We start from the raw sequence: 72,089 nt of genomic DNA, 5'->3' as shown, positions 1-72,089 counted from the left end.
CAGTTATGAAGCAGCGGTCACAAAGACCGCTGCTCCATAACCCAGTCCGCCTGCTCTGAGCAGGCGGACAGGAATCACAACAATTCAACCCGATCGAGTACGATCGGGTTGATTGACACCTCCCTGCTGGCGGACGATTGGCCGCGAGTCTGCAGGGGGCGGCATTGCAACAGCAGCTCTTGTGAGCTGCTGGTGAAATGTTAAATGCGGAGAGCGTATTGCTCTCTGCATTCAGCGATGTCTTGCGGACCTGATCCGCACTATCGGATCAGGTCTGCAAGTCATTTCTTTAATAGGCCTCAATTTGTTAATTGCTGACATGATACAAGTCCCACTGGTTCTCTGATCAGCTGCAGTATTTAAAATTCTGGTGCACTGATAAAATCTAGCTATGCTTCACATGCACGTGCAGCAAAAAATATTAACACTAAAGCAGTGATAAGTTTTACTAGAAGCATTTTTGCCAATGCATGTATATTGCAAATATGTTTCTATTCAAAGATATAATTCAACTATGTGCATTTAAATTTTGACTAGGCTGTCCCTTAAATAACACTCAACTTGTAATCTGATCCTATCTTTTTATTTATTATTAAGAGCCTCAAAAATAGCAGCTTCCAACCAAAACGCAGCCAGTCATTGACTATGAATATGTTAAAGTGTTAAACCTTTTTGTGTGGGTTAAAAAATAAAAATTATTCTTACCTGATAAATTATTTTCTTTCTTGGTACTGAGAGTCCACGAAATCTATTCTTACATATAGGAATTACATCACCTGGCCAACAGGAGGAGGCAAAGACACCCCAACCAAAGCATTCAGATGTCCCTCTAACTTCCCCTCCTTCCCAATGGTTCATATCCGAGGATAAGGAAAAGTAAGTGAGATACACTAGGTAAAAGGTTCAAGCTGGGAACTCCTGCCAAAACATTAGAATAGAGCGAATTAGTGAACTCTCACTACCAAGAAAGAAAATTATTAATCAGGTAAGAATACATTTTATTTTATTTCTAATGGCAGTGAGAGTCCACAAAATCCATTCTTATATATGGGAATATAAACCCAAGCTGTGGATTCCACCATAAAAGAAGGGCAGGAAACAGTACAAGGCAGTTTCTTAAACACTAGGCACAACCGCCTGAAGAACTTTCCTGCCAAAGGAAGCTTCTACAGATGCAAAAACATCAAACTGATAAAATGTTGTGAACATATGTAAAGAAGACTAGGTAGCAGCTTTGCAAATTTGTTCGACCAAAGTCTCATTTTTGAAAGCCCAAGATGTAGACACTGAACGTGTGGAATGAGCATTTATATGTGTCGGAGGCTGATGACCGGCCTCCATGTAAGCCATTCGAATAAGATTCCTCAACCAAGAAGGAAGTAGCCGTAGCCTTCTGACCCCTGCGCTTACCTGAGAAAATAGCAAACAAACTGTCACTGGCAAAAATCCTTAGTAGCATGAAGGTAAAACTTTAAAGCCCTTACCACATCTAAATGATGTAAAAACCTGTCCTTAGATGAACAAGGATTAGGACATAAAGATGGCACCACAATCTCCTGACTTATGTTTTCAGTCGAAACTACCTTGGGCAGGAAACCTGGTTTGTTCCTCAAAAAACTAGGTAAGGGGGATCACACAGTAGAGCCGACAATTCTGAAACTCTACAGACAGAGGATATTGCCAACAAGGATAACACTTTCCAAGAAACAAATTTCAAATCTAAGGAATGCATAGGTTCAAATAGAACATACTGCAAAACCTTGAGAAAAAGATTAAGACTCCATGGAGGAGCAATTGGTTTAAATACTGGTTTGATTCTAATGAGAGACTAAACAAAAGATTGAACTTCGGGCAACCGTGCCAACTTTTTATGAAACAAAACAGATAGAGACGAAATCAGCCTCTTAAAAGAACTAGACGAGAGACCCTTGTCAAGTACCTCCTGAAGAAACTCAGCACACCAACACAAAGATTACAAGTAGTGCGCTATACCGGGTGCGTAAATAATGCAAACAAATGAGCGGTATCTCACTCTCCTTAGCGCTGCCATTACAAGTTACTTTTGTTGTGCGGTACGGTGCAATAAGCTCCATATCGCACAAAACCCAAGGCCTGACTTTACCTGCTCATGCACGCTTTCCCCCATATACATCAATGGTTAGAAAGTGTTAGACAAAAACTAACACCTGGGATCGCGGAATGGTGATCGCTGTAACGCAATCCCCATTGATGTATATGGGGAAAAGAAAGTTTATTATAAATCTCACACCCTTACATAAACCCCTAGTTTAAATACCCCTAATCCGCCACCCGCCGACATCGTCGACACTAAATAAACTTATTAACCCCAAATCTGCCGCACACCCTCATCACCCCCGCGATGGAGGAAGACTTCTTGCCGCCTGAATGAAGATGGATGTCCGGACTTCAGGAACTTTCAGTAGATTTCCTGGGGTTAGTTTTTATTTGTTTGGGTGTTTTTTTTTTTTTTTAGATTAGGGCTTTTTTATTGTAATGGGCAGTAAAAGAGCTGAATGCCATTTTAAGGGCAATGTCCATACAAATGTCCCTTTAGGGGCAATGGGTAGCTTAGATTTTTTTAAACTTAGATTTTTTATGTTGGGGGGTTGGTTGGGTGGGGGGTTTACTGTTAGGGGGGACTTTGTATTTTTTTTAATGTAAAAGAGCTGTTTAATTTTAAGGGTTATTGGTAGTTTATTGTTAGGTTAGGTGGTGTTTTTTTTTAAGGGCATTAGATTAGGTGTAATTTTTATTATTTTGGATAATTCCGTTTATTATTTTTGTAATTTTAATGTTTTTTTTTATTTTAATAGGTTTAGTTTAGTATTAGTGCTGTGGTGGCCAGCGGTTTAGGGGTTAATAGGTTTATTATAGTAGTAGCGATGTCAGGGGTGGTGGTTTAGGGGTTAATAGCTTTATATAGTGTTGGACATGTGGGTGGACGGCAGATTAGGGGTTAATAAGTTTAATATAGTATTTGCAATGCAGAGGGTTAATAGGTAGTTTATGGGTGTTAATTGTAACATTTTAGTCATGAGTTTTGTGAAACATTTTTGTTTTGCAAAATCCAAAACTACTGGTCTCAGATCGCGGAATGGATCGCGGCGGTCTAGACCATAATAAATTTTAGCCAGAACCAACAACCTGTAATATGGCGCTATGAAAATGTCATTTTTTGAGTGCAGAATGGTGAGTTGCGTTACAGGCTAAAACGCTTGTGGTACATATATTGCCGCAACTTGTAATACAGGAGACCTGCCATTCCAAGTGCAATGGCCAATTTTTCAGCGGTATAGCTGTACCGCACCATACTGCAAATCTTGTAATCTAGGTCCAAGACAGGTAAACCCTCCACACCTTATTCTAGATTTGTCTTGTGACAGATTTATGTGCCTGAAAAGATTCAGAGAACCCTCTTTGAGCCAGAGTTGTTCAATCTCCATGCAGTCAGCATCTGAGAAACTAAATTTTAATAGAACCGACCTTGAGCTAAAAGGCTCTCTGAGGAAGACACTATGGTGGTCTGCATACCAGGTCCTGCATGGCCACAATTGCTGACAACCTCTCCTGTTTTATCCTCGCTATGACCCGGGGAAGAAGCACTATTGGAAGAAACAGATAGACCAGATGATAAATCCAGGGAACGCCAAAACATCTTCTACTTCTGCCATAGGGTCCCTTATCTGGGAAGCTTGAAATTGAGACTAGACGTCATCATATCTATCTGTTTAATTCCCCATAAGGGGACAATCTGGTTGAAAATCTCTTGATTGAGACACCATTCTCCGGAATGGAGAGTCTGTCCACTGAGATAATCTGCTTCCCAGTTCTCCACTCCTTGAATGTGAAAAGGCTGAGTTTAGACATTGGTTACTTTCGGCCCAGTTCAGTATGTGAGTCACCTCCTTCATAGCTAAGGAACGGCGATTCCCCACCCCTAGTGATTGATATACGCCACCTCAGTGACTTTTTTCTTTTAACTGAAATCAAATAGAATGGACTGAACTCAGCTTAAGCCATGCTAAAAGAGCAATGAAGATGGCTCTGAGCTTCAGAATGTTTATGGGTAAGGGCATCTCCTGAGGGGAACACATCCCCTAAACTCTCCTGGAACCCCAGACCGGTCCCTACCCAGATAGCCTTGCATCCATAGTTATTATTTCCCAGGATGGGCAGAAGTGGTCCTCCAGGTGGGACTTCTGCCCGTCTGGAGGACCACCTCTGCCAGATTCGTTGAGGACTTTGGCCTGGTTGGGTGAAGAATTATCCCGGTAAGGTGATCTTCAAGGGGTTAGTGTTAGTTTTTTTTAAGGGGGTATTGGGTGGGTTTTAGAGTAGGGTTGGTTGTGTGGGTGGTGGGTTTTAATGTTGGGGGGGAATTTGTAATTTTTTTTACAGGTAAAAGAGCTGATTACTTTGGGACAATGCCCTGCAAAAGGCCCTTTTAAGGGCTATTTGTAATTTAGTGTAGGGTAGGGCTTTTTTTATTTTGGGGGGGCTTTTTATTTTGTTAGGGGGATTAGATTAGGTGTAATTAGTTTAAAAATCTTGTAATTTGTTTATTATTTTCTGTAATTTAGTGTTGTTTTTTTGTACTTTAGATCATTTTATTTAATTGTATTTAATCTAGGGAATTAATTTAATTATAGTGTAGTGTTAGGTGTAATTGTAACTTAGTTTAGGTTTTATTTTACAGGTACTTTTGTATTTATTTTAACTAGGTAGTTATTAAATAGTTAATAACTACCTAGGCTCGCCACAAATACGCTGAGGAATTCCAGTGTATTTGCGGTTGGCGGCTTGATAAATAGATGTCCAAGTCTTTAGAAACTCCTTAAGTAAGTACCCCAAGGTGTTCCATTTTGAATCTAAAAGGGAAGTCCTCATCATCCTTATCAAATTCTTTAGAGGACTCAGAAGAAGAAAGTTCACCCTAGAAAGAGAAGGCTCTTGAACTAAGATCTGTTCATGTCTGCCTTTGGAAAAGCAATATGACCATCAGGTCTAGAATCAGAAAAGCAATGATTAAAGTTTCCTTCACGCTTGCTGGCAGGCGGTAGTGCTCCCAAAGCAGCAGGAAAATAAAAATTTGCCCTGAGACACTGGGACAACCCTGTTCTGAACTAGAGAGCCAGATACCACCGACTGAGACGTCAGGGGAGGGGAACATACTGCAGTAGGCTGGCTGCTAGATCCTATACAATCATACAATAGTAATAAGGATATTACTATAATAACCCTTGGCGCTAACGTGTAGCTAAAATTGGTAATGCAGAGGTTCTAATTATTGTATAGTATAAACAATAAATTACCTTGGTGCAAATGGAAATGATAATTCCTTGCAAAAATGTGAAAACTAGGTAGTTGATTATGGGATGCGCTTAAGGATGAACAAGAGTAATGGTGCAAGTAAAAAATAAACAAATTTTATTACAATCTTAATCGTGCACAGAAATATTTTTTTTTTTTTTTTTTTTTTAAAACAAAATTTAAAAGACACTCTGATCAGGCGTTTGACAATGTAGTATCAATAAAAATCCCTAAAAACCTCAAAATAAAATTGCATAAAAGAAATAACAATAAAACAACAATGAGACAATCACTATCACAAATGGTTAATTCGAGATAGAGAACAAAGATCCCATTGGAAACCAAGGAAGATCCACGTCAGCTGGAAGTTAGTGGTATTTTAACCGGAGCTGTAACGAGATGAGATCCAAATGAACAGACAGGAAGAGAGCCAAAATTTAAGGTGTTCACTTATTACTTACACCGAAAATGCTCTATGAAGTCCCAGCTGTCTCTCTATAGCGGTCCTGGATTAGATCACTGCTGGATGGATCCCCGAAATGAAGGAAAACCTCTTGTCTTTTACAATCCGTATCAGCAATCACACCAGATAAACCAAAATGTGCTCTGGGTCTCTGTGCGGTCTCGGCGCTGGTAATTAGTTCCAGTCACCTGTGTGTTAGAAAAGTGGGCGGAGCAACGCGTTTCAGCCTGGTCTGGGCCTTTGTCAAGCTCCTGATAGATGGGAGGTCAGGTCTTTTATACCGTCACCCCTTCCTTAGGGGTCACCATTCACAGAAAAAAAGCCTTTTGGAGTCACTTTCTGAGCCACAGGACCCTCTCACATGAATCTGCATGCATTGCCTTGTAAATCAACTGTGCAGCTTCAGCTGCACAGTTGATTTACAAGGCAATGCATGCAGATTCATGTGAGAGGGTCCTGTGGCTCAGAAAGTGACTCCAAAAGGCTTTTTTTCTGTGAATGGTGACCCCTAAGGAAGGGGTGACGGTATAAAAGACCTGACCTCCCATCTATCAGGAGCTTGACAAAGGCCCAGACCGGGCTGAAACGCGTTGCTCCGCCCACTTTTCTAACACACAGGTGACTGGAACTAATTACCAGCGCCGAGACCGCACAGAGACCCAGAGCACATTTTGGTTTATCTGGTGTGATTGCTGATACGGATTGTAAAAGACAAGAGGTTTTCCTTCATTTCGGGGATCCATCCAGCAGTGATCTAATCCAGGACCGCTATAGAGAGACAGCTGGGACTTCATAGAGCATTTTCGGTGTAAGTAATAAGTGAACACCTTAAATTTTGGCTCTCTTCCTGTCTGTTCATTTGGATCTCATCTCGTTACAGCTCCGGTTAAAATACCACTAACTTCCAGCTGACGTGGATCTTCCTTGGTTTCCAATGGGATCTTTGTTCTCTATCTCGAATTAACCATTTGTGATAGTGATTGTCTCATTGTTGTTTTATTGTTATTTCTTTTATGCAATTTTATTTTGAGGTTTTTAGGGATTTTTATTGATACTACATTGTCAAACGCCTGATCAGAGTGTCTTTTAAATTTTGTTTTAAAAAAAATAAATAAATAAAAAAAAAAAAAATATTTCTGTGCACGATTAAGATTGTAATAAAATTTGTTTATTTTTTACTTGCACCATTACTCTTGTTCATCCTTAAGCGCATCCCATAATCAACTACCTAGTTTTCACATTTTTGCAAGGAATTATCATTTCCATTTGCACCAAGGTAATTTATTGTTTATACTATACAATAATTAGAACCTCTGCATTACCAATTTTAGCTACACGTTAGCGCCAAGGGTTATTATAGTAATATCCTTATTACTATTGTATGATTGTATTTCTCTCTGTGGAGTTTGAGGATACTCCATTTACCCAGTGGTTTATTGGTAACTTTCCCAGCGCAGGTTGATCACACCCCTCAGTACATGGCTGCTAGATCCTGCAAGCTGTGACTGTGGAATCTAAGAAGTATCTGGAGGACCAGGGGCCACAGAATGAGACTGCAGAAGTGGCATCAGACAAGAGTTGCAAAGCTGGGCTGGTGGGCACACTAATTACAATTTACAAAGAAGAGTTTTATTATCAATAAGAATCTCAGAGAGATCCCCTACAGGTGACACTTCAGCAGTCCCAGTATGCTCCATTGTACTTCTTACTCAGAATACCCACCAAAAGAAATGAAGTCCCACAGAGATCAATAATAAATAAATAAGAAGGTGAGAGGAATTAGATTGATACATCCCTTCAACCTTGCTCAGTAAATGAAGCTTGCTATATATCTCATCATTTACTGAGTCTTGCACAACATTTCTGCTCTATTTTCAGCAAAATATAACAAGTAAAATGCCCTCCTTCCCTGTTCTAAGGACTGGGCAAAATTATCTGGCCAAGTTTAAAACAAAAAATGCAATCTATCTATGCAACCTAAGGTTACCCCCCAGAATGCTCTGGCTGTCTCACCCCTCCTGGGGACATGTGAACACACCAGAGTGCTCTCTTGAAATGCTTTGCGCCCTCTGCTGAGGACACAGTAGCTGGAGAGAGGAGGTAGAGCGCACAAAGGAGGTAAAGCGCACACCAAAACTGTTTACACCAAGGCGCCAACAAGATCCTCACAGTCACTGAACAGGAAATCCCAAATCCAAAGATCTACGGTCCTTTAGTAGACATGATAAATGAACACAGCCAATAGGATTGAGCTCTCATCCTATTGGCTGATCCAATCAGCCAATAGGATTGAGCTTGCATTCTATTGGCTGATTGGAATAGCCAATAGAATGCGAGCTCAATCCTATTGGCTGATTGGAACAGCCAATAGGATTTTTTCCACCTTAATTCCTATTGGCTGATAGAATTATATCAGCCAATTGAAATGTAAGGGATGCCATCTTGGATGATGCCATTTAAAGGGAAACTTCATTCTTCAAGATTCGCCGTAAGAAGAGGATGCTCCGCACTAGATGTCTTAAAGATGGAGCCGTAATAGTGGTTAATACATTTATTTAGTTGCGGCGGTGTTGGGGAGCGGCGGGATAGGGGTTAATAACATTATGTATGTGGTGGCGATGTCGGGGCAGCAGATTAGGGCTGTTTAGACTCAGGGCTTATGTTATGGTGTTAGGTGTAAACATAACTTTTATTCTAGTATAGAAATCAATGGGATATCTGGCAGCATCGAACATGAGCTTTCGCTGGTTTCAGACTCCCATTGATTCCGGAATAGTGGCGAGCGTACCTGTTAGAAGTTTGATAAATGGCAAAAGGTGACAGATAATGCAGAATTTGTATTCGGAACATCTGTAATGACGTAAGCATCGATCTGTGTCGGATTAAGACCGGCAGATCATATGTTACATAATCACAAGTTTCAACTTTTGCTGGTCTGTAGGCTTTGATAAATGGGTCGAATCAGGCTTGCCACAATTACGCTGCAGAATTCCAGCGTATTTGCGGTTGACGGCTTGATAAATATCCCTCTATATCTGGAACACTTCACTATTTAGACTAGGGGCGTATTATGGCCTAAGTCAACAAGGCCCATGCCTAGGGCAGCAGATTTGGGAGGGGCAGCACATCTGTCATATCCTCTATCTAAAAGCCAGCACACAGTACAGTTAGCGATAATGTGCAGGCTTTTACAGAGAAGACAAGGCACATGCGTTAATTAAGGTAGTTTTTTACAAGCAGTGCTCCTTTAAACCGTTGCTTCATTTAGAGCCGCCGGCATTTTTGCAGTGGAAGCATTCTTGGTGAGAAACTTGGCCGGGGATATGCTTCCAAGTTGAGGCTGGAGGAGAAGACTTTGTGCTGATATGCTGCCTCCCCTTATCAGCTGTGGTGGGTCTGCGAGCGCAGTGCTTATTGCAGGTCTTAGCGGCTAACAGACTGGATGCATCTATGCACTGCTTAGATTAGCTTGTGTTGTCTAATCATAAATTCTCAGTGCTAATGTATGTTAGCTACTAATAGCTAGCTTTCTCTTCATTAATGAACCCATGGAGTAAATAGTAAACGGTCACTTAAAAAGTTTCATTACTTGATTAATGGTAATTACTGTATGTTGTTGCATGTAAAGGGCAGTGATTGTTTCAAAGTGTATTCTTCTTTCCCTACCTTCCTCTGTCCCTTCTTTCACTTTCTCCCTCCCTCCCTCCCTCCCTCCCTCCCTCCCTTCCTCCCTCAACTCACTTCCTCCCTCAACTCCCTCCCTTCTTTCTCTCAACTCCCTCCCTTGCTCCCTTCTTTCACTCCTTTCTTTCCCTCACCACTTTTCTCTTCTCTCTCTCTCTCCCTCCCTGCTTTGCTTTCCTTCCCGTTTTCCCCTCCCCTTCTTTTCTCTCCCTTCTCTCAGGGAGAAAATGGTATGTGATGCATGCAATTCATCCCACCTGTATGAAAGTGTTCTGCTAGCCCATTTTCTTAAGGTCTAAACCCCCTATTCCGTCCTCCAAACTGTAATAGCTTATCTAAATAAATAAGACAACACACACCATTGTTGGGAGAAAAAGAACCGGTCACGGTCCACGTTTATTAAATAAAAGCTTTAACTAGTGCCTAAGCGTTACTCTAATTACGCTTAGGCACTTAATCAACCTATCATCAAAACTTGGCAACAAGTTCATAATAAATCATCGTTGGCAGCATCTCTCCCTATCCTAGCCCCTACTAGCAGAGGGTCAAGGCCCCTTCCGATACCTGCAGCGTGACACCCGGCTGACACACCCAATGGCACTCAGAGAGAGTTGTGATGTTGAGAGATCTTCGGCCCACATTTGCGAGGGAGGGGACCCCCAGACCGGCGCTTAGCGGGCATAACCCCCCCTTATTTCTGGACCGTTACTGTTCTCTCTTTGTGCCCGCTCCCCAGGGCATTGACCACCCGCCTGCTGAGGCATATCCACCAACCCGGTAAGGCGACCCCTGTCAACAGGATCGTACAACCCAACTGCCAGGGGTGGATGGCTATATTAAAGACTCGGTCTTACTGCAGGCTAGCTCAATTAAACCTACCCCTGCCGAGTCGGCTTACCCTACTCAGCCGCTTATTTGCTGCCATTCACTTCTTCCATGGGACGGGTGGGCGGGAAAACCTTCTCCTTGAAGTCTGGAAACCGAAAGAGGCTGAAATCACTGCTGCAGGACCCTATAAAGGTAAGAACAGACACCGCCTCTCCACATGCAACATTGTAACAAACATGGCTTTAGCATTTCTCCAGACTTCAAGTTGGTAATCCCTTAATGTTGTTACTGGCCCACTAGAGGGCCCTCCACTATCATAAGGTCTAAACCCCCTATTCCGTCCTCCAAACTATAATAGCTTATCTAAATAAATAAGACAACACACACCATTGTTGGGAGAAAAAGAACCGGTCACGGTCCACGTTTATTAAATAAACGCTTTAACTAGTGCCTAAGCGTTACTCTAATTACGCTTAGGCACTTAATCAACCTATCATCAAAACTTGGCAACAAGTACGTAATAAATCATCGTTGGCGGCATCTCTCCCTATCCTAGCCCCTACTAGCAGATGGTCAAGGCCCCTTCCGATACCTGCAGCATGACACCCGGCTGACACGCCCAATGGCACTCAGAGAGAGTTGTGATGTTGAGAGATCTTCGGCCCACATTCGCAAGGGAGGGGACCCCCAGACCGGCACCTGGCAGGCATAACCCCCCCCCCCCTTATTTCTGGACCATCACTCTTCTCTCTTTGTGCCCGCTCCCAAGGGCATTGACCACCCGCCACAAGAGCCAGGTGAACTCTTGCCGCCAAAACAAAAAACCAACAGGCACCTATTCATCAACCACAACCATAAACAGTAACGATATTAACTAAACAGTAACAATAATAACAGCAATCACATAACCACATTTCTGAACTTTATGAAATAACCCTCAATAGGGCTCCCCTGATGTCCTTTAGAAAAATGTCCAGCCCAACGTCCGTCAGGTGGACCCCATCAGGCCTTAATAGGTCCTTTTTGTTGGCCGTGATAGTTTCGTGCCTGACCACGAAACCCCCCAAGCCCGTGACCGTCCTTCCCATCTCCCTATTGACCTTTTTGTGCACGTTATTCGTGGCCTTCTGGGTGACAATGTGTCTCCAATGCAGTCTTGCAACCACATTCGACCACCCCACAGTCACCTCCTTCAACCAAGTGTGCACCCAATGCACATCCGCTGACATTCTTTTTATCAGGTCCAATGCGGGTAGTGCCCCCAAATCATTGCCCCCGAGGTGCAGCACTAAAATATTAGGCCGCCCCCACCTTCTGTGCGCCTCCTGCAAGAGCGCTGGCAAATCAGCCCACAACAATCCCCTGCGCCCTAACCACCGGAAGCTTGCCTTGGACGTTGGGAATCCAAGTTGCTGTCCCTCCGGCGACCGCAGCGCCCTGATGTGAGCCCAGTGGACATATGAATGCCCAACAATCCACACGCGAACTGGCGGGGCTTTCTCATTTACAACACCTGGTAAAACAGAGTACACCATCATGAATTACCCGCCAAATTTGACCACAATTAAACCCCAGCCACCAGCAACTGCTACTTAATTTTGCCCCTTTGTCAGTCTAATGTATGTTTTATATTGCGTAGACTTCCATCTACCGAGACATTTAATCTCAGCTGCTGGGAGGCACTTCTGTGCCGTGCTAGTCGCTGCGCCTATTCTAAATGAATGCGGGGCAATCCTTTTTGGGTCCAACCCAGCTTTCTCAGCCACCTTAGCGAGCACCCTACAGAATTGGAACGCAGACAATGCTGACCCATCCTCATGTACAAAGAACAGCTCACCTCCCGCTGGTCGGGCAGACAGGTATTGTTCAATGCAACTGACCAGACAACTGTCAACACAATCTTGTTTAGTAAGTGGCAACCACGTCCCTCTACCTTCTTGGTCAGTTTTGGACCTTGGCACGAATAATAGAAGACCCCCGTCCATCACCCGTACGTGCTCAAACTGTACTCCTCCTGAGCCTTTCACCTTAGCAGATGCCACAAGCTCACCCACTAGGAGGGCTCCCGCAAATGCCACTGCGAAGGCAGCCCTAAACATCAGCCTCTCATAGTCAGACTTACAAACCAAAGCCACGCTCGAGGCTAACAGCCTCAGCCTGTCCTGTGTTATGGGCTCCCTCCGGTCCTTCGGCCGGGGTGCCACCCTTCCCCACCCTTTCAACACCTTCCTAACCAGAAAGGCTCCAGAGTGGTCCGCGTGACCCAAAGCTTTGTTAAAAAATGCAACAGCCGACAGTCTTCCTGCCGCACCAGCTCTACTGACCCCGTCATGCCTCAGCTGCGCCAACCAGTCTAAAATCTGCACCCTAGTGGCCCTTTGTACCTGCACGCCCCTTCGTAGACAGAAAGCTTCCCAGCTGTTCCAGTGGCTCCTGTATGCCGACCACGTCCTGGGCACCAAAGATGCCTTAATTAACGGTAAGATGGTTGCCCAATCTTCAACAACTGCCAAAGAAAAATTGGGCATGTTAGACCCTCAACCGCCGCCATGGGAGCTGCTTCCCTAAACTGCCCCCATTTAAATCGAGAGAGTGCATCAGCGATAACGTTATGCACACCTGGGACGTGTTTGGCGGTGAAGTGTATGTTACGCTGTAAGCAGCGCAACACCAAGTGCCTCAAGTAGCACACGACTGCTGGTGATGACGCCGACAACCTGTTAATGGCGTACACCACACTCATGTTGTCTGTCCAGAACACCACCGACCTATTGGCTAACCCAAATTTCAATAGCTACTACTATGGGGAATAGCTCTAACAAAGTCAGATTTTTAATGTAACCTGACGTCACCCACTCCCGTGGCCACGGAGCCGCGCTCCACTCCCCATCCAAATATGCCCCATAACAAAAACCGCCCGCTGCATCCGTGAACAGGTTCAGCAAACGGTTAGGTACCGGCAGGCGTCTCCATAAGCACACCCCGTTAAAGCTCTGAAGGAAATGATCCCAAACTGCCAGATTCTACCTCACCTCAGATGTGACGCATACCCATTTGGTGTGGCCAGTCGGGCTCTTCAATAGGCCCTCCAACCGACGGTTAAAAACTTGTCCCGGCGAAATTCAGCAAACCCAGTAAGGACTGGACATCCCTGACGCTGACCTTGTCCCTACTACTGGCTGCCCGTACTGCCACCAGCATACACGTCACCTTCTCCAATGGTAACCTGCATGTCTGCAGCACCGTGTCGATTTAAATTCCCAAGAATGTGAGACACGTGCACGGGCCCTGCGTTTTATCGTCCGCAAGCGGGACGCCAAAACGCCTCATCATATCCTGCATAATGCCCTTGAGCTGTTCGCACTCTGTTGAACCTGCTCTCCCTACCAATAAGAAATCGTCAAGGTAGTGGGCCAACGCTCCCCCCCCGAAGCCTTGTATACCACCCAATGGAGGAAAGAGCTGAAGCATTCAAACAACGAGCAAGACAGGGAGCACCCCATCGGCAAGCAACGGTCCACATAATATGCCCCCTCGAACTTCATGCCCATCAGTATGAAGGCCGAGGGATGCAAGGGCAGCAAGCGAAATGCTGACTCTATGTCCAGCTTCGCTAACAGTGCGCCCGGACCGCATGCCCTAACCACGTCCAGTGCCTTATCAAATGATTGATAATGTACCGAACTCATCTCGGGGTCAATAGCGTCATTGACCGAACTCCCTTTAGGGAAGGACAGGTGATGTATCAACCTGAACTTCCCTTCCTCCTTTTTTGGTACGACCCCCAATGGCGAGATCACCAGATCTCCCAATGGGCAATCCGCGAATGGGCCAGAGACCCTGCCCAATGCTACTTCCTTAGCCAATTTTTCTCTCACAACATGTGGGAACTCGTAGGCTGTTTTCAGGTTCCTATGCACCGCAGAACCCCTAACCGTCCCTGTAATTGGAATGTGAAAACCCCCCTCCAACCCTGACCTAAGCAATTCTGCCGCTTCCCGATCAGGGTAGTTATCCAGCCATATCTGCATGGCCGATAACCTAAGCGGGGTTGGTGCACTTGACCGCAACTCCCGGCTTAGGGGCTGGTTTGATCTGTCCCTGCTCTCTCCTTTTTCCACACTCAACTCCTGGGTGTGGTCCAGCGCAGAATTTACAGATGTGCCGAAAGGAGCAGTTACTCCCCCTGTTACACTGCTTGTCTTGGAACTTCCAACATTCCCTACCTCGTCTGCCGGGCCGTACCCCCTGACGTTGCTGCGTCTGGCGTGCCGCCACCGGGGAGGGGGAACCTCCCTCCAACCCCAGTTTAGACAACAGGTGCATGTCCTGGGTACCAAAATGCAGCAAAGGGTTACCAACCATCTTCCTCCTGAAGGCCATGTCATACTCCCGCCATGCGCCCTCCTTAAATCTCGTGTGTATATCCTCCACTGTCTCCTGGTATTTAAACAGGTTGTGTCCCTGTAAGGGCCACCTGTCTACATAGCACGCGGCTAAGACACGGAAGCATTTAAGCCATTCCTCGTATGTCTCCGCACTACGCACCCTCTTAGGGCCAGACCCATCGGCCGCCCTCTCTTTTGCCCTATAAGCATCCAGGGAGAGGACAAACACATTAATGTATTTACCCTCCTGAATCTTCTTTATGACCTTCTGTTTCAGATGTCCGTAAAGTGAGTGTACTAAACAGGGGTAAGTGTCCCCTTGCGCCGCCACCTTACGGGGCATCGGGCTCACCGGGGGCATATTGCCCCCTGGTCCCTGTGCCCCTTGAATCTCCATTGCCTGGCCTTTGGCCTCAGCCCTGTCCTTAGCCTGCGCCGACCCCATCTTTTTTATCCATCTGAACATTCTGCGCTGCCCCTTCCCCACTAGGCCTAGATCCTCCCCGCTTTCAGAGTCAGACCCAGACCCACTTGTGGAAGACCCTGTGTCAGTGTGCATAATGTCAGGTGCATGGCACTCACCGTCTCCTGGCGTCACAGCTCCTGTTGGCCCCTGCTGCGTTGCCATCAGTTGGCTGTTACTGGGCCCTGCCACCACCAAGGCGCTGTTTGCTCCAGACTCCATTCATGCTGCAGACTGCGGGGACAAATTAACTTGGGGAGTACTCCGTTCTACAGGAGGTGCATCAATAGAAGCACCCCTCCTTATCCCCCCTTGACTCTCACCCCCGTGCATGCCCAAAGCTCTAGCCACAGCACTCCTAACAGTCTGTTCCTGCACTGCCCCCTCCTGGGCGTGAGCACTGAACCCAGGCAGGGGCCTAGCGCTGTGAACTGCCCACAGAGCTGCTTCTACTGCCCTCCTAATGGTGTCCTCACTCAACCCTCCTTGCATTTGCACCATATCATACTGCCTGTCACGCTCCATGCCAACCTCTCTCATACGCTCGCCAGCCGCAACCTGGCTTGCCTGCTGATAACCATGCGTTATCCCCGCATGGGCCCAACCCTCATGCTGGCCATACCTGCCTTGGGAACCATGTGGCAGATCTAACCTATACGTTTGTCTACCATCTATCTCACTAGGCCCCGTGTGCCCACTCATCACACCTTCATTCCTCCTTGCCACCATTTGTGCCTCATCTGCAAAAATTACCATATGTTCTCTATATGTACTCCGCTCACTCGCCGCAGCAAACACCTGAGGCCTTCGTCCCACACTTTTGTTCAATTGTGCCTGCGCCTGTGCGCTGGTGCAAGGCCTCTTATCCGCTCTCATCATCACCTCAGAGTCCATCCGCAACTGACCGCGATTCACCCCTGCTTGCGCATGCGCACCAGCCCTTGGCCTGTCAGTCAGCCTTTCATCTGCGCCACACAACTGCCGCGCCCTACTCGGACCCCCACCTCTACTGCACGAGGTAAGTGCCCCCTCTCACACACCGCGGGCTCCATTGCTGCCCCTCCCGCGACCGGTAGTCTCCCCAAGTTACCTGTGGAGCTCCGGTCGCGTGAGGGTGTCTCCTCCGGCTCCTTCTTGCTCCCAAGATGGCGGCCGCTACCCTCCTCCTCAGATGAAATCTCGGAGGAGGAGTTCTCGCGTGAGCCGCCATCAGAGGGAGCCGTGACAGCTGCGCACTCTGCACTAACTGTGTTAGGCCGCACGCTCCCCACTTCACCACCGGGCGCCACAACGGCCCCCGAGCCCTGCGCATGGCCTGATAAGGATTGCGCTAGGGCTAGGACTGCCACCATGGCTTCCGGCGACAACGCCGCAAACTGCTCCCCAATGCCTGGCCCCAAGAGGCCCTGCCTACACTGCGCGACCTCGTGGCCCCTGCTGGGCCCACCCTGAGCCTCCCTATCTGCTTCCCCAGACCTCTGGGCCTGCGCTCCCACGTTGGGTGATCCCACTAGGGCCCCCTCACCCTGGGACTGAAAACTAGGGCCTCCCTCCCCCAACCCCACCCCTTTCTTCCCCTTCCCCTTATTGAAACGCCTGGCTGGTGGGGACTTTTGGGGTGTGGGGGGTACCAGATCTTCAGACTCGGGTTCTTGTCTTTGCTTTGCAGTTCCCTTCTTCCTGGCAGATAGCTCCACCACCTCCCTGTAATGCTTGGGAGGCACAGATTTCCTCCTAGATCTCTCCATGCTCCACTCTTTTGCAGCAAACTTCAGAAAACCTTCTCCTTGAAGTCTGGACACCGAAAGAGGCTGAAATCACTGCTGCAGGACCCTATAAAGGTAAGAACAGACACCGCCTCTCCACATGCAACATTGTAACAAACATGGCTTTAGCATTTCTCCAGACTTCAAGTTGGTAATCCCTTAATGTTGTTACTGGCCCACTAGAGGGCCCTCCACTATCATTTGAATTGTTATGTACAACAAACAAAACAAAACAATTTACGCATTGACCCCAAAAAATATTAAAGGGACACTGAACCCAAATTTTTTCTTTTGTAATTCAGAAAGAGCATGCAATTTTTAACAACTTTCTAATTTACTCCTATTATCAATTTTTCTTCGTTCTCTTGCTTCCATTATTTGAAAAAGAAGGCATCTAAGCTTTTTTTGGTTTCAGTACTCTGGACAGCACTTTTTTATTGGTGGATGAATTTATCCACCAGTCAGCAAGGACAACCCAGGTTGTTCACCAAAAATGGGCCGGCATCTAAACTTACATTCTTGCATTTCAAATAAAGATACCAAGAGAATGAAGAAATTTTGATAATAGGAGTAAATTAGAAAGTTGCTTAAAATTTCATGCTCAATCTAAATCACAAAAGAAAATTTTTGGGTACAGTGTCCCTTTAAGTGGAAAAAAGCCTAAAACCTTTGCAGGGGGGGTGGTTGCAGCAGAATTTTGAGTGCCTAGGGCAGCACAAAACATAAATACGCCACTGATTTAGAGATATCCTTTATAGAATTATGAATATTTGATATATACTGTATATATATTTAAATATGTATTTTTTGCATATTTTCCACATTTATTTCACAAAAAACAAACAAAAGTGTCATTGTCTGCCCATATAGGGTATACAATTGAACAGCTTATGGTAGATAAAGGCAGGCATTGTAGATAAGACTGTAAGCCTCTATGCACAGTATAATATACTATGATTCTGAACCCTATTTTAGACTGTTGAGCTTGATGGAAGCAATCAATGTCTCAGTTATGTTTATTACATATTAATGGAAGTGTTTAAAATATATTCTGTTCACAAACTCTTTTAAAACTTACAGTAGCAGTAAAATTGACAGAATCGTTAAAAATTTAAGTAGCCTCAGTCCAAAGAAACTATCTTTTCATTAAATTATTTTCCTGATTATAATTTTAATCCATTATTTTTCATGTATAGAGATGACTGTGGCAGAATGTCATACATAACATTTTGATTGCAAGTGTCTTGTAATAATAACATATAAATATAATATCTGAGACAGCGGGAAGAAAAAGGACTTCTGTAAATTCATAAAATAAAACTGTGATTTGAAATTGATTGAAAGTACAAATTTTTAAGGACCTGTCCAGAGAAAGTGCCAGTAATTGAACAGATGTTGTGTTTTGTAGCGGCAAAACATGTGCGTTGGAAATATTGTTACACTGCAACCCAATTTGTTTACAGTGGCTGTGGTCTTGTGTATCCTAGTGTAACTGTGCTTTTCAAACTCTGACTGCCTTTTAAGAGAATTCAGAATTTCACTCAAACTATAATGGTGCTTCTGGGATAAAGAGGACAAACACAAAGAGGTATTACTGTTGAAAGGATATGGATAAGGAAGGTGTTAATAAAGAAAATTAGTGAAAGCATCATTAAATAGAGACAGATGTATCCCTGAAAATGAAGCCCAGGAACATACCCTTTGAAAATACTGACCCCCCTTGCTGTGGGCAATTAGGAGCATATATAAATGAGGCTTGATTTTTATTTATTTTTTATTTTGGATGGTACCGAAATTAACAAACAATAGTTTAGGATGTCAGTCAACATCATGCCAGATCGAGTATTGTGGAGCTTTTCCTATGACACTTTACCTGTGAGGAAGTTATGTGGGGAAACTTTTTGTGAATATTCAACAAAGAGACATCAGATAACAAAAGTCTAAGGGCCTAATATTTAAAAGCTCGCCGCTGAAAGAAAGAAATGTGGTTACGATTGTAGATGATTGTAGATGAAGATCTAAAGAGAGATTACATACTAAGGAAATCTGCTTTCCAGATTTCCTTCCTAGGATGTGAAATATAGAAAAGTTTCTGTGTCCAATCAAAAAAAACTTGAAACTTCCTTCATTGATATGGAACTGCAAGTTCTCCCTTGATAGTGGATATAATTTAAAGCTATACCATTGTCTGAATGGAAAATTGGGTAAATGTCTCCTTTCAGGAGAGAACAGCTCTAAAGGGACCTAAAGATTGCACATCCAAGGTAATTATTGGTAGCCTCGCCTCCTGAGAAATCTAAACTCCCGGTTCTCTCCTCGACCACCAGACAGAACCCCAATGCAAAAGAATGTCGTCTGCAGGCATTATTTTCCAAGTTGATGGAATAAAGGATGCCCCCAGTAAAATAGTATGGAAAACTATCCAACAGGAGAGAGATTGGCTCACTAAAGAATCTCAAAGGATTATATGAGATAGTTAAGTGAAAATGTTTACACCATTGTCGAAGCATGCAAAGTTGAAGAGGTCTCATATGGAACATGCAAAAGGGAAGAAGATCTGATGCTGCAATCATTCAGACCTAACACTTCCATACATTGAGCTACAGATGGGTTGGAAATTTAGTGTAGTTCTGAGGAACCATTAGAGAAAGCTGCATAGTCAATAATGACTCCTAGAAAAGAGACTATTCATTGATGAGTAAGAGAACTCTTTTAAATTTATCTTCAACTATGTCTTCAAAGAAAACAATGTAGAATGTTGATATGAAATACAACTGAATGAAGACTAATATATTTTTTCAGGTATAGAGCCACTGAATTATATAAGTATTTATTACAGACACGAGAGTTACTAGAATCTTCATAAAAAAAAATCTGAGGTCTGTAGAAAGACCTAATGAAAGAGCCACAAACTGAAAAACATTGTTCTTAAAGGCAAATCTTAGAAGCTGGAAAGGTCTAGGAATAGGAAGGGAGGCATCCTTTAAATTAAATGTTGACATAAATTGAGTTGAATAAGGAGTAGAATTGTCAAGATTGTTACTATTTTGAAAATAGGAACTCTGAGAAATTTGATTAAAATTATTAAGTCCAGAATTGGTCCGAAAATTCTCTCTCTCTTGGGAATAATGAAAAAGGATGAAATAAAATCCTTAGCTTTGTTCCAAAATGTAAACTACAAATAATAACATTTTAAAAGTCTTTTGGAACGTGATACAGAAGACCCGTTCAGTGAAATTGCTTTGATTTGAAACCTATTCAGCAAACCTGGGAAAAATATGTTTATAACCCAATGATCTTGGATTACACTATTCACAAAGATCTTGGAGAGACTGTGATAGGCCTTCTAAAAAAAAGTTGTCAACTGCCCTCTGCCAGAAAAGAATACTTGGTTGAGGCATTGAAGTCCCAACTACAGAGTTTACAAACTATTAAAGGAACATTAAACTCAATTCTTTTCTTTTATTATTCAGATAGAGAATACCTATTTAAAAACATTCAAATTTACTTCTATTATTTAATTTGCTTCATTCTTTAGATATACTTTATTGAAGAAATAGCAATGCACATGGGTTAGCCAATCACACGAGGCATTTATGTGCAGCCACCAATCAGCAGCTTCTGAGCCTATCTAGATATGCTTTTTAGCAAAGGATATGAAGAGAAGGAACCACATTAGATAATAGAAGTAAATTAGAAAGTTGTTTAAAATTGCATGCTCTTTCTAAATCATGAAATAAAAAAAATGGGTTTCATGTCCCTTTAAATCCTGCAAAATAGACAATACAATTGTGCATACTTGGAGGAGACATAACTATCACAACTATAGATCGTACAAACCATTAAATCCTGAAGCAAAATCTGAAGCACTCCCTTGTATTGAGGAAACAGAGGGAGAGCAAGCGCTGTATTAGCCTAATAGGATCCATTCCAGTTATTGCAAAGATGAACTGGTAACTATCCTGCAAAATAGAAAATAAAATTGTTATCAGTGCATCTACCCTCTAAAGCAGTGTTTTTCAACCAGTGTGCCACAGCACACTAGCGTGCCGTGAGAGATCCTCAAGTGTGCCGCGGCAGACTGACAACAGTGTGACATATTTTTTAAATTTTGTTTGTTTTGATGTGACAGGCTCATCAGGCAGACAGGCAGGCATCATTTACAACCATGACATATTGACATTCATTCACAGACAATCATTATGATTGTTTGTGAATGAATGTCAATATGTCACATATAGTTTGTAGGAGGCATGGCATGACAGCACAGTACGTGTGTGTGTATGTGAGTATGTATGTATTATGTATGTGTGTGTATATATATATATATATAATATATATATATATATATATATACTGTATTAGGCTACAATGTGTGATTTTGTAAAATTTTGGGATGGTGGTGTGCCGTAGGATTTTTTAATGTAAAAAAGTGTGCCACGACAAAACATTTTTTGAAAATCACTGCTCTAAAGGATAATGTAAGGTAGTGGGGACAAATTTCACTATGCCCCATGGAAGAATACACAAACAGACAAATAAAATACAAGAACACAACCACCATTTTTTTTTACTATAGATACATGTAAAAACAGTAAATAAAATGAATGGAGAAAATGTAACTGGGACCTTGTAGAATAATGTACGAGACTTGAGACAAAGAACCTCTAGCAATAAGTATTAAAGGACCACTAAACACAGTAGAACAGCATAATCATCAAATGCATAATAAATATACAATGCATAAGCACTTAGTTTGAAAATCAGTAGTAGATTTTTTTCTGACAAATTTCATAGATAGTTTCGTTTCCCTTTTCACTGCATCATGTAACAGCCCTAAGACAATCACAAAATGCATTTACATATTTTATGTGAATCTTGCACATGCTCAGTGTTTAATTTTGACTTTAGTAGGCTTTAAAGGAAAAACTAATTGTGTAATAATAGTAAATAATAATAAAGCACTGCATAAAACTGATGCCCAGCATAATAATTAATACAAATATTGTATCCTTTAGTAATAAGACATTTGAATTTTTTTTATTGCACTCAGGAACAAAGGAACAGTTGCAGCATTTTAAAAAAGAAAAATAGCCCAGTTACTAAACATAAAATACACAAAGAGACTCCCCCTCACATTGCCAAACAGTTAAATCAATTTTACTGTATTTAGAACAAATGGTATGAGGTGGCATTGAGATGAAAGTCCCAGTTGAATTAGCTGAATAAGAAAAAACAGCTATTAACACATAATAAAGTTTCCATAATTACTCTACTAAGTATAAAAAGTCTATGTAATAAAGGTGGAATTAGTCTGTTACATGCGTATTGTCCCTGGCTATGATGTACCTAAAAATTGCTGTAACTACTAATACCCTGTAGGCTATGTGAGTGCAAAAATAGCTGCACTTTCCTCAGATGCATCCAATCTAAAGAGCATAGTGGTTGCAGAAAAGACTGCTTCCTGTAGAGAGCGTATCCAGTGCTGGATACATCACAGCCTCAAATCAGTCCGAGGACCCCTCTCAACGAAGAATCTGGAACACCTCAATTCTTCACCCACCTCCTATGCAGGCAAAGATTAGACCAGATAGATGGGAGGGCAGTCCTCTTAGAGTTTGAGAATCTTTGACTCCTCCTAGTGGCCAGGTGTTGAATATTTGTCTCCATACATCTGTAAATGTATGACCTGCTGACTGTATCAAATATATGGTTATGAAAATCTATTTTCCATATATATAAATGCAATAAACCCACTTGTCAATCCATGAAATCAAACAGGGTATTACACTACTATTTAGTTGTGGGGGGTGCTCAGTGCCAAAAAAAATAATTAGTTGAATGGAAAAGATTGACTGTATACAGCCTCTCTAATAGGAATGAAGGGAGCTTTAATGAATTAATAGTATGGGGCCGATTTATCACAACCCGAATGTGCTCCAATGTAATTGTTTCCGTGCAAGCCTTCAGGCTTGCCAGAAACAGAAGTCAACAAGCAGAAATCTTAAGACCGCTGCTTCATAACTTGTCCGCCTGCTCTGAGTCGGCAGACAGCAATCCGCCCAATCTCATATGATCGGGTTGATTGACACCCCTGCTAGCGGCCGATTAGCCTTGAATCTGCAGGGGGCGGCATTGCACAAGCAGTTCATCAGAACTGCTTGTGTAATGTTAAATCACGACAGCGTATGCTGTCGGTATTTAGTGATGCAGGGCAGACATGATTCATTATAGCAAATCATGTCCGCCCGGGATATAATAAATCTACCCCTATTTATGTTAACAAGCCTCTAGAATTTTTTTCCGTGCATTTCACATATATACAAGCAAATAAACTGTTTGGAATTACCTGTAAATAGTGTTAAAGATTTTTGAAAAGCCCTTACCACGACTTTTCAAAATGATCCTGAAAAGCTGTTGAAAACTGAGCTGAAAATGTTGCTCCTGGCCTACATTTGTATCCTATGAAATAGCGCTATTTAAACACATCAACATATATTTGTTGCTTGAAAAAAGGTTATGTTAAAGTTTTTTTTTTTTTTTTTTTACTTTTGAAGCTAACATAAAGTACATATTTGTGTTTAACTAAAACCAAGAGCCTGACTGCTTACTGGTTAATATGCAGAACTCCATTTTTTATTGGTTGACATTGACACACCTCACAATCATAAAAACAAAATTGTTGTTTTCTCAATACATGAACATTCATTTTGTAAAATTAAATAAATAAATCCTGCAATATGTCCCTTTAAACATGAATTTATAGAACTATCAAAATCTCTCTAATCCTTTTTTTATCCTATGGTGATAATTCAATAAAAGCATGCTAGACATCTACCAATCCTAAGAAATAAGTAATAACATACATTTGTCTCACTTTATTTAGATGATATACATCATATCTGTCAACTGGTAATTTTTGTACCTGAGAAATGCCAGTGATAATTTCAGGCTGGTGAGAATTCTCGCAATTCTAGCACAAAGCAGATAAATGTATAGTCTCACATATACAGAGGAATTGCCTTCCAGACACATCCAGATGTTGTATTTTTACTAAAAACACATTCTATTGTTCTGACATGCCACAAACATGATCAATATGGACTCTCAGCATGTTCTTGACATCCTACAAGTTTTGGCTTCAATGTCCGAACACTTAAGTAAATGACTGAGCGTCCCAGATGGAAGTTACTGACAGTCTGGGTGACAATGTCACTTGGTTTAAATTATCTTGCATTCCTGCAAGAGACTTACTTTGAAGACTTGAATACAAGGCGATCGTCTTTGCAAGTGATTGTTACAGAATAGAGGGCACTTCAAGGTCACACTTTGTCTCTGTAGCATAAGTCTAGGACAAAAATACCACAAGAACAAAATTAGGTTTTTAGTATCTGGAATGTACTTAAAATGAGCTTCAATTCTTTCTATGCTAGAGCATATAGATTTTCTAACAGTGTTCTTTCACTGCAGTAAACTGAATTCCTGTGCTCTTGATAAAATAAAAATGTAGAAGACAAATAAGATTTCAATAAAGAGCTTCATAGTTGGAGATGGGGAAAAAAAGACTTGATGAAGTACTGCACCTACCTAGCAGTACAAACAGTTAACATTCTCTTTATCACACCTAAGCATCACCTTAAAATGGGTTTCCACTTGTTCTTTCCTGTAAGATTACACTTATATATACATTAAAATGTCCTTGAATGTGCTTTATGAGTTTTTTTTTATTCAAAGTGATTCCATTTAATTTGAAAAACCTGCAGTAACTGATTTATCATCGTTCAAATGCCTTTGACACCATTATGTTTTGAAGGTTATAATTCAACAGCAGTATTCTTCCCTATCAGAAATCACCTTCCAAGTAGTTTATTCAAATGATTTTTAGACTTTTCAAATTAAAAAAGCCTTAAAACAAAAGAAACATATTTTGCTATAAATAACATCTATTGATTGATAATTATGGTAACTATAAGAATTATATGACACTTTTCATTGCACATGTGATGGACTGGAAATTAGATTGTGGAAATAATTAGAAAAATATACAACACACAATTTTTTTCTGTTTGAAGTCTCTATGAGTCCTGTAAAAGTTTCTATGAGTCCTGTTCTGTAAGCAGCCTGTAGGTGGCACATGATGCTGTAATGAGGGGGGAAGTGACATTCTGGCCAGAATTGGAAATACAAGAAAGTGCCAGAATAATAACTGCTTTTGCTTCTCATTATTCTACAGGTGTGTAAATCTGTTTAAACAATATAATTTTAGCTAAAACTGACAAGTAAAAGACTCATATGGGATCATGAATTGTGTATGTTCAGTTAAAAGCAAGTATTGAGTGTTGTATGATAAGTTTATTAGTGAGTGATTAATGCAAGATATAAAAGCAAACAATGTTTACTGTATCATTAAAAATAAGGGTTAAACCCAACAAATGCACAATGATTACATATATTTCATGTGTACCTTTGATAGATTCATATGTTAAGCCTTACTTTGTGTTATATTGATTGATGTATTTTGCCATGTGGTGTACAGACATATAAAATGGCAGTTAGCAGTTATGTGTCATTAAAGAGTTAAAAGAGAGAAAATACTTTATGTTAAAAAGTAATGCAAACTGTGATTCGTTAAAATCTGTTTTGTCATTTATGAAAGAGTATTTAAGTTTTATGAGTATGTTGAACTTGTGTATATAAATAGTGTAAGTGAAACACAAAACACTTGTTTAATATGATATAAGTGTATTGCAAATGGCATACAATGTAAAAAAACTGTTTTCTATGCTGTTATTAGCAGAACACATGCCTTTAGACACAGCAGTGTGATATTTAGGTGGCCATGCAACGAAGTTGCAGGACAACCTATTGTTATTGTCAAGATTATTATTATTATTTTTTTTTTTTTTTTTTATTATTATTATTATTATTATTATTCCGCCACTTTTTCAATTGCTTATAAAAACAACAGCATAACTAAAAAACTCATGAAACTTGGCACTATGCTAAAGATCTATACTGTGCATAATCCTATGCAAAACAAATCTCATAGGTCATGTGATCTAGCAGCCATATTGCTTTTTGCGACAAATTTCGACAACCGCTTGAAAATCTTCTTCTCCAGAACTGCTTATGTTACAGCTGTGAAACTTGCTGTGTGTACTGCTGTACTGACCTAGAATAAAGTTTGTTCAAGAGAAGTAATTTAGTCACATGACCTAGCTGCCATTTTGAATTGTGCGAAAATCTTTAAACATCTTCTTCTCTGCAACCGCTAAGTGAAATGAAGCGCAATTTTGTACATGTGCTCCTTGCAAGGTCCTCTACCAAGTTTGTTCAAACTGCAAATTTTCCATAATCAACATGGCTGCTATGAGCCATTCGCCTTTTTATCGCTGTTTAATTGCGTAAATTTGCACTTTATGCATTATGTTTACACTATTTAACTATATTACAGTGTAGCAGACACATGGGTACACATAGTCATGACCCCTAAAGGCAATATTGCAGTAAAAATTTGCACTGCGCAGTCGCCTTCGTGAAATAAAACATTTGCAAATTTTCATAAAACTTCTGCAAATTGTAGAGGTCTATAGTGGGCATTAGTATGTGCAATTTGAAAGCCATACAATGCATAGCTTGGCGGCCATTTTGTTTCGTATGCGCGTTTTTTAAAAACTACAAAAATCTTCTTCTCCGAAACCGCTTATGGCACAGACTTGAAATTTTGTTTACAGAGTTATCTGATGACTAATATTCAGATTTGTTCAAGAGAATTTGATAGGTCATGTGGTTTGGCAGCCATTTTGAATTGTTAAAAAACGCTTAACAATATTTTTAAATTAATAATAAAACAAAAACCGTTTTACAAAAATGCTTTATTTTTGCCATGTTTATTGACATCTATGGTGACAATTATTGTGCATAATATGGAGGCTGTATATCATATGATCTGGCAGCCATTTTGTTTTATGTGAATATTTTGAAAATCTATTTTCTCTGCAACTGCTTATGTTAGAACTGTGAAACTTGCTGTATAACCTTATATTGTGACCTAGAGTCACAGTTGTTCATGTTGAAGGAATTGGTCCCAAGCTGTGGCAGCCATATTGGTTTACGCGAAAATTTCAAAAATGTGTTTTCTTTCCAACCGCTTATGTTAAAGCTGTGAAATTTGCTGTATAACCATATATTGTCACCTAGAGTTACATCTGATCGTGATGAAAGTATTGGTCATATGGTGGGGCAGCCATCTTGAAAAACGCAAAAATTTCGAAAATGTGTTTTCTTTCCAACTGCTAATGTTAGAATAGTAAAAACTTCTATAAAGCTTTATATTGTCACTTAGCTGCTTGTATGTCATTGCAATGTCTTAGCTGCTTGTATGTCATTGCAATGTTGATGCGCATGGCCACCTCTATCGCTGCTTGCAGCTATATTTGTTTATTGCAATGGTATAAGATGTAAAAAACTGTTTTCTATGCTGTTATTAGCGGAACACGTGCCTTTAGACACAGCAGTGTGATATATGTTTATTGCAATGGTATAAGATGTAAAAAACTGTTTTCTATGCTGTTATTAGCGGAACACATGCCTTTAGACACAGCAGTGTGATATTTAGGTGGCCATGCAACGAAGTTGCAGGACAACCTATTGTTATTGTCAGGATTATTATTATTATTATTATTATTATTTTTTTTTTTTTTATTATTATTATTATTATTCCGCCACTTTTTCTATTGCCCATAACTTTTGAACTGCTAAAGCAAAGCTCTTGAAATCAGGTATGCTGGTACAGCCTATTGCTCTGCTACATCTCATGCAATATTGAACTCATAGGTCATAAGGTTACGCAGCCATATTGTTTTTTGCGACAAATTTCGATAAACGCTTAATAATCTTTATCTCCGGAACTGCTAATGTTACAACTTTGAAACTTGCTGTGCTCAGTGCTGCTATGAACTAGATTTGCCATTGCTCAACAGAAGTACCTTGGTCACATGATGTAGCAGCCATCTTGCATTTTGCGAAAATCTTTAAACATCTTCTTCTCTTAAACCGCTTAGTGCAATAAAGCGCAATTTTGCACATATGCTCCTTGCAAGGTCCTCTACCAAGTTTGTTAAAATTGCGATTTTTACATAATCAACATTGCTGCTGTGAGACATTAACCTTTTTATCGCCATTTATTTGCGTAATTTTGCACTTTATACATTAGTTTTACAATGTTTAACAATATTACAGTGTAATAGACACATGATTACACATAGTCATAACCCTTAAAGACAATATTGCAGTTAAAATTCGCATTGCGCAATCGCCTTCGTGTAATAAAACATTTGCAAATTTTCATGAAACTTCTGCAAATTGTAGAGGTCTATAGTGAGCATTAGTATGTGCAATTTGAAAGCCATACATTGCATAGCTTGGCGGCCATTTTGTTTCGTATGCGCCATTTTTACAAACTATAAAAATCTTCTTCTCCGAAACCGCTTATGGGACAGACTTGAAATTTTGTTTATAGAGTTATATTATGACTAACATTCAGATTTGTTCAAGAGAAGTTGATACGTCATGTGGTTTGGCAGCCATTTTGAATTGTTCAAAATTGCTTAACAATATTTTTAAACTAATAATAAAACAAAAACCGTTTTACAAAAATGCTTTATTTTTGCCATGTTTATTGACAACTATAGTGCGCACTATTGTGCTTAATATGGAGGCTGTATATCTTACGATCGGGCGGCCATCTTGGTTTACGCGAAAATTTCGAAAGTCTATTTTCTCTGCAACCGCTTATGTAAGAACTGTGAAATTTGCTGTACAGTCTTATATTGTGACCTAGATTCACAATTGCTCATTAGGAGAGAATCAGTCACATGATGCGGCAGCAATATCGGTTTTATGTTTATCGTAATTATTTGTAATTCAATACTGCCTCTTTTGAGTCAATTGCTCACAAAACACAAATTACTTATCCTAAACTCTTGAAATCAGGTATGCTGGTACAGCCTATTGCAATGCTTTATCTCATGCAATATTGAACTGATAGGTCATAAGGTTACGCAGCCATATTGTTTTATGCGACAAATTTCGAGAACTGCTTAATAATCTTTAGCTCTGGAACTGCTTATGTTGCAACTTTGAAACTTGCTGTGCTCAGTGCTTCTATGACCTAGATTTGCCATTGCTCAACAGAAGTGCCTTGGTCACATGATGTAGCAGCCATCTTGCATTTTGCGAAAATCTTTAAACATCTTCTTCTCTTAAACCACTTAGTGCAATAAAGCGCAATTTTGCACATATGCTCCTTGCAAGTTCCTCTACCAAGTTTGTTAAAATTGCGATTTTTCCATAATCAACATGGCTGCTGTGAGACATTAACCTTTTTATCGCCATTTAAAAGCGTAATTTTGCACCTTATACATTAGTTTTACAATATTTAACAATATTACAGTGTAATAGACACATGATTACACATAGTCATAACCCTCAAAGACAATATTGCAGTTAAAATTCGCACTGCGCAGTCGCCTTCGTGAAATAAAACATTTGCAAATTTTCATGAAACTTCTGAAAATTGTAGAGGTCTATAGTGAGCATTAGTATGTGCAATTTGAAAGCCATACATTGCATAGCTTGGCGGCCATTTTGTTTCGTATGCACTGTTTTTAAAAGCTACAAAAATCTTCTTCTCCTAAACCGCTTATGGCACACACTTGAAATTTTGTTTACAGAGTTATGTTATGACTAACATTCAGATTTGTTCAAGAGAAGTTGATAGGTCATGTGGTTTGGCAGCCATTTTGAATTGTTCAAAAACGCTTAACGATATTTTTAAATTATTAATAAAACAACAACCGTTTTACAAAAATGCTTTATTTTTGCCATGTGTATTGACATCTATAGTGAGAACTATTGTGCATAATATAGAGGCTTTATATTATATGATCTGGCAGCCATTTTGTTTTACGCGAAAATTTCAAAAATCTATTTTCTCTGCAACCACTTATGTTAGAACTGTGAAACTTGCTGTATAACCTTATATTGTGACCTAGATACACAGTTGTTCATGTTGATGGAATTATTTACAAGCTGTGGCAGCCATATTGATTTACGCGAAAATTTTGAAAATGTGATTTCTTTGCAACCGCTTATGTTAAATCTTTGAAATTTGCTGTATAGCTATATATTGTGACTTAGCAGCTTGTATGCCATTGCAAAGTCGCTGCGCATGGCCACCTCTATCGCTGCTTGCAGCTATATTTGTTTATTGCAATGGTATAAGATGTAAAAAACTGTTTTCTATGCTGTTATTAGCGGAACACATGCCTTTAGACACAGCAGTGTGATATTTAGGTGGCCATGCAACGAAGTTGCAGGACAACCTATTGTTATTGTCAGGATTATTATTATTATTATTATTATTTTTTTTTATTTTTTTATTATTATTATTATTATTATTATTCCGCCACTTTTTCTATTGCCCATAACTTTTGAACTGCTAAAGCAAAGCTCTTGAAATCAGGTATGCTAGTACAGCCTATTGCTCTGCTACATCTCATGCAATATTGAACTCATAGGTCATAAGGTTACGCAGCCATATTGCTTTTTGCGACAAATTTTGATAAACGCTTAATAATCTTTATCTCCGGAACTGCTAATGTTACAACTTTGAAACTTGCTGTGCTCAGTGCTGCTATGACCTAGATTTGCCATTGCTCAACAGAAGTGCCTTGGTCACATGATGTAGCCGCCATCTTGCATTTTGCGAAAATCTTTAAACATCTTCTTCTCTTAAACCGCTTAGTGCAATAAAGCGCAATTTTGCACATATGCTCCTTGCAAGTTCCTCTACCAAGTTTGTTAAAATTGCGATTTTTCCTTAATCAACATGGCTGCTATGAGACATTAACCTTTTTATCGCCAATTTTGCACTTTATACATTAATTTTACAATATTTAACAATATTACAGTGTAATAGACACATGATTACACATAGTCATAACCCTTAAAGACAATATTGCAGTCAAAATTCGAATTGCGCAATCGCCTTCGTGAAATAAAACATTTGCAAATTTTCATGAAACTTCTGCAAATTGTAGAGGTCTATAGTGAGCATTAGTATGTGCAATTTGAAAGCCATACATTGCATAGCTTGGCGGCCATTTTGTTTCGTATGCGCCATTTTTAAAAGCTATAAAAATCTTCTTCTCCGAAACCGCTTATGGTACAGACTTGAAATTTTGTTTATAGAGTTATCTTATGACTATCATTCAGATTTGTTCAAGAGAAGTTGATACGTCATGTGGTTTGGCAGCCATTTTGAATTGTTCAAAATTGGTTAACGATATATTTAAATTAATAATAAAACAAAAACCGTTTTACAAAAATGCTTTATTTTTGCCATGTTTATTGACATCTATAGTGAGCACTATTGTGCATAATATGGAGGCTGTATATCTTACGATCTGGCAGCCATCTTGGTTTACGCGAAAATTTCGAAAGTCTATTTTCTCTGCAACCGCTTATGTAAGAACTGTGAAATTTGCTGTACAGTCTTTTATTGTGAGCTAGATTCACAATTGCTCATTAGGAGAGAATCAGTCACATGATGCGGCAGCAATATCGGTTTTATGTTTATCGTAATTATTTGTAATTCAATACTGCCTCTTTTGAGTCAATTGCTCACAAAACACAAATTACTTATGCTAAACTCTTGAAATCAGGTATGCTGGTACAGATTATTGCAATGCATTCAGATTTGTTCAAGAGAAGTTGATACGTCATGTGGTTTGGCAGCCATTTTGAATTGTTCAAAATTGCTTAACGATATTTTTAAATTAATAATAAAACAAAAACCGTTTTACAAAAATGCTTTATTTTTGCCATGTTTATTGACATCTATGCTGAGAATTATTGTGCATAATATGGAGGCTGTATATCATGTGATCTGGCAGCCATTTTGTTTTATGCGAAAATTTCACAAATCTATTTTCTCTGCAACTGCTTATGTTAGAACTGTGAAACTTGCTGTATAACTTTATATTGTGACCTAGAGTCACAGTTGTTCATGTTGAAGGAATTGGTCGCAAGCTATGGCAGCCATATTGGTTTACGCGAAAATTTCGAAAATGTGATTTCTTTGCAACCGCTTATGTTAAAGCTGTGAAATTTGCCATGTAGCTATATATTGTGACTTTGCAGCTTGTATGCTTTTCAAAGGCGATGCGCGTGGCCACCTCTATCGCTGCTTGCAGCTATATTTGTTTATTGCTATGGTATAAGATGTAAAAAACTGTTTTCTTTGCTGTTATTAGCGGAACACATGCCTTTAGACACAGCAGTGTGATATTTGTTTATTGCAATGGTATAAGATGTAAAAAACTGTTTTCTATGCTGTTATTAGCAGAACACGTGCCTTTAGACACAGCAGTGTGATATATGTTTATTGCAATGGTATAAGATGTAAAAAACTGTTTTCTATGCTGTTATTAGCGGAACACATGCCTTTAGACACTGCAGTGTGATATATGTTTATTGCAATGGTATAAGATGTAAAAAACAGTTTTCTATGCTGTTATTAGTAGAACACGTGCCTTTAGACACAGCAGTGTGATATATGTTTATTGCAACGGTATAAGATGTAAAAAACTGTTTTCTATGCTGTTATTAGCAGAACACGTGCCTTTAGACACAGCAGTGTGATATATGTTTATTGCAATGGTATAAGATATAAAAAACTGTTTTCTATGCTGTTATTAGCAGAACACGTGCCTTTAGACACAGCAGTGTGATATATGTTTATTGCAATGGTATAAGATGTAAAAAAAACTCTTTTCTATGCTGTTATTAGCGGAACACATGCCTTTAGACACAGCAGTGTGATATTTGTTTATTGCAATGGTATAAGATATAAAAAACTGTTTTCTATGCTGTTATTAGCAGAACACATGCCTTTAGACACAGCAGTGTGATATTTGTTTATTGCAATGGTATAAGATGTAAAAAACTGTTTTCTATGCTGTTATTAGTAGAACACATGCCTTTAGACACAGCAGTGTGATATATGTTTATTGCAATGGTATAAGATGTAAAAATCTGTTTTCTATGCTGTTATTAGCGGAACACATGCCTTTAGACACAGCAGTGTGATATTTGTTTATTGCAATGGTATAAGATATAAAAAACTGTTTTCTATGCTGTTATTAGCGGAACACATGCCTTTAGACACAGCAGTGTGATATACGTTTATAGCAATGGTATAAGATATAAAAAACTGTTTAAGGTCTTAACCCCCTATTCCATCTTACGACTTGCTTTAAACCTTATACTTATAAGAAATAAACAGACCAGACACTCAGTTGGGAGAAAAAACAAAGACCAGTCACGGTCACGTTTATTTAAACATAAACGATTTAACTTGTGCCTGCGATGATATTTAATACCATTGCAGGCACTCAAATAAATTAACTTCCAAACTTGGCAACAAGTTCGTTAACAATCCGTTGGCGGCATCTCACCCTAAACCTAACCTCTATCAGCAGCTGGTCAAGGCCCCTTTCAGTGTTTGCAGCGTGACACTCGGCTGTTCACGCCCAATGGCACAAAAAGAGAGCCGTGGAAATAAGAGATTTTCAGCCTGTATTCGTAAGGGAGGGGACCCCCCAAGCCGGCGCCTGGGCGGGCGTAACCCCTCCCCCTTTTTGACCGTCACTCTTCTCCTTCTGTGCCCGCTCCCAAGGGCCTTGACCACCCACCGGCTAGGGCATCTCCACCCAACCCAGTAGAGCACCCCCCATCAGGCGAATCGTACAACCCTCCTGATGTGGGTGGGTGGCTATATTAACAACCCGGGCTTACAAAGGGCTAGCTCAATTAAACCTACCCCTGCCGGGTTCACTCACCCTCATGCTGCCGCATCGCTGATGCCACTCTCATCTTCATCCCAAGGGGCCGGGTGGGCGGGGAAAAACTTTCTCCTCGAAGTCTGGAACAGAAAGAGGCCGAATACACTGCTGCAGGACCCTATAAAGGTAAGCACAAAACACCGCCTCCTCGCCTGCAACATTGTAACAAAAACACCCTAGCATTCTCCAGACTTCAAGTTGGTAATCCCTTAATGTTGTTACTGGCCCACTAGAGGGCCCTCCACTCTCATAAGGTCTTAACCCCCTATTCCATCTTACGACTTGCTTTAAACCTTATACTTATAAGAAATAAACAGACCAGACACTCAGTTGGGAGAAAAAACAAAGACCAGTCACGGTCACGTTTATTTAAACATAAACGATTTAACTTGTGCCTGCGATGATATTTAATACCATTGCAGGCACTCAAATAAATTAACTTCCAAACTTGGCAACAAGTTCGTTAACAATCCGTTGGCGGCATCTCACCCTAAACCTAACCCCTATCAGCAGCTGGTCAAGGCCCCTTTCGGTGTTTGCAGCGTGACACCCGGCTGTTCACGCCCAATGGCACAAAAATAGAGCTGTGGAAATAAGAGATTTTCAGCCTGTATTCGTAAGGGAGGGGACCCCCCAAGCCGGCGCCTGGGCGGGCGTAACCCCTCCCCCTTTTTGACCGTCACTCTTCTCCTTCTGTGCCCGCTCCCCAGGGCCTTGACCACCCGCCACAAGAGCCAGGCGTACTCTTGCCGCCAAACTAATAAGCCAACAGGCAACTATATACACACTATACCAAATTACAACAACTTTTTTTTTATATAACTAACAATAAAGCGCTCCTGATGTCTTTTAAGAAGATATCCAGACCAACATCCGTCAGGTGGACACCATCAGGGCGAAACAGATCCTTCCTGTCGGCTGTTAAGAGCTCGTGTCTGACCACAAAGCCCCCTAAGGCCGTGACCGTCCTTCCCATCTCCCGGTTAACCTTCTTTCGTACATTGTACGCTGCCTTCTGGGTCACAATATACCGCCAATGTAGTCGTGCGACCACATTGGACCATCCCAACTTAACATTTTTAAGCCATGTGTGTACCCACTTCAAGTCTGCCATCATGCGTTTTATCAAATCCAATGCTGGGAGAGACCCCAAGTCATTTCCCCCGAGGTGCAGCACTATCACATTAGGCTGCCCCCACCTCTTGTGCGCCTCCTGCAATAAGGCCGGCAAATCAGCCCACGTGAGGCCCCTGCGCTCTAACCATCGGAAGTTCGCCCTGGACGTTGCGAATCCAAGTTGCTGACCTTCCGCTGAACGCAGCGCCCTGATGGACGCCCAATGGATATAGGAATGTCCGAGAATCCATACCCGAACTGGAGGGGGATTGCCACCTCTTACATCTGGCAAAACAGATCAAAACCACATTACCCGTGATGCCCCTTTCAAGCAATCCCTACAGACCTCCTCCCCCCACTCGTAATGCCCTGGCACCCGACCCTAATGGATGTGTGCCCCCTTACTACGTGGGTCTAATGTATCTTTTGTATTGGGTTGACTTCCATGGGTCTAATGTATCTTTTGTATTGGGTTGACTTCCATCTACCCAACCTTTTAATTTCTGCAGCTGGTGTCCCAGCCGCCGCGCTGGTAGCTGCCCCAATCCGGAAAGAGTGTGGGGCAATCTTTTTCGGATCCAGCCCCGCCAGCTCTGCCGTTTTCGCGAGTACCCTGCGAAACTGAAAAAGCGACAAGGCGCTGCCATCCTCGTGCACTAAAAACTGCTTGCTACTCTGAGGTCTTACCCTTTGAAATTCTTCAACACATCGCACCGGGCAGCATTCCTCAAATGCGTGCCTCTGCAGCGGGAGCCATGCCCCCTTACCTTCCTGGTCCGTTTTGGACCGAGGAACAAACAGGAGAAGCCCCTCTCCCGAGCAACGCACGTGCTCTGCCAGGATGCCCCCTGTCCCTTTAAGTTTGGAGGAGGACACCAACTCCCCCACTCGTAATGCCCCCGCAAAAGCCAGCGCGAATGCTGCACTAAACAGGAGTTTTTCATAGTCCGACGTACAGGCCGATTGCAATTGTCTGGCCAGATCTCGTAACCGGCCCGATGTTATGGGCTCCCTCCGATCCTTAGGATGGGGGAAACCCTACCCCAACCTTTCAGCACTTGACGAACCAGAAATGACCTTGAGTGGTCAGCATAGCCCAATGCCTTATTAAAAAATGCTAAAGCTGCTAGTTTGCTTGCTGCACCCATTTTACTAGCCCCTCCTATCCTTAACTGAGCCAACCATTCCAGTACCTGTACCCTGGACGCGTCTTCCACCTGCACTCCCATCTGTTGGCAGAAGGCCACCCATTTATTCCAGTGATTGACGTATGCAGACCAAGTCTTTGGCGCCAACGATGCTCTGATTAGGGGGAGGATCCCCTCGCAGCCTGGAACAGCTGCCAAAGAAAAGACGGGCATATTAGACCCTCCTTCGCGGCCCTGGGCGCTGCCTTCCTAAACTGCTCCCAGTTGAATCGAGAGAGTGCATCAGCGATAACGTTATGCACCCCCGGGACGTGTTCGGCCGTGAACGTGATGTTGAGCTCCAAGCAGCGCAACACCAGATGTCTCAAGTAGCAAACTACCCCCGGCGAAGAGGCAGAAAATCTGTTAATGGCGTACACCACGCTCAGATTGTCCGACCAGAATACCACTGACCTATTAGCCAGTCTCCTTCCCCAAATTTCCACTGCAGCCACAATGGGGAAGAGCTCCAGCAAAGTCAAGTTCTTGACCCAGCCAGCCTCCACCCATTCGCGGGGCCATGGCCCCGCGCTCCATTCACCGTCCAGGTATGCGCCATACCCGAAACTGCCGGCTGCATCGGTGAACAGATGCAACACTTGATTAGAAACCGTCGGGTGCCTCCATAGGCAAATCCCGTTGAAGTGTGACAAAAATGTGTCCCACACACTCAGATCCTCTCGGACCTCCGATGAGATTCTGATCCATTTGCCACTTCCAATTGGTCCCTTCAGTTGCCCTTCCAGGCGCCTGTTAAAGACTCTTCCCATTGGAATTGCCCTTCCAGCAAAATTCAGCAAACCCAATAGGGATTGCACATCCCTTCTAGCCACTCTCTCCTGCCCCCGTACTAGCCGCACCATGTGCCGCATACGCTCCACTTTATTGTCTGGCAGTCTACATAGAGCCTTGACCGTGTCAATCTCTATCCCTAGGAACGTAAGGCACGTGCAAGGGCCCTCCGTCTTGTCAGCGGCCAGGGGAACACTGAACCTATCTGTGATATCCCTCATTACCGACATGAGCAGCGCACACTCCGTGCTTCGCGCTCTCCCTACCAACAGAAAATCATCCAGGTAGTGGGCCACAGACCCACCCCCCGACGCCACCGTCACCACCCAATGAAGGAATGTGCTGAAACACTCAAACAACGAGCATGACAACGAACACCCCATAGGCAGGCACCTGTCCACATAGAATGCCCCCTCGAACTTCATCCCCATAAGCCTAAAGGCAGAGGGGTGCAGTGGCAATAATCTGAAAGCTGACTCAATGTCTAGCTTTGCCATCAGAGCCCCTGGGCCCTTCACTCGCACCAACGTCAGCGCCTCATCAAACGATTGATAGTGCACTGTACTCAGGTCCGGATCAATTGCGTCGTTTACCGACGCGCCCTTAGGGAAGGACAGGTGATGAATCAACCTGAACTTTCCTACCTCTTTTTTAGGTACAACCCCCAGGGGGGAGACCACTAGGTCGGCTATGGGCATAACTGCAAATGGGCCGGACACCCGGCCCATCGCAACCTCCTTAGCCAGTTTGTCCCTCACTACCTGTGGGAACTCATAGGCCGTTTTCAGGTTCCTATGAACCCCCGACCCCACAACCAAACCCTGCACTGGTATCTGAAAGCCCACACCCAGCCCGTCCCGGAGCAGCACCGCTGACTCCTGATCCGGGTAATCAGCCAGCCATGGCATCATGGCTGCCAGATTAAGCAGTGTTGGGGCCCTTAACTCCAGTTCCCGGCTTAATGGCCGGTCTGGCCTGTCCCTGCTCCTTTCTTTTTCCGCATTCCACACCTGGGTGGGGCCCCCCGCAGTGCTTGCATATGTGCCGAAAGGAACAGCTGCTCCCTCTGTCGCACAATCTGTCCTGGAATTTCCAGCACTCTCTACCCCTTCTACCTTGCTTCTGCCCAACCCGCCCCTGCACCTGACGCGCAGGGGAGGGAAGGGGGGATGGCCCCTCCAAGCCCAACTTGGACCACAGATGCATATCCTGTGTCCCAAAATGAAGCAGATGGTTGCCAACCATCTTTCTCCTGAAGGCCATGTCGTACTCCCGCCATGCGCCCTCCTTAAACCTGACATGGATGTCCTCAATCGTGTCCTGGTATTTGAACAAGTTGTGCCCCTGTAAGGGCCACCTATCCACATAGCAGGACGCCAGGACCCTGAAGCATTTCAACCATTCTTCATAGGTTTCTGGCCTACGCACCCTTTTCGGACCGGATCCATCCAGGGCCCGCTCTTTGGCCCTGAACGCATCCAGTGAGAGCTCAAAAATATTGACGTAACGTCCCTCCTGAATTTTTTTAATAACTTTAGCCTTGAGATGGCCATAAAGGGAGTGCACCAGGCAGGGATACGTGTCTCCCTGTGCCGCCACTTTGCGCGGGATTGGTGACTCCAAGGGCATATTCGGGCCCGTCCCTGACGACCCCGCTATCCCCTCTGCCTGCCCTGTACCTACAGACCTCCCCTTTGCCTGATTCGCTGCCATCTTTTTGATCCATCTAAACATCCTACGCTGCCCTTTTCCCACTAGCCCTAGGTCCTCCCCGCTCTCAGAACCTGACCCGCTAGAAGAAGTGTCAGTGTCAGCGTGTGTAGTGTTTAGAACAAAGGACTCACCCACTGCAGGTCTGTCGGCGTCCGCCGCTGTCATCTGGACTGGGTCAGCCTCCTTCTGCTGTTCCCTGCTGGGCCCCGCCACCACCAGCGCATTGGATGATCCCGCAGGTGTCCTCATCTCTGCTGCCGGTGTAACCTGGGGAGACAAAGCAACTTGGGGAGACATCTGGTTCACTGGAGGGTCCCCGACTGAGGCCCCCATCCTAGACCCACTCTGCACCCCCCTTGTATTCATGCCCAGTGCGTTTGCCACTGCCCTGGAAATAATTGCCTCTTGAACAGGACCCCCCTGGGCGTTGTCACAGAACCCAGGACGGGCCATCATACCTGCGTCACTCATAGCTGCTTGAACAGCCCTTTTTATCATTTCCTCCATACACACTCCCTGGTTGCCATGCATTCCATCCCTGTTTACCAAGCCCTGGGTGTTCATAGGAGCCCCACACACAGCCCCATGCATACTTCCCACAAATTGCCTTGTGTTCCCAGCCCGTGCCATCCCCACATGCTCTCCAGCTAAGCTCCCCTGCTGCTGCATTCCCACATTCGCAGCTTGCATGCCATTCCTGCTTTCCACATGTGCCCTCAGCTCCCTTTGCGCAAGAGCGCTGGCTCCGGGCCTACTCGCCCTATCATTTGCCTCAGCCCTCTCCACATGCACTCCTCCTGTCCTCTGCGCCTGTGCGCTTGTCCCGGGCCTAACCGCCCCCTGCATCACTTCGGCCCTCTCAACATGCGCACCAGCTTGCCTCTGCGCATGCGCGCTTGTTCCGGGCCTTACCGCGCCATCCTCCGCTAGCGCCGCACCCGACACCCCGGGTAAGTGCCCTGAGACCCCCTGGACCCTCCCTGTGGCCGCCGGAGCCCCCCCCCCCGCGAACCGGAGCCTCCCCAAGTTACCTGGGCTGCTCCGGTCGCGCGGTCCTCCTCCTGCTCCTTCATCCCTCCCTCCAAGATGGCGGCCGCGATCCTCACTGGAAGCACGTGAGGAGGAACTCTTGCGAGAGCCGCCATCTGTGGAGGGATGGCCTGCTGCGCACTCTGCAATCCGACCACGGTCCTCCATGCTCCCTCCGGCCGCCACCGCAACCATTCCGGCCCGGCCCTGTGCAGATGGCATCACAACCGTGGCCAGGGATTGGGCCAGGGCCAGAACCGCCGCCATGGCAGCCGGCGGGAGAGCGGGCAATACTGCAGGCGCTAGGCCTAGCGCCCCATCTAATGCCCTTGGCTCCCCAGGCCCATAATCGAGGGCAGGCCCTGCCCCTGACGTTAGGCCCCCCTCCTTCTCAGGCCCCACTGCCGATACCGGGCCCTCACCAAGCCCCTCCAAGCCCCCCTGCTCCCCCCTGGCAACCTGCCTCCCCCTGGGGGATAAACAAACACGGGGTAACCCAGGGGCAGGTGTACTACACCTTACATCAGGGCCCATGGTTAAATGATGCCCCACACTAGTTTGGGCCTTACTACCAGTGCTAGGCCCACCTCCCCCACCTCTCTTAGGCCCTTTCCCTTTATTGAAACTCCTGCTAGGTGGGGTTTTTTGGGGTGTGGGGGGTACCGCATCATCTGACATGTCCTCCTCTCTCTGCATTGCAGGTCCCTTCTTCCTTGCTGCGACCTCCACAACCTCCCTAAAGCGCTTGGGAGGCACCGACTTTCTTCTAGATCTCTCCATCATTCAAGCTCTGAACAAAGAAAAACTTTCTCCTCGAAGTCTGGAACAGAAAGAGGCCGAATACACTGCTGCAGGACCCTATAAAGGTAAGCACAAAACACCGCCTCCTCGCCTGCAACATTGTAACAAAAACACCCTAGCATTCTCCAGACTTCAAGTTGGTAATCCCTTAATGTTGTTACTGGCCCACTAGAGGGCCCTCCACTCTCATTCTATGCTGTTATTAGCGGAACACATGCCTTTAGACACAGCAGTGTGATATATGTTTATTGCAATGGTATAAGATGTAAAAAACTGTTTTCTATGCTGTTATTAGTAGAACACGTGCCTTTAGACACAGCAGTGTGATATTTGTTTATTGCAATGGCATAAGATGTAAAAAACTGTTTTCTATGCTGTTATTAGCAGAACACGTGCCTTTAGACACAGCAGTGTGATATATGTTTATTGCAATGGTATAACATGTAAAAAACTGTTTTCTATGCTGTTATTAGCAGAACACGTGCCTTTAGACACAGCAGTGTGATATATGTTTATTGCAATGGTATAAGATGTAAAAAACTGTTTTGTTTGCTGTTATTAGTAGAACACATGCCTTTAGACACAGCAGTGTGATATTTGTTTATTGCAATGGTATAAGATGTAAAAAACTCTTTTCTATGCTGTTATTAGCAGAACACATGCCTTTAGACACAGTAGTGTGATATTTGTTTATTGCAATGGTATAACATGTAAAAAAATGTTTTCTATGCTGTTATTAGCGGAACACGTGCCTTTAGACACAGCAGTGTGATATTTGTTTATTGCAATGGTATAAGATGTAAAAAACTGTTTTGTTTGCTGTTATTAGTAGAACACATGCCTTTAGACACAGCAGTGTGATATTTGTTTATTGCAATGGTATAAGATGTAAAAAACTGTTTTGTTTGCTGTTATTAGCGGAACACGTGCCTTTAGACACAGCAGTGTGATATTTGTTTATTGCAATGGTATACAGAGAATCAGTGAGAAACTGACAAAAGGGTACAAATATAGCACTCTATGAACGTTTTATGTGATACAAAAATGGGAAATTAAAATATAACTTTTACTAGATCATGTTAAAAACAGGGGATTAACAAACATTTTTAAAAAAAGTATAAATTTGGATCCACCACTTATTAACCAGATACTGTCACTGCTGGTTAATAGAGACAAACACCTTTGTTAGGTATATGTAAAGTCTCTTGTAAATCAAATGACAAGATTGTCTCTTGGCATATTACTCATGTTAGGTAACGATAATCCTTATTCGAGGTAGGTTCGGATATTAAAAATAGAGGAAAAGATGTGTAGAATATACAATAACCACTAATAATGGAGGGTATTAGTTGAACGTCTCCACTAATAATGGAGGGTATTAGTTAAACGTCTACCAACTATAGTGTGTATATACACCCCAGATTGTCTGTAATTCTCTTCATAGGTTGGTTTGGTTATTATACAGACCTCTGGCCTTATAATAGTACAGTAATGAGTTGTGGGTTAGTGAGTGCTATGCTGCTCACACTACTGATAGAGAGTGGGAAGTCAGATACACATCAAGTAATTACTAAGTACTGCCGCAATAGCGAACACTAGAGTTCCAAAAATGGTAATTGTATAGAGTTGATGAACTAAAATATTGTGTAACCTTTAATACCTTTTATTGGATATCTCTAATAATTATCTGGATTAGTATATATATATATACCCACACCACTATAAGACGTTTGTGGTCTGATATACTTCTTGTTTTTAGTTATTAATGCCGTATTGACTTATACTTGAAATTCCTAGAGTGTTAATGTAAGGAGTCAATTAATAGACTCTCATATAGGGTTGCCTCTAGAAATTATTTTCCACTTGGTAATTTTCTATGTTCGAGGAGACAGACCTCTGAATAACTATTATGGATGCCACTGATAAATTACAGTGAATTCGACTATCAAAGGTAAAAGGTCAGATAGACTGCTTATGGTTATCCATTAATATCTTAATAGTTTGCACTTAGATATCTTTGCGTATAATTGTAAGGAGTCATATTATAAACTCTGATGTTGGATTACCTATTAATACCGTTAGTGAAATATTGCGACTAAGTATCTATATTCATAAAAATAAAATAAATACTGTGCTACCCACACTACTATAGAGAGTGGGATATCTAACACACTCCTGATTTTTACCTGTTAATACCGTTAATATCTCACACACTCCTGATTTTTACCTGTTAATACCGTTAATATCTCACACACTCCTGATTTTTACCTGTTAATACCGTAAAGACTTGTACTAGATTTTCCTAAAGTATTAGGTAGAGAGTCCGTTACCTTATAGGTACCACTAAAATATTGTGAATTAAGGTAGGTATGACTCTGTTACCAGCTTTATTTTATAAATAACTTGAATAATATATATACTAGGCCAAGCCTTGATCAATACCTATATTACCTATGAGTAAGCAAAGTTTGTGGTACACCTAGTGTAGCTCAATCAGCATAGACTAGACACCGCAAACGCGGCAGCAACTATTTTTATACCATTTTATATTGTCATTTGAAAAAGGATGGTGGATCAACAAAGGGCCCTTTGATACAGCCACCACGGCGAAACGCGTCAGTGGCGTCCCCCTGTTCTTCCCTAATTGTTGTTTTTAATTTAATTTGTTGATCCACCATCCTTTTTCAAATGACAATATAAAATGGTATAAAAATAGTTGCTGCCGCGTTTGCGGTGTCTAGTCTAAGCTGATTGAGCTACACTAGGTGTACCACAAACGTTGCTTACTCATAGGTAATATAGGTATTGATCAAGGCCATTGTCTCCTTTCTGTTTATTGCAATGGTATAAGATGTAAAAAACTGTTTTCTATGCTGTTATTAGTAGAACACATGCCTTTAGACACAGCAGTGTGATATATGTTTATTGCAATGGTATAAGATGTAAAAAACTGTTTTGTTTGCTGTTATTAGTAGAACACGTGCCTTTAGACACAGCAGTGTGATATTTGTTTATTGCAATGGTATAAGATGTAAAAAACTGTTTTCTATGCTGTTATTAGTAGAACACATGCCTTTAGACACAGCAGTGTGATATTTGTTTATTGCAATGGTATAAGATGTAAAAAACTGTTTTGTTTGCTGTTATTAGTAGAACACGTGCCTTTAGACACAGCAGTGTGATATTTGTTTATTGCAATGGTATAAGATGTAAAAAACTGTTTTCTATGCTGTTATTAGTAGAACACATGCCTTTAGACACAGCAGTGTGATATATGTTTATTGCAATGGTATAAGATGTAAAAAACTGTTTTCTATGCTGTTATTAGCAGAACACATGCCTTTAGACACAGCAGTGTGATATTTGTTTATTGCAATGGTATAAGATGTAAAAAACTGTTTTCTATGCTGTTATTAGTAGAACACATGCCTTTAGACACAGCAGTGTGATATATGTTTATTGCAATGGTATAAGATGTAAAAAACTGTTTTCTATGCTGTTATTAGTAGAACACATGCCTTTAGACACAGCAGTGTGATATATGTTTATTGCAATGGTATAAGATGTAAAAAACTGTTTTGTTTGCTGTTATTAGTAGAACACATGCCTTTAGACACAGCAGTGTGATATATGTTTATTGCAATGGTATAAGATATAAAAAACTGTTTTCTATGCTGTTATTAGCGGAACACATGCCTTTAGACACAGCAGTGTGATATTTGTTTATTGCAATGGTATAAGATGTAAAAAACTGTTTTCTATGCTGTTATTAGTAGAACACATGCCTTTAGACACAGCAGTGTGATATATGTTTATTGCAATGGTATAAGATGTAAAAAACTGTTTTCTATGCTGTTATTAGTAGAACACATGTCTTTAGACACAGCAGTGTGATATATGTTTATTGCAATGGTATAAGATGTAAAAAACTGTTTTCTATGCTGATATTAGTAGAACACGTGCCTTTAGACACAGCAGTGTGATATATGTTTATTGCAATGGTATAAGATATAAAAAACTGTTTTCTTTGCTGTTATTAGCGGAACACGTGCCTTTAGACACAGCAGTGTGATATATGTTTATTGCAATGGTATAAGATGTAAAAAACTGTTTTGTTTGCTGTTATTAGTAGAACACGTGCCTTTAGACACAGCAGTGTGATATATGTTTATTGCAATGGTATAAGATGTAAAAAACTGTTTTCTATGCTGTTATTAGCAGAACACGTGCCTTTAGACACAGCAATGGTATAAGATGTAAAAAACTGTTTTCTATGCTGATATTAGTAGAACACGTGCCTTTAGACACAGCAGTGTGATATATGTTTATTGCAATGGTATAAGATATAAAAAACTGTTTTCTTTGCTGTTATTAGCGGAACACGTGCCTTTAGACACAGCAGTGTGATATATGTTTATTGCAATGGTATAAGATGTAAAAAACTGTTTTGTTTGCTGTTATTAGTAGAACACGTGCCTTTAGACACAGCAGTGTGATATTTGTTTATTGCAATGGTATAAGATGTAAAAAACTGTTTTCTATGCTGTTATTAGCGGAACACATGCCTTTAGACACAGCAGTGTGATATATGTTTATTGCAATGGTATAAGATGTAAAAAACTGTTTTCTATGCTGTTATTAGTAGAACACGTGCCTTTAGACACAGCAGTGTGATATATGTTAAGGGCTGATGCTGTATCTGGTAGTTCCAACCCCTTCAAAACAACTTAACATAACTACTTAACTTATAAATAAAGACACGACACAGATAGCTGGGATTTAAAGACCATAACGATGGTCACATTTATTAACTTGACTTCAACGGAAGTCATTCAAATATTTAACTTGTGGCGGCATTCGAGGCCTAGTAAACTATTAGCTCCATATGACAAGAGGTCGCAGCCAGATGTCGTGGAATAGCAAATGCCAAGGGTGGGCACAAATGTGGCCCCACCCCATTCCGTCTAGTAGGCGCGGACGTCCTAAAGGATCTTCAGCCAGCAGACCCGCGGGGCGGGGCCCCCCAGGTCACGACCTGAGGACATCACCCCCGCCCATTAGCCCGACTGTCACCTCTACAGACTCCGCCCTCAATTGTTGATGGCTACGACCTCCCGCCATTAGGAGATACGTGGATGTTATGATGCGCTTCAGCCTCTAAGGCACTGGTATGGCCAAGCCCTGCAGCAAGGCTCGCCCAGGAAGCAAATAAATTACGGCTAAGGTCTTACCAAGACTAGGTCAACTAACCCCATCCCTGCCTTTCGCATCTAAAGGACCAGCAACCCGTCCGGGAAGCCATCTGCCTGAATGACGCCTAAAAACTGTTGCAATAGCAATTACTTAATTAACCATTCAACAATAGGGTTGGGAGGGAGGGAAACTTTCTCCTTGCAAAATCCCAGGTGGAAGAGGCCAGATTGTTCCAGAACTTCGTTTATATTAGGTGAGCCTAAGACCTCCCCTCACTTTGCAACATTGTTGCTGCTACACTACACTGGGATTTTCCACTAGCCTGTCAGCTCATCCCTTAACTCCATTACAGGAGACTCTGCTACCTTTCATTCCCCTAAGGGCTGATGCTGTATCTGGTAGTTCCAACCCCTTCAAAACAACTTAACATAACTACTTAACTTATAAATAAAGACACGACACAGATAGCTGGGATTTAAAGACCATAACGATGGTCACATTTATTAACTTGACTTCAACGGAAGTCATTCAAATATTTAACTTGTGGCGGCATTCGAGGCCTAGTAAACTATTAGCTCCATATGACAAGAGGTCGCAGCCAGATGTCGTGGAATAGCAAATGCCAAGGGTGGGCACAAATGTGGCCCCACCCCATTCCGTCTAGTAGGCGCGGACGTCCTAAAGGATCTTCAGCCAGCAGACCCGCGGGGCGGGGCCCCCCAGGTCACGACCTGAGGACATCACCCCCGCCCATTAGCCCGACTGTCACCTCTACAGACTCCGCCCTCAATTGTTGATGGCTACGACCTCCCGCCACAAGAGACAGGCACTCCCACATAAACCGGGCTCTTGCCGCCACCCGCTAAATATTACTAACCAGAGCCGTTTTGAGGTCCACCAGGAAGATCGCCAGCCCTTCGTCGGACAGGTGCACCCCGTCCGGGCGATACAGCCCTTTTTTGTCCGCTGAGATCAGTTCATGGCGGACCACAAAACCCCCTACCTCTATTACTGCTCTACCCAGCTCCCTGTTAACTTTTTTCCTAACCCTATATGCTATCCTCGGTGTGGGGAAATATCTCCAACGCAGCCGGGGGATTATGTTGGACCAGGCCAGCCTAACCCCCGGAAACGTGGTACAGATCCACTTGACATCCGACCTCATCGCATTGATGAGATCTAGAGCAGGTGCACTCCCTATATCATTTCCCCCCATGTGAAGGAGGATGATGTGGGGCTGTCCCCATCGATGTCTGGCATTCTGGAGGAGGGCAGGCAAACCATCCCACTGTAAGCCTCTACGGCCCAACCACCGTATTGATGCCTGAGACGTCGGAATCCCCAACTGCTGCCCCTCAGGAAGAGAATGGGCCTTCAGTGCCGCCCAGTGCACGTAGGAGTGCCCTATTATCCAGATACGAGAAGGACCTGTAGCCACACCTGAAAAACGGATTACATAGTCAATCACCTTAGACTAAAACTAAACAACACAACCAAACAAATGTAAAACGCCAGTTTCCTTCCTCCTACACCGAATACCCCCTAGGCTTCAGCTGGAGGGCGCACGTAAGACTTGTAACATTGGGACCTCCATCGGCCCAACTTCTGTATGCGATCTCCTTTCCAACCTAGCGCTGCCGCGCTGGTGGCAGCCCCTATTCGGAAGGAATGGGGGGTGATTCTACACTTCCCCAAACCTGCTGCAAGCGCTACCTTTCTGAGCACCGCTGCGAACTGGTACCGGGAGAGATTCGAACCGTCGGAATGCACTAAGAACTGGGCGGGGGCCCGTGGTCGCTGCGCCATGTAGGCCCTTGTACTCACAACCGGGCAGACGCCTGATGCCGAGGGAGTCAGAGTGATCCACACCCCTTTCCCCTCCTGGTCAGTCTTCGAGTGCGGGATAAACAATAACAAATTATCGCCCGCCAGTTTGACATGAGCCAACTGCATACCCGTGTTAATTGCATCCTTTGAGGTTGCGACCAGCTCGCCCGGCCTGAGGGCCGCAAAGAACGCCAAGGAGAATACGCACTGAAACAGTTCTCTTTCGCCGGGTTCGACGCAAATGCCCTCGATTGCGTCCACCAGCCTGGCTAGCCTACAAAATGTGACAGGTTCGCGCGCATCTTTCGCTCTACCCTCGAGCCTTCCCCAGCCCTTAATCACTTGCTTCACCAGGAAACCTTTCGTGATATTGGGCCACTCTAGCATATTGCAAAAGAAGGAGATTGCAGCTATTCTATTGGATATAGCGCCCTTCGAAGTCCCTTGCCCATGTTTCTCTGCCAGCCACTCCAAGAACAGATCCCTCGAGACCCTTTCCGGCGCTGCGCCTTGTGCGTAACAGTAACTTACCCACTCGCCCCAGTGCTGTGAATAAGCTCTCCACGTGTTCTGCGCCAGGGATGCCCTCACTAGGTGCCTTATGGACCTCCCTGCCCCGCCAACTGCCAGATAGAGTGGGGACAAGGTAAGCCAACTGCTGCTGCGTTAGGGGCCAGTCTGCGAAACTGTTCCCATTGAAACCTCGAGAGTGCGTCCGCCAGGGTGTTGTTGACCCCGGGAACGTGCCTCGCGGAAAACTGAATATTGTATTGCAAGCACCTCAGCACTAGCTGTCGCAAGTACCTAACAACTACCGGTGACGACGCGGACAACCTATTTATGGCGAAAACAACGCTAGCGTTGTCCGTCCAAAACACTATGTAGCGATCCTTTAACGCCGACCCCCAGAGCTCCATAGCCACAACTATGGGAAAGAGCTCCAGAAGTGTCAAGTTCCTTGTCAGTCCTGCTCGGACCCATGCCAAGGGCCATGGCTCAGCGCTCCATTGCCCATCCAAATAGGCGCCATAACCTGCTGCTCCAGCTGCATCCGTCAGCAGGTGCACTGTCTGACTGGAAACCCTAGGAGCGCGCCACAGCAGAGTTCCATTGAAGCCTTGCAGGAAGAGTTCCCATACCTTCAGATCTTCCCGCATGTCTTCCGAAACCGACACTTTACGTGTGCCGTGCGGATTGGAAAGTAAAGCCTCCATCCTCCTGTTAAACACGCGACCCATGGGTATAATTTTGCACGCAAAATTGAGTAAGCCTAGCACGGACTGAAGCTCCCTCAGGGGCATGCTCTTCGCTGCCCTGGCTTTGCGCACCGCCGCGAGCATTGCTTCCACCTTATCGGCTGGGAGACGACATAGCCTTGCAGCAGTGTCAATTTCGATCCCCAAGTACGTGAGTCTTGTACAGGGGCCCTGTGTTTTTTCCTCAGCCAGTGGCACTCCAAATTTCGACATTAGCCTACGCATTACTGCGATCAGTCGATCGCATTCGCGAGTGTCCGCGGTGCCAACCAGCAGGAAGTCGTCCAGATAATGAGCGACTATTCCCCCGCCGGCCTCCGTGATGATGGCCCAGTGCAAGAATGAGCTAAACTCTTCAAAATAAGCACACGATAGCGAGCAACCCATGGGCAAACATTTGTCTACAAAATAATTCCCCTCGAATTTACACCCCATCAGTCTGAAAGACGCTGGGTGTATGGGGAGTAACCGAAAGGCAGATTCGATGTCCATTTTGGCTAGCAGCGCGCCCGGACCCGCCGCCAACACTAATTCCAACGCCTGGTCAAACGATTGGTAAGACACCGAGCTTATCATTGGGTCTATTGCGTCATTGACAGAACCCCCTTTCGGGTAGGACAAATGCTGAATCAGGCGGAACTTCCCTGGTTCCTTTTTGGGAACCACCCCCAAAGGGGAAATAACTAGGTCAGGGATGGGAGGTTGGTCAAATGGACCAGCAAATCTTCCCAGAGCAATTTCTTTGCTCAGTTTCGCCCTAACTTCACCCGGCATTTCGTAAGCCGACTTCAGATTCTTGTGCGACGAGGACCCCATTACCAACCCCAATGTTGGTATCTTGAAACCTTCGCCAATCCCCGCTAGTAGGTTGGCAGCCGACACCCTGTCTGGGTAGGCCGCCAGCCAAGGTCTAATGGCGTCCAGCTTCAGGGGTGTTGGAGCCCTTTTGTCCAGCCCCCCCCGATTTTGCCCCACGGAAAGCTCCTCCGTCCCTCCGCTTCGGGCATTCAACACCTGGGTGTTGACCGCTGCAGTACATGCAAGCGTGCCGAAAGGAACAGGAAGCTCCTTTGTCACACTGCTTCTCATTGTATTTCCAGCACTCCCTGCCTCTCCGCTTGATGGGGCCCGTTGGCCTCTGGGGCCCTGACCGCAGCAAGGGAGCTCCTGCCCCCCCCTTTTCCGGTATGAGCAGGGACCACAGGTCCAAGTCTTTTACCCCAAAGTTCAAGACCGGGTTATCGACCATCTTCCGCCTAAATTCGCTATCATAAGCACGCCACATGCCTTCCCCATATCTATTATAGATACATTCAATGATTTCCGCGTACTTAATTACATCGACCGCGGCCTCCGGCCTCTGTTCGATGTAGCAGGAGGAGAATACCCTAAAGCACTTCCTCCACTCCTCAAATGTATCTGGGCGCTGGATCTTCTTTGGCCCAGTCCCATCCTCACTACGCTCTTTATCTCGCTGCGCCTCCAGGGACAGCTCGAACATATTGACGTATTTATGATCGCGGATTTTTTGTACCGTCTTGGGCTTGAGATGTGCATGGAGGCAGTGGATCTTGCAGGGATAAGAGTCTCCCTGCAATGCCACCCTCCTGGTACTGACTGACATGTCCTGCAGCTGCGCAACGCTCTCGCTTCCCTGGCCACTGCCCTTGGATATTGTCGCCGTGCTTTGCCCCGCTAACGGCGCAGCCTGCTCCATGTTACCTAAACCTCTAGCCTGATTACGCTCAGCCACCAATAGCCTTAACATTTTGAACATGCGACGCTGCCCCTTACTGTTAAGCCCTAATTTCTTCCCACCATCTGAGTCTGAATCAGTGCTATAGTCGGTGTCAGTAATGCGTGACAAATTAAATACATTTCTCTCACCAACTGCCGATGTTGACGGGGTAGATGTTCCTGGTGCAGCTGCCACTGATCCGCCTGCTGGCTGTACAGATAGTCCTACTCCCGTTGTACCCGGGCCCTCTGTCCTCTGCGGTGTAGGCACCATGTCCTGTGGGGGAGAAACAAACGAGAGGGGAGTATCCAGGCCAGCCGTGTGTCCCCCTTGACTGCCGCCCCCAATCGGGGTAGAAGTACTGCCCCCGGCCCTGTCTGGGACCCCTCTAGCCCTCTCGTCATTCATATCACCACTCCATTCATTCGCTGGCCCTGCCACATAGGGGGATTCTCTGACCACACGCTCCCTGACTGAATGAACGTTCTGAGCACCTGCCGCAACAAGCCCTTTGCCCCCTTGGACCCCTGCAGTTATTGTGCCTAGCGACTCGCCCTGTGCCCCATCAGTGGGCGCATTCACCCTTGTTTGGGGTACATAGTTGCTGCTGGCACCCCCCCTGTGATACCACTGGCGCTCCAGCAATGCGCTTCTAGCTCTCCCATAAGCCTGCTTGCTAACACTGGAACCCCTGAGCCTCCCTCTCTGCGCGCCGCGGCCTCTCTGTAAGGGACTTGCTCTGTTTGCATTGCTAGCTATTGCAGAGTGTCGCGCAGCGGAGCAGGCCCGCCCGGATACTCCCCCCTCACCTGTGGAGAGTACCCGGCTAGGCCTCTTGCGCGCTCGCTGGATGTGCCGCTCTGATCCAGGTTCCGGCCGTGTGACTACCGCGGCGCCGGAAGTGACGTCACGCGTGTCACCTGACCGGCCGGAAATGGACGCGGCGGACGCAAGGCCGCAACCGGAGCCTGCACTGGTAGTTGCAGGCTCCGACTGAGCCACCAATGATAGCGGCGGTCCGGTGAGTGGGCGAGGACCCGCAGGCCCCGCTCCAGTAACCGACTGAGCCACCAATGAGGCATCCGTGCCGGGCCCTAGGGACCCGGCCGGATGATTTACCATACTGGGCCCTGCCTGATGAGGGTCCCCAGGCCCCCGGCCCAATTGAGGGGGATAATGAGGGGCGGTAGGCCCCGGTTCCACCCGGCTTGCCACCGGAGGCAGAACGGCGGCCGTGAGGGCCTTAAACATGCCCACTATGGCCGCCGCCGCCTCCGGCGACATTCCGGAGGCCGTAAGGGCCCCCAGGCCTGCCTCCAAAGCCGTGTCTAGGCCGGATGGGCCAGCGCTCACTGCACCCGCCTGTCCCGCAACCATCACAGTACCGGGCCCGGCGGGTGCAAGTTCAGGGGCTGGGGGGTTAGTGACCACAACATTAGGAGTTAAAGCAGATGATACTGGCCTTGTTTTCTCCGGAGTTGGTGGCACCACATCCTCATCCTCCTCTTCAATTACAGGTGCACTCCTCAAGGATCTCCCAGGGGACTCCCTGAAGCGAATGGGCACCGCAGCACTTCTCTTAGATCTAGACATTTTCGCTTGAAGAATGGCAAAACTTTCTCCTTGCAAAATCCCAGGTGGAAGAGGCCAGATTGTTCCAGAACTTCGTTTATATTAGGTGAGCCTAAGACCTCCCCTCACTTTGCAACATTGTTGCTGCTACACTACACTGGGATTTTCCACTAGCCTGTCAGCTCATCCCTTAACTCCATTACAGGAGACTCTGCTACCTTTCATTCCCCTTATTGCAATGGTATAAGATGTATAAAACTGTTTTGTTTGCTGTTATTAGTAGAACACGTGCCTTTAGACACAGCAGTGTGATATATGTTTATTGCAATGGTATAAGATGTAAAAAACTGTTTTCTATGCTGTTATTAGCAGAACACGTGCCTTTAGACACAGCAGTGTGATATTTGTTTATTGCAATGGTATAAGATGTAAAAAACTGTTTTCTATGCTGTTATTAGTAGAACACGTGCCTTTAGACACAGCAGTGTGATATATGTTTATTGCAATGGTATAAGATGTAAAAAACTGTTTTGTTTGCTGTTATTAGTAGAACACATGCCTTTAGACACAGCAGTGTGATATATGTTTATTGCAATGGTATAAGATGTAAAAAACTGTTTTCTTTGCTGTTATTAGCGGAACACATGCCTTTAGACACGGCAGTGTGATATATGTTTATTGCAATGGTATAAGATGTAAAAAACTGTTTTCTATGCTGTTATTAGCGGAACACATGCCTTTAGACACAGCAGTGTGATATATGTTTATTGCAATGGTATAAGATGTAAAAAACTGTTTTCTATGCTGTTATTAGTAGAACACGTGCCTTTAGACACAGCAGTGTGATATATGTTTATTGCAATGGTATAAGATGTAAAAAACTGTTTTGTTTGCTGTTATTAGTAGAACACATGCCTTTAGACACAGCAGTGTGATATATGTTTATTGCAATGGTATAAGATGTAAAAAACTGTTTTGTTTGCTGTTATTAGTAGAACACATGCCTTTAGACACAGCAGTGTGAATTGAGGATATATTGAAGAAGTATATTGAACGGAGTATGCAAGTGAGCATCTGAAATTGTGCATATTATTAGCAATGTATTTGTTAACCTGAAAAAAGACAATGGGGCATATTTATCAAGCTCTGAATGGAGCTTGATGCCGCTGCTCCATAACCCTGTCCGCCTGCTCTGAGCAGGCGGACAGACATCGCCGGAAATCAACCCGATCGAGTACGATCGAGTTGATTGACACCCCCTGCTGGCGGCCTATTGGCTGTGAGTCTGCAGGGAGCGGTGTTGCACCAGCAGCTCTTGTGAGCTGCTGGTGCAATGCTGAATACATAGAGCGTATTGCTCGCCGTATTCAGCGAGGTCTGTCGGACCTGAACCGCACTGTTGGATCAGGTCCGACAGACCTTGATAAATATGGGCCACTATGTTGTTAATGTTGTAAATGTTACCAAAGTGTTATAATTACTTGCCAGAATTAGATATAAAAAAGAAAGTGCCAGAATAATAACTGCTTTTGCTTTTCATTATTGTACAGTTACTGCTTCTCATTTTCCCATGTATGAGACCGGTAACACACACATCATGTATTAATATTATTTTTTCAATTAAAAACCCTGATGCAAAGTGTCTGTGTAATACTCTTCCATATTCAAGCTCTGTATGAAGTGCACGCCTATGTTTATACCGATAGGTATTCTACTGCAAATATTAAGATATTAAATATTTATTAAAACATAAAAACAGTCAATACAATGTGTGATGCTCTGCATATGACAGTGCAGGTCTATTACAGTTGCATAATACTGCCCCATAAAAACTCTCAACATTTGAAAATTCCTGCGGCAAAAATTTGAAATGTGGTGGGCATAAGACCAAAGTAGTATAAATAAAAATAAAGTCATATATTTTAATACTCTTATTCAATAAATCAAACACAAGCTCAAACCACTGGTATAGCTATGTGAACTCTGTATTTAATTAGCCTTTGCAGAAACAGTGCTAAATATTTTTTCTTAATTGGACATTTAATAATAGAGTGTCCGACATCCCAACTCTCCCGGGCGGTCCGTGAGTCTCCTGCATTGATAAAGCTGCTCCCTGACACCTGCAAATAAAAACACAATCTCCCAGAAATAACGGTTCCAGAGAAAATCAAATTTGTGAATGCACTTTTCATTTCTACCTCTAGGTGTCACTGTTCCATTATTGCTTAAAGTAAATAGTTTCTGCGTTCCTCTCTAGACTTTTCTTCCCCTTCCTGATCTATTCTCTAGTGCGGTGCGCAGCAGACCTGATATAGGTGAGTTGTGCATGCTCCTAAACTCTATATATTGTGCAGGATGTGCAGGCTCCCATATTCTATATATTGTGCAGGCTCCCATACTCTATATATTGTGCAGGCTGTGCAGGCTCCCATACTCCATATATTGTGCAGGCTACCATACTCTATATATTGTGCAGACTCCCATACTCTATTTATTGTGCAGGCTCCCATACTCTGTATTTTGTGCAGGCTGTGCATGCTCCCATACTCTATACATTGTGCAGGCTCCCATACTCTATTTATTGTGCAGGCTGTGCAGGCTCCCAAACTTTATATATTGTGCAGGCTACCATACTCTATATATTGTGCAGGCTCCCATACTCTATATATTGTGCAGGCTACCATACTCTATATATTGTGCAAGCTGTGCAGACTCCCATACTCTATATATTGTGCAGGCTCCCATACTCTATTTATTGTGCAGACTGTGCAGGTTCCCATACTCTATGTATTGTGCAGGCTCCCATACTCTATATATTGTGCAGGCTCCCATACTCTATTTATTGTGCAGGCTGTGCAGGCTCCCATTCTCTATATATTGTGCAGGCTCCCATATGCTATATAATGTGCAGGCTCCCATACTCTATATATTGTGCAGGCTCCCATACTGTATATATTGTGCAGGCTACCATACTCTATATATTGTGCAGGCTCACATACTCTATATATTGTGCAGGCTGTGCAGGCTCCCATACTCTATACATTGTGCAGGTTTCCATACACTATATATTGTGCAGGCTCCCATACTCTATATATTGTGCAGGCTACCATACTCTATATATTGTGCATGCTGTGCAGGCTCCCATACTCCATATATTGTGCCGGCTCCCATACTGTATATATTGTGCAGGCTGTGCAGGCTCCCATAATCTATATATTGTGCATTCTCCAATACTCTATGTATTGTGCAGGCTACCATACTCTATATATTGTGCAGACTCCCATACTGTATAATGTGATAACATTTTCAACTATTTCATAATCAGAGAAATTCTGAATTGGGGAGGCTGGGGGCCCCAAGGCAGAACATAGTGCGATCTGCGATAATATCGCAGAAAGTGGAGCCTGCCTGCAGAAAGAATTGCCAGTTATGTTAAGCACAGAATTTTCTTCAACAGGAATTTTTTTATTTTTCTGCAGTGCAACCGGCACATTTTTACTTTAAAATTATTGGCTAATGGCTGATGCTGATGAAATTGATACTTTAAATTGATACTTTTTTTAGATGCAGCTATATCTTAATTTGTTAGTTTTAGCCGCCAGAACGGCTTCTGTTCCTTTGACTGAGAGGTAAGTGCAGCCAGGGATGCGCAATTCATATCGCCCAGGACATGTTTTTCTTTTTACATTTATTAGGCAATGGGCAAGCAGAAGGGGTAAAGTCGCTCTCTCAGGCAGCAAATTATTCAAAGCACTGCTTAAAACTTAGCCGGTGCCCCCCTCTCTACTTTAGCCCGCGCCCAGGCTGGAAACGTGTTGTGAATGTGTGCACAGCGCTAGCTTGTTTTCATGTTTAGGTGTTGTGTCACTGTCTACTTTAGTGAAATCATTCAAAGCTATTAAAACTGAGCCGGTCCCCCCCCTCTCTACTGAAGCCCGCGCCCAAGCTGGAAATATGTGTTGTGAATGTGTGCACAGCGCTAGCTTGTTTTCATGTTTAGGAGGCCCTTGATGTGCGAGTGTAATAAGGCTGATTATTTTACCATTATCGTGTATTGTTAGTTCTTGTGGGAACAATACTGAAATGTAGTGCATTTCATTGCTTGTCTTCTGAGTTCACCTCAAGAATGTGTTCATTGTGGATATTAATTTCCATAACCTTAACCATTTGGCTGCCGATGTTGTGTCTAATGGTTAAGGTTATGGAAATTCATATCCACAATGAACACGTTCTTCAGGTGAACTCAGAAGACAAGCAATGAAATGCACTACATTTCAGTATCGTTCCCACAAGAACTAACAATACACGATAATGGTAAAATAATCAGCCTTATTACACTCGCACATCAAGGGCCTCCTAAACATGAAAACAAGCTAGCGCTGTGCACACATTCACAACACATGTTTCCAGCCTGGGCGCGGGCTAAAGTAGAAAGGGGGGGACCGGTGTTCTGTTTCATCAGCTGTTGCACACATATTTCAGCTAATGCGCATGCGTGCCAGCGTCATCACATACCTGGCCGCATACGTCACTGCTGAAATATTTAGCCCTGTGAAATTTACAAGCCCTTTCTATAGCGCATGCGTAGGATTTTCTATCCCAAATGGCGCGCTCATGAAAAGCCTGTTTATTAGCCGACTCGGCAATATTCTGAACTCCGCCCCCACTGCAACTACTCGTACTGCTGTAAAGCATCATGCATGTCATTATATTTCATTATAGCCTACAATTCATTGTGCTTCTCCTTGTTAATAAAAACAGCATTTACTGCTGAAAAAACACGTTTAAAGAAACAGGTTGTTATATTTTTTTACAGCTCAAATTCATTGTGCTCCATGTTAATAGACAAAACATTTACTGATGCAAACAAATGTTTAATGAAACAGGTTGTTATATCATCCAATAAAAATTCATCAAAATAATGTAAGTGATTCTTTCATATTTCTTTTTCTGCATATCCTTTGTTGAAAAATAAAATTCTCTGGATATCCTTTGTTGAAAATAATTGATTTCAATACTACAGTACACAAAGAAACAGGTTTTAATATTTATCCAATAAAGATTAATCAAATAATGTTAATGCTTCTTTGAGATTTCTTTTGTTCTCTGCATATCCTTTTTTGAAATATGTCATTCTCTGCATATCCTTTGTTGACAATACTTTATTTAAAATACTCCAGTTCATGAACAAACAGTTTGCAATATTTATCCAATAAAGATTAATCAAATATTGTTAATGCTTTTTTTCATATTTCTTTTATTCTCTGGATATCCTTTGTTGAAAAATGTCACTCTGCATATCCTTTGTTGAAAATACTTTATTTCAATACTCCAGTACTTGAATAAACAGGTTGTAATATTCATCCAATACTGGAGTATTGAAATAAAGTAATTTCAACAAAGGATATGCAGAGAATGACATTTTTCAACAAAGGATATCCAGAGAATAAAAGAAATATGAAAAAAGCATTAACAATATTTGATTAATCTTTATTGGATAAATATTGCAAACTGTTTGTTCGTGAACTGGAGTATTTTAAATAAAGTATTGTCAACAAAGGATATGCAGAGAATGACATATTTAAAAAAAGGATATGCAGAGAACAAAAGAAATCTCAAAGAAGCATTAACATTATTTGATTAATCTTTATTGGATAAATATTAAAACCTGTTTCTTTGTGTACTGTAGTATTGAAATCAATTATTTTCAACAAAGGATATCCAGAGAATTTTATTTTTCAACAAAGGATATGCAGAGAAAGAAAGAAATATGAAAAAATCCCTTACATTATTTTGATGAATTTTTATTGGATGATATAACAACCTGTTTCATTAAACATTTGTTTGCATCAGTAAATGTTTTGTCTATTAACATGGAGCACAATGAATTTGAGCTGTAAAGAAATATAACAACCTGTTTCTTTAAACGTGTTTTTTCAGCAGTAAATGCTGTTTTTATTAACAAGGAGAAGCACAATGAATTGTAGGCTATAATGAAATATAATGACATGCATGATGCTTTACAGCAGTACGAGTAGTTGCAGTGGGGGCGGATTTCAGAATATTGACGAGTCGGCTAATAAACAAGCTTTTCATGAGCGCGCCATTTGGGATAGAAAATCCTACGCATGCGCTATAGAAAGGGCTTGTAAATTTCACAGGGCTAAATATTTCAGCAGTGACGTATACGGCCAGGTATGTGATGACGCTGGCACGCATGCGCATTAGCTGAAATATGTGTGCAACAGCTGATGAAACGTCACAGGAAGTGACATGGTTCGCTCTTTTACAAAGTTCAGTCCCTTCACAGAACACCGGCTCAGTTTTAAGCAGTGCTTTGAATAATTTGCTGCCTGAGAGAGCGATTTGATAGTCACCAAATTAGACACAACACCTGAAAATGAAAAGAAGCTAGCGCTGCGCACACATTCACAACAAATGTTTACAGCCTGGGCGCGGACTTCAGTAGAGAGGGAGGGACCGGTGTTGTGTCTAATTTGGTGATTATCAAAAATGGGAATCGGCAATTCCTGGAAATCTGCCCACACACATCTCTCTATTAAGCTAACACTATGCTTAACTTCCGCCCAGGCTACCTCCCACTTGTCCTAAACTCCACCCAGGATACCTCCCAACTCCTCCAAAATTACACCCAGCTCAAGCTGTCACAACACAGTATTTGTGACAGCTTGAGCTTGTCATGTACCGTACTACCAGGTAGGAGCAGGGTATTTATTATCATTGTAAGTGGGAGGTAGCTGGGGGAGCTTTGTAGGAGTGGGCGGTAGTACAGCTTCCGGAACCCTAGCCGAAACAGAACCTTGTTTTGTGACGCTTCTCATTCTGTATAAAATAAAATTGGTCTACCCTGCCCTGAAGAGGAAAATGCTAAGTTAATTTACTCCAGTGACCAGTCCTTCCATGTCCCTAACCAAAGCCCCCCTGGGACCACAATTCAATTCTCCAGTATTTCTCCAGTCAAAACTCCTCCTCTGTTTCATTCCTGTCCTCACACCCTCAGTGTTAATAAAATGATCTACATTTGCGTCTCTATGTATCTTGCTGCTTTAAAAAAAAAAGTTTTAATTTATTTTTTAAGTTCACTGGCTGTGTGAGTGTAAAGAATACATTCCAAGGGCCAGTACATTTCAGGTTCTTTTGGCATTACTGCAATCTCTAAAAAAATAAATAAAATAATTAGTAGTATTATTTTATTGATGAACATGAAAGTCTACTTTTGCCTACTATAGAATAGCAGTGGTTCCTCAACAACTAGAACAGTAAAAACAAAACCAGGGTTGTGATATACATTTTTGGTCTGTTAACATTTAAAATGTATATCACAACCCTGGTTTTATTTTTACTGTTCTAGTGTTGATCAAAATGACCTGCAGAAAATTTTTAGCTAAAAAAACTCATCGCAGAAAGTGAAAAAAAGTTCTGCTTCTGGGGCTGGGGGTACAATAATGAGGTGGTACAGTGAGGTACTATACAGAGGTGGTACAGTGAGGTTCTATACAGAGGTGGTACACTGAGGTACTATAGTGAGGTTGGCATGCAGTGATGTAGTATAGTGAGGGGCATGGGGGGCACCTCCCTGAAATGAGTTTTTGCAGGTTGGGATGTCTGGATTCTTTAAAACTGCTCTCTGCATTCTCCATTAATATTCTAGATTCTGGCCTTTAAAGTCAGCAAAAATGCACAGTAACACACTACATAGCATGCACTTACACATGCAGATACACACACACTACATAACATACACTTACACATGCAGATACAAACACACTACATATCATACACTTATACAGGCAGATACACACACACACTACACAGCATACACTTATACATGCAGATACACACTACATAGCATACACTTATACATGCAGATACACACACACACACACACACACACTACATAGCATACACTTATACATGCAGATACACACACACATTACATTACATAGCATACACTTACACATGCAGATACACACACACACACACACACTATAAAGCATACACTTATACTTGCAGATACACACACACACTACATAGCATACACTTATACAGGCAGATACACACACACTACAGAGCATACACTTATACATGCAGAAACACAGACACTACATAGTATACACATATACATGCAGATACACACACTATATAGCATACACTTATACATGCAGATACACACTTTTACATACAGATACACACACACTACATAGCTTACATTTATACATGCAGACACACACACACAGTAGTTCTAGTTTCAGTAAGCGTATTTAAGAAATCATTATTGTTTGGGTTTTGCTTATGTAGTTCTACAGCTATTTTAAATTCTTCTGTTAGAGTGTTATATTCTTGGTTGCGAGCTTTTCTAGCCTTTGATCTTTATTGTATAAAGCTACCTCGAATCACAGTTTTATGCGTTTCCCAAAGTGACCCTATGTTATTATGTGTGTGTTATAGCAGAAATATTCTTCAATGGTTTTCTTAATCTCTTTTAATATTTTGGGGTCATGTAGCATTGAATCGTCTAATTTCCAAAATGCCTGTCTCTGAGGTTCATTTTGCCAGCCAAGCTCTAGACAAACTGTTGTGTGGTGTGACCATACTGCTGGGTTAATTTCTGTGTGAGAAGCTAGTGTTACGTGGTTATGATCAATTAGAAAGTAGTCTATTCTTGAGAATGATTTTTGGGTGTGCGAGTAGTATGTATAGTCTCGAGATTGTGGATGTTGTAGTCTCCAAATATCTACTACTGTGTCGTTTCTGAAACTGTCTAGTATGTTAGCGCTGTTGTATGTCTTTCTAATCCTTTTAGCTGAGGAACTGTCTATTTGCGGATTGAGAGTCACATTCAAGTCTCCTCCAATAATCAATATACCTGATCTGAGTTCTAGAATTTTGTCGTTAGCCTTCCTGATGAACCTGTCTTTTCTGGTGTTGGGGGTGTAGATAAAAGCTAGTGTTACCTGTGTGTTAAATAGGAGCCCTATGAGTATTTATTAGTGAGATGGAATTGGATGTTTTTATGGAAGATGATTCCTACTCCTAGAATTTTCTTTCTAGGGTGTGAGTGAAAATAACCTGTAGGATAGTCGTGGGATGAGATTTTGGGAGGGTTTTCTTTTCATGGACAAAAATTACATCTCCTTTTAACTTTCAGAAATGGTTTAGTGCGATCAACCTCTTGGTAGGGGAGTTGAAGCCTCTACAATTCTGCGTTACGCATTTAAGCTGACTTAATGCCATGTATTGTCTATTGTGGGTTTGGGATGCTTTTGAGGGGAGTGTGGTTTGGTACGTTGAGATCAGGGGATAGGTTCTCACTAGCCCGGTAAACTGTAGACACTTAAATTTAGAGGTTAGCATAAAAAACTTTGAAACTTCTAGATTCAGTATATTAGCAGAAACAATTGTATTCTGTATATAAAGGTAAGAAGCTTGATACCATCGATGCCAACAAAATGTAACAATATGAACATAAAAACTTTTCAACAAAAACATAAAAATAACATTAACAAATGTGAACATTTTACAGCCAATTAGTGGTTTTTCTTGGCTATTGGGGGTAATTAAGTACTGAGTTACTGAGTGAGCAAAACTGAGGAGTGTAGTAGTGGTGATGTAATATGCATGCATGTTGGGTAGTGTTATGGAAATGTGTATATGTGTGTAAGGGGGTAAGTTAAAAGGGGAGTATGTTAATACTCGTAACTGTGATATATAAGGATATGAGTGTAGTTGATGATACATATTCATATAAAAGTTATTACTCTTTTTTTTAATTTTTTTATAAATATTAATAATGATACCTTTAGTGGTCAATCTAATAAAAAAAAAAGTCTCGGAACTTTGAGATATATAAAGTAATATCTCATAAGAAAGAAAAGGATACTTGGTTTTCTTGTATATCTGATGTATACAATCTTCTGGAATTTCAGTCTCACCTATCCATCAAGGGATTCAGGTTGTTTCAAGGGTTCCTGTAGTGGTAAGGTTGGTAGAAGGTAAGTTTCTTTGATGCTTTCTATTGATTTTTTGCCATTACGACTGCTGAGGTTGTGGAAGGTGATCTTGCTTGTTTTCTTGTTGCTTGGCCTTTTCATGTAGACATGGCAGAGAGGGAAGTGGTATGTTGAGGGATCTACAGAATTTTTCTAAGTCTTCTGTGGTTTTATAGGTGGTGATTTTGTTCTCCTTATTGACTTTTATACTAAATGGAAATCCCCATCTGTACGGGATCTTATATTCGTGTAGATGTTCTGTTAAGAATCGTGCTTCTTTTCTGTTAGTGAGTGTCATTGGATTCAGGTCAGCATAGATTTGCAAAGGTTGTCCTTCAAAGTGTATTGGTGAGGTTTTTCTTGCAGCTTGTGTGATGAGTTCTTTGTCTTGATACTTGAGAAATTTTAGTATTATATCTCGAGGTGGCTCTGATTCTCGTGGCTTGGCCCAAGGGCCCTATGTGCTCTATCTAATTGGTAGGGAGGTGAGGAGGAATCCTCTGTTAGGAATTGGAAGAGCTTCTGCAAATATTGCAGAATTAGTTATGTTGTTATGCTTTCAGGGATACCCCTGATTCACAGGTTCTGCTACCTCCCTCTATTGTCCAAGTCTTCCAATTGACTTTTAAGCTGTTGAATTTGAATATCTTGGGTGGAAAGGCATCTAGAGTGATCCTCCATTGTGTTGGTAATGTCAGTAGTTTGTTCTTCAATATAGTCAATCCTTTCTCCAAGATCTGCTATGTCTTTTTTGACTTAAGTATTTTGCCTACTTGCTGCAGGGGAGTGTTGAAGTCTTTTTTAGTGTGCAGGGATTTGATGTCTGCTTTTGTCATTGGAACATTTTCCTCTATGTTGGTGTTTGTGGAGCTCTAAATTGGGGTTGTATTTTCAGGTTCTAGTTCTGTAACTGAGCTTTGTGATGTACTCAGTCTTGAAATATGTATTAAGTTTGGCTGCTGCAGCAGTGCTGGCTTTAGGTGTCTTGTCCCCTCTGGGTTGTTTCTTAGATGCCATTGTGGCACTGTGGAGCAGAATAAAAGCTGCGTTTTATATGTTATAGTTATCCTGCGCTATATTCCCCTATTACTGTAGTGTGGGGTAGTTTAGAGGTTTAGCTGCTTTGTTAATAGTGCTTTGAGGCCTGTATAGCAAGATAAAGATTAGGGTGTATATTGCCTTCTGTTATAGGCGTGGGCAGTAGGAAAAGTGTTCCTTCAGGTTTTGGGAGCAGTATCCAGTGTTGATTTTAATATGTCTTTAGTTGTTATATGTTTTTGGGTGTGGGGTAAGGTAATCCCCTTAGTCACTTGCTGTTTGAGTTTTTGCCTTTTGGTGTAGTGCGCGTTTTCGCACCGTTTACTCTGCTTTGGCCTACACCACGCCCGTTCTCTATTCCACTACCCAGGGCACTCTTGAGTTGCTATCCAGCAGAATGATGCAGTATGTAGTGCGCTGTGTGCAGTGTTTACCTGGCTGTGGATATAGCAGGGAGTCGAGTTCGGTCGCAGGCATATTATTCATGGGCCTTGCGGCCTTTTCTCCAATGGCGCTGAGATCTGCTCCACTGCCGAGGATGGTGTGTCGCAGGGACCTACTACAGACATGGTGTCTAAAAAGGCAGGTTTTGTGCTGTTATTAGTTGCTTTACATGCGATAGATGGTTTCCTTAGTCAGACACTTGCCAGAGCTCTTTCTAGTTGCGACTCTCCATCTTGGCAGTCGGCTCCGCCCCCCGTAACTGTACTTTTTTTTTTTTTAGTTTTCAAAAAAGCTTTATTAAGCATTTTACAGGTTTACAATATTCACAACAAAATTTACATTACACACAGGGGTAACATATCGTGATTCAGACCTGTCAAAACATTGAGAAGCCTTTCTCTTTATCTATATAATTTGAAACCATTGTCTTTAAGTTCTTGGCCTCGAGTAAAGTAAACATCTATCTTTGAAAACCATCTAATTTTATGTTTATAACATATACAATATGTTTGGTGATACCAGTATCATTACCACTGTCGCAAGCTCTACTACTATCTATGTAGAGCACTATATACATCAAATTATATCAGTAAGAACTAGAAAGAGTAGAAAGGGGAGGGAGAAGAGAAGAAGGGACAAGAAGAGGGGAAGAGAAAGAAAAAAAAAAAAAAAAAAAAAAGGGGGGGGGGAGGGGGAGGTGCCAGGTATTCCCAATCTATATAGTACCATTCCATATTGCCTGAATCATCTCATGTGTGTCAAGTTTATTTATCTTAAGGTAGTGGTATCTTTCCAGAGAAATAAGATCTGAAACTTCTCGTTTCCACTCTTCTACTGTGGGAGTCGTTTGGGATTTCCATCTTTTGGGTATGAGTTTCTTAGCCCCCGTAATCATTATTAGCAATAAAGCCAGTTTGGCTGGTTCCTTGATAGTAGGGAGAGAGCAGAACAGTATGCTTTCTAGGGCATTTGGTATGTGAATATTTAGTATGTTTGATATTGTGAGAAAGATGGTTACCCAATAACTTCCCAATTTGGGACACGACCACCATATATGCGACAGAGAGCCCTCGCCCCCACAGCTTCTCCAACAGGAGCTGCTCAATGAGGGGAAGACTCTGTGGAGCCTGACCGGTGTGAGGTACCATCGGCTCAGGAGTTTAAAGTGTATCTCTTGTATGTTGGCGGAGACCGAAGAGCGCATTGTGAGCCCAAAGGCCTTCGACCAAACATCTGCTCCCAATTCCTGGGGCAACTCCGTGTTCCAGGCTAAGGTGTAGGTGGGAAGTGGTGTTTCATTATCAGTGGATGAGATTTTATATAATATAGATATGAGATGTCTCGGTAGTTTCGGAAGGATACAAAGACCCTCAAAGGTTGTGGGATCCCTCCCTAGGTCTTTCCTGTATTTGTGGTGTGAGATGTAGTGAAGCAGTCTATTAAAGTTGAGCCATGAGGTGAATATCTCTGTATGGGTCTCTGCTATTTGGGCTTGAGTTTTAAGTAGGTTATTTTCCCTAAGGAACTGCATGGACCCTACTCTGAGACTCTATGGATGTTTGTTTTGATAGCCCTGTTTCCAGTATGGAAGCTCAGGGTTCTCAATAATCGGCGTGAGGGGAGAGTTTCTAGACGAAATGTGAGTGCTTGTTGCCAAAGTTTTATCCCATTCTGAGAGTGTTTCTGTGGTTATTAGGAATTTTGAAATATGCTTTGGCCTATGTACTACAGGAATCCAAGCTAAAGTACCCACATTATTTAGTTTGAATATTTGCCTGTCCAGGTGTATCCAAGCCTTATCCGTATTGTTATGTGACCACTCCACCACCCTTTGTAGGAATATCGCTCTTCTGTATGCAACTAAGTTAGGCAGCCCCAACCCCCCTCGGTCCCTAGGTAAGTACATTGTCTTCTTCGATATTCTGGGTTTGGTGTTTGCCCAGATGTACTGTTCTATGATGGTTTGCAGTTGTTTTAAGTATCCTTCTTGTAACGGGATTGGCAATGCTTGGAGAAAATAAAGAATTCTAGGAAGGATATTCATATTGAAGACTCCTATCCTCCCTAGCCAGGAGATAGGCTTGTTCTTCCAGCCTGATAAGTCTCTAACAATGTCATTTTTTAAGGGTATAAAGTTATGTTTAAATAGATCTTCCACACAAGGTGTTAGATGTATCCCTAGGTACTTAAGTTTATGGTTAGCTATAGGGATTGAGTATTTTTCATGTAGGATAGATATATGTTGTGGGGGAGTATTTATATTCATAAGTTCAGATTTATTTAGGTTGAGGAGGAAGTTAGATACTATTCCGTAGGCATCCAGTTCTTTTAGGAGTTCTGGAATGGATGTTTCGGCCTTAGACAAGGTGAAGAGCACATCATCCGCGTATAACGCTTTTTTATTCTCTGAGTCTCCCACCATGATACCTGTGATTTTGTCATTAAGCCTAATTTTTTGAGCTAAGACCTCTATGGGGATAGCGAAAAGCAAGGGCGATAGGGGGCATCCCTGCCTAGTCCCATTGCTAATATAAAAAGTGTCAGAGAGAGTCCCATTAACCCGGACTCTCGCATTCGGGGCTGAGTAAAGGGCCATGGTCATATTTAGGAAGGGTGATGGAATACCCATCTCTCTCATCGCCCTTCGCAGGAAGGGCCAGCCTACCCTATCGAAGGCCTTCTCTGCGTCCGTTGCAAACAGGACCATGGGGGTATTAGAGGCCTTCGCGTAATTGATCAATTGGATTACTTTGGTGATATTATCTCTCGCTTCCCTACCCGGGATAAATCCTACTTGGTCCCTGTTAATCAGATTCGGGAGAATTTTGTTTAACCTATTTGCCAATATCTTGGCCAGAATTTTCATGTCTACATTAATTAGGGATATGGGTCTGAAATTACCTGGGTTTGTGGCTTGTTTGCCCGGTTTGGCTAGAACCGTTATATGTGCTTCTAGTAACATTCTAGTTAATGTAGGATTGTCTCTGAGTTTATTAAATAATTGTAGCATATGTCCCGCTAATACTCCTCCACATTTTTTATAGTAGGCAGATGTGAGACCGTCCGGGCCAGGGCTTTTCCTGGAGGGTATTTCCTTTATAGCGTGCTGGAGTTCCTCTAGAGAGATTTCAGCACCCAGGGAATCGGCTGTCTGTTTATCCACTGTTGGGAGTTGTAAATTTTGGAAATATTGGTTTAAGCCCTCTTCTAATGTGGAATTGTCTTGGGTGGTATTACCTCCTAAATTATAAAGCTTATTATAATAGGAACGGAAAGTATCAGCTATCGTAGTACTGTCTTTAGCTATTTTTCCTTCTGCGGTCCCTAAGGAGTGTATATATGTGTTCAGTTGTTTTCTTTTCAGGTTCCTAGCCAAAATTTTTCCCGGCTTGTTTCCTCCTTCGTAATAAAACTGTTTGAGGAACATAGCCTTTCGTTGGTAAACTTCAGTTAAATGTTGTTTGAGCTGAAGTCTAGTATCTAAGACTTCTTGCAGAATTTGTTCGTTATTTGGATTTTGTTTGTGGGCTGCTTCTAGTGTCATGATTGATTGTAAGAGTTTGGAATGTTTTTCTCTAGCTGCACGGTTGAGTTTAGACTTTTGTTTAATTAATAAACCTCTTATCACTGTTTTGTGTGCTTCCCATTCTAGCTGTCTAGAGGATGAGGAGAGTGAGTTTAGAGTAAAATATTCTGAAATTTCTTTTTGGATTGATTCGAGAAATATTGGGTCGTTCAGTAGCGTATCTTCTAGCCTCCAGATTTTGGGGGATATTGGAATACCTGGCCATAATATTCTGCACGTTACTGGAGCATGGTCAGACCAAGTGATGGGACCAATATTGCAGTCTCCCGTGATAGAGAGTCCCTGGGAATCAGTATATATGTGATCGATTCTCGTATAGCTATTGTGTGGATTTGAGTAAAAAGTGTAATCCCTACCCAGGGGATGCATAGTTCTCCATATGTCATGGAGTGTGAGACTCTGTAACATGTGTTTGATTGTTTTGATTTTCTTGGTGGCAACACTGGAGGTCCCCTTTGAGGAGTCCATGTGTGGCTCGAAGGAAAGATTAAAATCTCCCGCCAAGAATACAATTCCCTGGGAGTGGTCGAGGATGAGATTAGCAATTTTTCTGAAGAAGCCTATTTGCGTTTGATTAGGGGCGTAAATATTAATCAACATTATTTGGTGGCCATATAGGGAACCTTTAATCAAAATGTGTCTGCCTGCAGGGTCTTTTTCTACATGTAGTATTTGTATTGGTAATGATCTATGAAATAAGATCCCTACTCCCGCTTTTTTGTTTGGCCCAGATGCAAAGTATGCAGTGGGATATTGTTTGTTGTACCATTTAGGTTCTTTACCCTTCTGGAAGTGAGTTTCCTGTAACATTAAAATGTGACTATTAAGTTTATTAATATCTCGGAAAGCAATAGATCGTTTCCCTGGGTTATTTAACCCCTTAGCGTTAATAGTAGTCATTTGTAAGGAGTGATCTTGAAATTTACTGATTTTGGGTGGCATTTTGGGACTGCTATACAGGCCAGGGATAGGGGACAAAAAAAAAAAAAAAAAAAAAAAGGGGAAGAGTAAAGGAGGTGAAGATAAGTGGGTGAAGGAAGATTAAAGGGAGGCTTTGAGGAGAGGAAAGAGCTTAAGGTAAAGAAAGCAGCAGGTTATAAACGTCTTCTAAGTCTAGATTAAAAGACTTAGTGATCTAATTCACTGATGTATCTTTTGTGTCAAGAAAAAAAAAAAAAAAAAAAAGTGGTAACCTCAGTAAAGACAAGGTCAAAATAGGGGTAGTACCCCCAAACACAGTAACAATAAACATATTTAAATCTCTCGCTGAAATGAAGAACCATTAATTAAATCATGACAAAGAGGGGGGGGGCAAGGGAAGAGAGAGCCTTGTGGGTTACGAATCAAGTAGGATAAGGCGCAGGGTATGGGGGGCCGACCGGCCCGCAAACAATGAAAACTGAGCTAACCATGTAACTTTAACCTTTAAAATTTTAACCGGTTATATACTTCATCTTAACATACCTCTGGATTGTGAAAACTTCCAGAGTCGAGTAAACCTTATGATTATAGATATTTAGGGGGGGAAAGAGGTAAGGGGAAGGAAAGGGGAGTGAAGGGGGTATGGGTGAGGGGGAGATGGTGGCAACAAATGGAAAGAGGGTAAGTAGGAGGGGAGGGGGAGAGGGCGGGGGAGTGAGGAAGGAAAGGTTGGGGGGAAATGTATGAGGGTAGGGGGGCTTTCAGGGAAAGTTGAAGTTCATATATTAGATATTATAGCAATCGGCTATCACAAGAAATTCTATACAACAGTTGGTATTACAATATAGTAGAATTAATCTTAACCGGATATATGCTTCAACTTAACATACCTCTGATTTATAAACACATCCAGGATAAATTAAACCTTATGCTTGTAGATATTTAAGGGGAGATGAGGTAAGGGGGAGGAAAAAGGGGAGGGGAATAAGGGAGGGGGAGAGGTATGAGGGAGGGTATGGGTGAGGGAAGAATGGTGGCAGCAAGTGGGAAGGGTAAGTAAGAGGGATGGAGGAGGAAATAAGGGAGGGGGAGGAAAGGTGGGAGGGGGATGTGTGAGGGGAGGAGGGTTTTCAGGGGGAAAAGGAGTTCACATGTCAGTTATTATAACAATCTGCTATCCCAAGTAATTCTATACAACCGTTGGTAGTACAGTATAGGAAAATTAGTTGTATAAAAACTCTACAGAGCTGGATCATATACAAAATCCCTCCGTCTAGTGACGGGTAGACAGATTTAACAGGTCCCGCCAAGTATAGTTGATATATAGGGGGCTAGTTATCAAGCCGTCTACTTTTCTGGCTTCGCCGGCCCAATACGTCCGCCTAAGCTCGCCTACCTTCGCCGCCGCGGACCTTGAATACGTTCGCCTAAGTTATCAAATAAAGCTGTCAAAAAGCCGCGGGGCGATGAGCAGCGGACTGTGACAGTTATCACTCATCCGATCTCGCTGCCCTTCGGCTTTTTCCCAGCTTTATTGCTAGCCTGTCACTAAGCACTCACACTAAACTACACTGTTCTACCCCCTATACCGGCGCCCCCGGAGCCCCCCGCAACTAAATAAAGTTACTAACCCCTAAACCGCCGCTCCTAGACCCCGCCGCAAATCTTATAAATGTATTAACCCCTAAACCGCCGCTCCTAGACCCCGCCGCAACTCTTATAAATGTATTAACCCCTAAACCGCCGCTCCCGGACACCGCTGCCACCTACAGTATACCTAGTAACCCCTATCCTGCCCCCCCTACACCGTCGCCCTCTATTATAAAATTATTAACCCCTATCCTGCTGATCCCGCACCTCTCCGCAACTAAATAAATAGTTTAACCCCTAAACCGCCGCTCCATGAACCCGCCGCAACCTATATTAAACCTATTAACCCCTATCCTGCCCCCCCTACACCGTCGCCACCTATAATAAATTTATTAACCCCTATCCTGCCCCCCACTACGCCGCCGCCACTGTAATAAAATTATTAACCCCTAAACCTAAGTCTAACCCTAACGCCCCCCTAACTTAAATATTAATTAAATAAATCTAAATAAATTAACTCTTATTAACTAAATGAATCCTATTTAAAACTAAATACTTACCTTTAAAATAAACCCTAATATAGCTACAATATAAATAAGAATTATATTCTAGCTATCTTAGGATTTATATTTATTTGACAGGTAACTTTCAATTTATTTTAACCATGTACAATAACTATTAAATAGTTATTAACTATTTAATAGCTTACCTAGCTAAAATAAAGAGAAATGTACCTGTGAAATAAATCCTAACCTAAGTTACAATTACACCTAACACTACACTATACTTTAATAAATTATTCCTATTTAAAAATAAATACTTACCTGTAAAATAAACCCTAAGATAGCTACAATGTAATTAATAATTATATTATAGCTATCTTAGGATTTATATTTATTTTACAGGTAACTTTGTATTTATTTTAGCTAGTTAGAATAGTTATTAAATAGTTATTAACTATTTAATAACTACCTAGCTAAAAGAAATACAAAATTACCTGTAAAATAAATCCTAACCTAAGTTACAATTAAACCTAATACTACACTATCATTAAATTAACTAAATAAACTACCTACAAATAACTACAATTAAATACAATGACATAAACTAACTAAAGTACAAAAAATAAAAAAAGATAAGTTACAAAAAATAAAAAATTAAGTTACAAACATGTTAAAAATATTACAACAATTTTAAGCTACTTACACCTAATCTAAGCCCCCTAATAAAATAACAAACCCCCCAAAATAAGAAAAATCCCTACCCTATTCTAAATTAAATAAATTTCAAAGCTCTTTTACCTTACCAGCCCTTAAAAGGGCCATTTGTGGGGGCATGCCCCAAAAAGTTCAGCTCTTTTGCCTGTAAAAGAAAAATACAACCCCCCCCAACATTAAAACCCACCACCCACATACCCCTAATCTAACCCAAACCCCCCTTACAAAAACCTAACACTAATCCCCTGAAGATCATCCTACCTTGAGTCGTCTTCACTCAGCAGAGCCACCGATGGAACTGAAGAGGACATCCGGAGCGGAAGAAGTTAATCCTCCAAGCGGCGCTGAAGAAATCTTCCATCCGATGAAGTCATCATCCAGACGGCGCTGAAGAAGTCTTTGATCCGGCCGATGTCATCTTCCAAGAGGCGCTGAAGATGTCTTCTATCCGGGTGAAGTCATCTTCCAAGCCGGGTCTTGAATCTTCCTTCCGCCGACGCGGAACCACCTTCTTCACCGACGGACTACGACGAATGACGGCTCCTTTAAGGGACGTCATCCAAGATGGCGTCCCCTCAATTCCGATTGGCTGATAGGATTCTATCAGCCAATCGGAATTAAGGTAGGAAAAATCTGATTGGCTGATGGAATCTGATGTTCCGATCAGCCAATAGAATGCGAGCTCAATCTGATTGGCTGATTGGATCAGCCAATCGGATTGAACTTGAATCTGATTGGCTGATTCCATCAGCCAATCAGATTTTCCTACCTTAATTCCGATTGGCTGATAGAATCCTATCAGCCAATCGGAATTGAGGGGACGCCATCTTGGATGACGTCCCTTAAAGGAGCCGTCATTCGTCGTAGTCCGTCGGTGAAGAAGGTGGTTCCGCGTCGGCGGAAGGAAGATTGAAGACCCGGCTTGGAAGATGACTTCACCCGGATAGAAGACATCTTCAGCGCCTCTTGGAAGATGACATCGGCCGGATCAAAGACTTCTTCAGCGCCGCCTGGATGATGACTTCATCGGATGGAAGATTTCTTCAGCGCCGCTTGGAGGATTAACTTCTTCCGCTCCGGATGTCCTCTTCAGTTCCATCGGTGGCTCGGCTGAGTGAAGACGACTCAAGGTAGGATGATCTTCAGGGGATTAGTGTTAGGTTTTTGTAAGGGGGGTTTGGGTTAGATTAGGGGTATGTGGGTGGTGGGTTTTAATGTTGGGGGGGGTT

At 42.6% G+C, this 72,089-nt stretch overlaps 1 protein-coding gene across 1 annotated transcript; it reads right to left on the bottom strand.

Annotated features, from left to right (window-relative positions):
• Positions 1–45,241: 45,241 nt before the first annotated feature.
• LOC128653422 (collagen alpha-1(I) chain-like) lies at positions 45,242–52,267 on the bottom strand. Its single transcript, XM_053706690.1, has 2 exons — positions 50,632–52,267; positions 45,242–47,101 (listed from the first exon to the last, which is right to left on the bottom strand). Exons 1-2 carry the CDS (start codon positions 52,073–52,075, stop codon positions 46,524–46,526), a joined length of 2,022 nt encoding a protein of 673 aa, XP_053562665.1. The 5' UTR covers positions 52,076–52,267; the 3' UTR covers positions 45,242–46,523.
• Between the last annotated feature and the right edge of the window lie 19,822 nt (positions 52,268–72,089).

The sequence above is a fragment of the Bombina bombina genome, chromosome 3, assembly GCF_027579735.1.
Source record: "Bombina bombina isolate aBomBom1 chromosome 3, aBomBom1.pri, whole genome shotgun sequence".
Lineage (NCBI taxonomy): Eukaryota > Metazoa > Chordata > Amphibia > Anura > Bombinatoridae > Bombina > Bombina bombina.
The sequence above is the reverse complement of the archived record's forward strand: the minus strand, read 5'-3'. Positions and strand labels throughout refer to the sequence as shown.

Bases quoted from the DNA above. Each gene is read 5' to 3' on its own strand.
- LOC128653422 (XM_053706690.1), bottom strand. From the start codon at position 52,075: ATGTCTAGATCTAAGAGAAGTGCTGCGGTGCCCATTCGCTTCAGGGAG. The intron at 47,102-50,631 runs GTGAGAGAAATG...TCCGTTTTTCAG, and splicing joins CCCGTCAACATCGGCAGTTG to GTGTGGCTACAGGTCCTTCT.